The sequence below is a fragment of the Corvus cornix genome, chromosome 4, assembly GCF_000738735.6.
Source record: "Corvus cornix cornix isolate S_Up_H32 chromosome 4, ASM73873v5, whole genome shotgun sequence".
NCBI lineage: Eukaryota > Metazoa > Chordata > Aves > Passeriformes > Corvidae > Corvus > Corvus cornix.
Genome location: NC_046334.1, coordinates 37,738,115 through 37,810,203, shown reverse-complemented (window position 1 = coordinate 37,810,203; position 72,089 = coordinate 37,738,115). Strand labels below are relative to the sequence as shown.

The window sequence follows — 72,089 nt, the reverse complement described above, 5'->3', positions numbered from 1 at the left end:
ACAGAAAATGTATAAAACAACTCCTTTCTCTCAAGTAAAAGTTTTGAGAATTTGAGAAACACTTATATAGAGTGAAAACACAAAATCTGAAGCAAAATTCTGCCCTTGTTCCAACCTACATAGTGTCTTTTACATTCTGTGTTGATGCACTTGTGTGACCAGGAAAGGCTGAGATTATTATACTCATATAACCAGACTAAAGCCTCACAAAGTAAGTAAATTCAGACTCACACCTGCTGCTTAACCACTGGCTTGCCCTCTTGTCTCTAGACATTATATCTTATGATTTAATCAGTAGAGAAGACCAATTTCTGGCACAAAAATGAACTTTAAAATGTAGTGGTAGGTCATAACTTTGTATTTTTGTGTTTTGTATCTCAGCCATCTTATCTTAAAATATAGCTGGCAAAAAGTTACCAAGAGGATTTTTGTTCAAGATCCTAGTTTGTCAGTCCAAAGCCAAAAAAGACACATTTCCTACTTAATAACCCCTGTGATTGGTATCAGACTTCAGTGGAACTTGCAAAGGACAGTAATTGAAAAGCAGGTACATTGCTGAAACAGAGTCTCACAATAACTTTGACCTGATTTGTGCATTTCTTGAGTGGTTAGGAAACAGTGCGGTGCTATGGATATATCCAGTTCAGACATCATGGAGTAGGAACTGGCTCTTTACTTCTTCTTAGATGCATTCTTAAAACCTGTCTTCAAAGTTTTACAATAGTTGAACTGAAGTTTCAGTTTATGCTGAACATTATGGGGATGTGATAACTTAGAGCAAGCTTTATGTGGCTGAACTTAAGTAGGAGACATGGAAGCCAGTATAAAACAAGGGGGATGGTTTGTACAATGGAATACATGGCAAACACACAGAATGACATTATTAGTGTCCTTAGTGTTATTAGTCCTAAAAAAGACTACAGAGAAACACTTTGGAGAAAGCACTATGCACAGACAACACAGTTTTCTTTTCAAAGCTGGGTCTTACACGTAGTAAATTATCTCCTAAAGCAACTATTTATTGTTTTTCCATGTTCTAACCATGAAAATATCACAGTGTTGAATGTGCTGATACACACTGTAGTGTAGGATAACCCTAATTCAGTGAGAATCCTGTTTAAAATCTTAGTAAGCATATTCAAACCATTTGAAACAGATATAGACATCATAAGTTGCCATATACCTATATTAATATTTGCATAATAAAAGGTTGTCGTTAGCTTCCTTCCAACACTGTAAACTTTAACAATGTCAAGGTAACTCTCAGACTTGGGTGAAGCAAACAGTAACTGGCTGTATTTGTCCAAGAAGTTTACTATTGCCATGGATTACATTTATGAAGATATCAGAAAGTTACAAAGAGTTGTAATAAACAAAAGCAGTTCCAAAAACGTAATGTGGTCAATTACATGTTCCATATGACAACTTTATTACAGCAGTGGACCAGTATAGCAATTATGAAAAGGAAATATATTACCCATAACTTGTTTTGAGACAGAATGCAACAATAGAGCAAAGTAATACTGCAAGAACATATTACTCTGTGACATGATGTGACAATAATTATTTTGAGGTTACAAAGGAATAAAGGAAGCTACTATAACTTAGAATCTGATTTTTAAAAAAAAGTGATAAAAGGAAATTTGGCAATGGAAGCATTGCAATTATTTTTTAGTTATCATTGATGGCTGTTTGTTTTTTGTAATTAGCATCTGTATTTTTTTCTCGTTATTGATATTAGTGCTCATTAACATATTGCCAAGGATCAGAGAGTGCTAAAGTATCACACTGGTGCTATACGCTGTACAAACTTAAAAAGAAATGACAACCCATACCCAAAAGACCTCACAGTAGAAGTGAAAGACAACATGTAACACATGGAAAAAGATTGTTGGGGAAGACATGAAACAGTATGGGAAGCAGAGGTCTGGATAATCATGTGATTCAAATTTTATACACTTTGACAGATCATACACTGATGATGAGTTTTATGGGGGATTCAGGTGAGGATAACTAAGTAGCTTTGAAAATGTTTACACATAGCTCTTCTCAAGCATGAGACAAGGCATAAGGGTCTTTCCTAACAGATTTGAGAGGTAGTTGATAAAGATACTCACTATGAATAAATCTAAATCTGTTAATTCTTTCCAGTGCTGTTCAGTGAATAAGTGAACACATGTATTCCTAGAAGAAAAAAAAAAGGACTGAAAGAGAAAAAAAAAGAATTTTAAGACCCAAGAGTACAGTGCCTCTACAAATCTACTCAAAATAGAAAACCACAACACATAGTTATTTAAAACTACATTTTAATTAGCAAGTGCTAATCAAACTTGATTACTTTTATTAAGGGAATTATTCTAATGTTTTCTTCTCATGTGTTTATGTTAATATTAGAAAATGTAAGTAAAATTAAGATTAAAATGTAAACAAATTACATAACTATATAACTACAATGCTTAATTAGCTTTCAAAGCACACTTAGAGAAAATTTGAGACAGCAAAAAGGAGCTAGGCACGCATTTTTTAACAGATGGTGCTAGATTAGGTCACACAGATATAATTGAGGTTAGAATTTGGCCACTGCAGGAACAGACCCTCTCAGTGAAAGAGGTGAACTTCCTCCTGTGTTTTCATTAATTACTCAGTGCCATCCAGTCAGTGTTGTCTGCTGTAGATCCTCTCAGTAATCCCTTGTCCATACAAGTCTTTCTCTAGAATATTCTTTCAATAATATACATGTGAACAAAAATTCTCCTTGCAGAAACATTGATTTGCTTTTTAGCAGCAGAGGCAAAAGCTTACTAGTATCACCATTTACCTTAGCTACAGTCTCTAAGATAACAGTAAGTATTGGGGACAAACAGATGAAGGGGCATTTCCACTGCTGATGTAGGAAGGCCTGATATAAAACAATTTTTTGTTAGTAATTTTTAAAAAGGGAATTTTTAAGAAAATACACAGAAGTTTTAAATCCCAAGACCAATTTTAAAATACTTTATGTGAGAGACGGAACATAAATCAAGAGCCCATGAATGTAGCCAGAACAGACTTGCAGAGCTGCTTTGGACAGACTCTGCTCAAATTCTCCTCAGCTTTCAACATGTAGGAAGAGAGTTTTATTGATCTTGCTGTTGGTTTTACACAGTGTATCTGAAACTAGTATTTGCTTTGTGGGTTTGTTCACACACAGTATAAAAATATACTAAATAGCATTGTATGCAGTAAAGCATGGATTCAAAATTGCATTTATTTCTAGCAGGAAGTCATTCACATTTGAGCGCCAGTTAGAAAGCATGACACAGAAATCAAACCAACTGAATTTCTGCATGAGCCTCAAAGCATAATGTTATGCTGTTTCAAGTCATACAAAACATTCTCTCCAGAGCTGTGCAGGCTCAGCCTGCAGATGAAACCATCACAGTCAATACTTTTACTTGATTGACACCCATATTAAAGTGGTTTTCTTTCATAACAGTCCATTTTATCTCGCTAAAAGAAAACTGTATTGAAAAATATCATTAATGTGTCCACTTTATGAATGTGTTGGATTATATTTTTCTTTTTACTTATTACTAAATTTATTTCCTGAAAATATTTTGCTCTTTTTCCTTTCAGCTAACATTAATTCGGATCTGTATTTTGCCCCATCTCCCTTGCCTAACCGCTTTACACAGAAATATGTAACAGAAGTAAGAACAGTAATAGCAGAAATAAATCAGCTAACAGCATTTACCTGAGTAAAGGTTTCTCTAGACTACTTGTAGTTTTGCTTTTGAGAAATGGCTGAAACCAAGGCCATGCTATTACTGAAGTCAAACCCAATACTGTATTTTATTATTTTGTGACTTCTGTAATAAAGGATAATACATTTCTTTCATGGCAATCATTTAATTCCAAAGGCTGTGGAATGTTTTGTTGTAATAAAAATAATATAGCTTTGGGCTTCTTAAACCAGCTTGGGTGCACTCACAATTTATATGTGCCTACAAACCTGAGGTTGTCACACATGAGGTCCAAGTATCCCCTCTTAGTACAAATACAAGACCAACAAAATTGCTGGTAAACTGTAATTGAGTTTGGCCCATTATATATTGAAAAGCAGTAATGAGGACAAGCCAAAAGAGTATTTGGAAAAAAAAAAAAAAAAGAGTAGATTTTATATCCACATAGAAACAAAAGTCACCTTTTTATCATGTTGTTCAGATATAATAGCTGGTTGATGATCAGAGAGTCCTTGAACATAATCAGCCCTGAACACAAGCCAGTAAATTGCACTTACAGCAGGTGAGCCTTTGGACCTGGAAACTGTCAGACTGCTACGACAAGGGTCAAATGGCTTTAAACTATTGGTAATTGTTTATAATGAAAACCTTGGATGCCAGGGGCAGAATTAAGAAATGACTTGTTATACATTTTATGATTTCTGTAAAGCAAGGCTTTTCACAAATTTTCCCATAAACTATTTGGCTGTAGTAGGTCCCAAAACATGCCCTTCACAGAAATGTCCCTGTGCCATAAGGCACTTTTGAGAAAGACATCCATGTTAGCAAGGTAGCACGTGAAGATGCTGCAAGTGGATCTCATAAGTTTAGGTGGAGATTATCCCCATCCTACAGCCATGCTTGCTGCACAGCCCCCTCACACCACCACAGCTCAGCTCCTGCACTCAGCACTGCTAGCGATCTCATCAGCAGCTGGGGGCCCCGCACAAGCAGGCTGGATGTAACAGACACCCAGACTCAATAAAAAAGCTGCATCAACAGCATGGCCAGCAGGTCAAGGGAGGTGATTCTGCCCCTCTGCTGTGCTCTGGTGAGATCCTACCTCAAGCACTGCATCCACCTCTCCGGGACCCCAACAGAGGAAGGACATTGACCTGTCAGAGCAAGGCCACACTAACTTGATCAGAGGGATGGAGCACCTCTCCTACGAGGAAAAGTTGAGATAATTGGGGTTGTTCAGCCTGGAAAAGCAAAGGCTTCCGGGTGACCTAATTGCAGCTTTCCAGTAGCTGAAAGAAACTTACTGGAAAGATGAGGCAAGACTGTTTAGAATTGCACGTAGTGACAGGACAAGGGGAACGCGTTCAATTTGAAAGCGAGCAGGTTTAGATTACATATTAGGAAAGAATTCGTTACTGCGAGGGTGGAACAGGCCGCTCAGGGAAGCTGTTGATGCCTCATTCCTGGAAGTGTTCAAGACGAGGTTGGATGGGTCTCTAAACAATTTGGTCTACTGGAAGGTGTCCCTGCCTATGGCAGGGGGGTTGGAACTAGGTGATCTTTAAGGACCCTTCCAACCCAAATCATTCTATGATTCTGTGAAACTCAAATCCTATTTGTGGGAGTGGGCCTCAGCCTTTGCTGACGGCGTAGCTTTCCTTGCCACGACACGGGGCTGCAGAGCTCCACCCCCGACCGCGCTCAGCCGCGGGCCCGGCCACGTTCGCACCGCCCGCGGGCAGCGCAGTCACGGCCAGGCCGAGCGCGCCTGCGCCGCCAGAAGCCGCCTGGTTGGAGGCGGCCGAGCGGGGCCGGCCCGGGCGGCGATGGCGGCGGACGGGACGGGGGCCGGCACTGGGTGGTGGTCGCGCTCTTTTCATTCGCCGTGTTGACGCCGGCGGGCGCCGCCTCAGCGGCCGCCCTGCCTGTAGTCATCAACACCTGGGCGTTTAGGACGGCCGCAGAGACAGGTGTCCCGGCGGGCCCCGAGCTGGAGCGGGCGGGTGGGGCGGTGCTGTGCCGCGCGGCTCGGTGCCCTCCGGCAGTGCCCTGCTGCTGAGGGGCCGCCAGGTGGATCTGGTGTTGGTGCTGCTTTAGGAAAAATGAGTCTGTCAGGCGTGACCGGGCTGATGTGTGGGCAGAAGGAGCGGGCTGTGACCCGGGTGCCAAGCGGCTCTGGCTGTGGAGGGCCCGGGCTGCTGCTCCCCGTCACGGCTCAGAGCCAGCCCCGCTGCCGGCGGGGGAGACACCGGGAGGTGCCTCGGCCTGCTTGGAAAGGGTTACCCTTCCTATGGGAAGGGCCAAGCCCCGGAGCTCGCCCTTCCTTTCTCTCTGCCTCTGAGAGCCTGCAAGCAAATGGTTTAACTTCCCACGTTGGGAGATAACGTTAAAAAAAACAACCAAAACCCCCTAAAACTAAAGAGTGGAGTTATTAACTGTGGGAAAGCTAGATTGAAGACATAGTTTTGCTAGTAATGTGGTTTGCACTCCTGTGGTTTTTTGCAGTGTTTTTTAAAGGTGGTTTTTTTGAGATTCCTTCTTTCCCCCTAAAGATTTAAGTAGTTAAATTATTTTTTTGTAACTCATGTTTTGTGATGCATTGTTGACAGTCAAAGCAGATTTTCCTATGGCAACGTAAATTAGCTGTGAATAGTATAATTTTAAAAGACTTGCAGATTATTTTATTGAAGCTGAGTTGTAAATAATTCCTTACTACAGAATTCTTGCTTGTGAAATGAGTTATCAGTAAAGCCTTCTATTGGTCATAAGTGAAATACACTCATGAAAATTGCAAGGCTCTTGCTTTGCAGCTTCTGAAAGCCTGTGCTAAAACTACTCAAGGCAATAAAGGTAATAGGAATTAGAGTAGTACTCCTCACACTGAAGTTTGTAATAGAGGCAAGCATGTGTGGAGTTGGATGCATGGTATTAAGTCTTTATTGCAAGTAACTTCATGCAGTTGCACGCATCATCTGTGATGATGAGGCTTCTTGAGGTGGTTGAGACAGTGGTTTACTTCTTGAGCTGATTTACTTCAGCCAGAAAGAGCTGGGCTGTGTGCAACTGCTGCCTCCCATGTGCTGGGTCTGTCAGGTGACAGAGTGCCAGAGCCAGCACAAATAGGAATAAGGAGGACTGAGACTGCCAGCAAGCTCAGGCACCTCAGAAGATCTTGTCTGAGGTCCAACCTTGTGAAATGTCATATGTGCAATGCCTTCAGACTCAGTGTATTCAAGGCATGTCGTTTGACATTGTCTTACAAAACTGCACCATGATCTAGATCCTGAGGAATAGAAAACTAAGGGTTGAACAGGGGAATGTGGAGATCTAATTTCTTATATATAATTTTCACTTTGGTTTTGTGCTTACTTAGTTGTTGATGTAGGTTTAGACCTTTTTATTCTGCAGTTGGACACAATTTTCTCATAAAAGCTTTTGAGGGCATCTTTTTTTTGGCCTTTTGTTTTGCTTTTTTTTTGAGATGAAAGATTTGGTTTTCCCTCTTTGTTCTCCCAGAAGGCTTTAAAAAAGCAGTTACCAAGTAATGATTGGTTCTGGGCAGAGAAGGTTATTTGATACAGAGAACTTGTGATGATTGTTAGTAAATAATATCTCAGTCAGAAGAAAAGCTCTGTTTCTCAGTCAGAAACACTAATCAGGTATGCAAGAAAAAGAATATTTAGAAAAGTAATGCTTTACATTCTCTTGGTTATATTTATATTTTGGCTATAATTGGTAAGTTATAGTTTGCTGGTTTTTATCCACTTATGTAGTCCACCTGCATCACGTCCATCTTTAAAACAGTAGTGAAAACTCTTTTCCCTGGTGACATTTAATTATTTGTGTTGATTACAGCTTGGAGAGTATTAGAGTTGGGAGGTTCGGAGCTGGACGCAGTTGAGAGAGGCTGTGGTCAGTGTGAGATCGATCAGTGTGATGGGAGTGTGGGATACGGAGGAAGCCCAGATGAAAGTGGAGAAACAACTCTGGATGCAATGATTATGGATGGGTAAGGAAACTGCACAGAGATAAAAATGATCCCTGTAATTTTTAGCGCACCTAAGGGTTGTTACAAGATCTTGTTGCTTTGGGGCTGACTATGGGACAAGCTAACTTGTGGAACTAGGAAAAATAACATACCTGATTGGTGGAAGAATAGGAAATGGCTCTTCACTTGTAGTGCAGTAATCCAGTTCTAGGTATAGCAGTTGCAAAACAGATGGTTTTCAGCATTGTTAGCTTTCCCTTTACATTCAGTCCATAAATATTTCACTTTTGGAGCAATTGTTTTCAATAATTTATTTGCTGTTTAAAGCTGTCCTGATTAAAAAGTAATTGCAAGTGTGTGGTTCATGTTATGAGTTTATGTAATAACATAGTGACTCTACTGAAAATATTACTGTGAATGGAGGTATTGTTTCTTGAGCAACATCTCCATGCCTGTGAAAGGAAACAATATATGTAGGCAGTCTTTCCCTACTAGTGTTAGATGCCATCTGTCTGTGGCACAGACCAATTAAAGCATTATGTTGAAGGAGCAAGCTTTTTGATTTAGGTGAGAACAGTGTTGTCTAGTAAAAAATGTGCAGTTATTCTCATAGTTTTAATAAGTTTTAAATATTCCTTGTTTCCAGCAACACTATGGAAGTCGGGGCTGTTGCAGATCTCAGGCGTGTGAAAAATGCAATTGGTGTAGCACGAAAGGTCATTGAGTACACTAAGCATACATTACTAGTGGGAGAGTCAGGTAATTACTTCTTTAACTGTTTCCAAGTCAAACCCTCATTTTAAAACACTTCCTGTTAGAATTACCATGTTTTAATCTGGGTAATATGGGTGGAAGAATTCCTTGACAATCAAATCAATCTACTCAAATAGTTCAAAAGTGTTTATTCTGTCATTCTTTGTGTATGAAATAGGTTTATTTTTAGACCAGCTTAACTGCAAATATTGACTTGTAATCCTAAGGCTTTGCTAATATTACCGATATCCAAGTTATCAAAGATGATTTATTAAAAGACGCTATAGAAACTGTTAGATGTGAATGTAGCATTTAAATCTATGAAGTAATTTTTTCAAAGGAATTGCAGAATTAATAGACACTAGAGTTAAATTTTAATATTTTAGTATATATTGGGCATGATTAGTGTTTTTCATAGTCTAAAAGTATTAGTGAGAACTTAAATGTAAAAAAGCCCATTAAAGGCTGTACTCCCAGGCACAACAAAAGAGCAATAACAAATTGGAGGCTTAGTTGAGCTTTTTGAATACAGGCTGCTGTTAGTAAAATTAAACCAGTTTCAAAAAGAGATGTACATTCCCCAGAGGTATGTGAGTGGTGAACAGGCTTCTTGTCTTTTAAGAAGCCTGCTCTGAGCCTGTACCTGCTCAGAAGCAAATATGGAGATAAGCGTGGAAAATGACATCTGAGCATTAATGGTGATTCAAGTGCTTTGAAATTGATGAGAAAATGTAGAAGATTCTTGAAGGAATTAGCATGTACAGAAGTAAGTGCAAGAGCAATTTTTTGGTGGAGTAAAAGGGAACAATTTTGGGAGGTGAGGATACAGTTTGACAGAAGGTCTGAACAGAGAAACCTGCAGATTCTGTTTAATTTAAGGCAGTTGACCGTGATTACAAGTGGCTTTGCTTAGAGATACTTCACAGGTAGTGCAGAAAAGGAAATTGGTCAGGTGTTAAATAGTGGAGGGAGAGATACTCCTAATACTCATTTGCCTGTCATTGCTAGTTACCACAGTATTTTGAAATTTTAATCAGTAGAATGAGCAGAAAAGATAAGGAAAATGAAGAAACAGAAGGATTAAAGTGCTGATTTAAAATATATCTTCCAACCTAAGTAGACATCTCCTTGCCTAGTGGAGGCACGTGGACAAGGTTGTTATGCTGAGTCCTTACTGTCAGTGATAGCTTCCTCAGAAGAAAATGTCTGGCACTAATAGCAAAAGAAAGATGGGAAAGCTGAAGATTTATCTGAATAAAATTTGGAGATGGTGTTTAATGTTAATGAATTAATGAAAGCAGTGGAGAAATTGAGAAAAACTATCTCTTTTGAAGAAATGTATTTTTTTGGGAAATTGGAACTTGGGTGAAAGAAATGGTGAATAAAAAGAAATACATTTAAACCTTCAAACTGGCACGTGAGAGAACAAACAGTTTATTTTCTAAACAGAAATATTTACAAGAAAAGCTAGCTAGAATAGTAGAACCTTTTCATATAAATGCATGGAATCTCTGCAGGCATTTTTTATTCAAGATGCAAAATTGCTGAGGTTATTCCATATTTTTCTCCCAATAACTAAACTACACTTTTATTTGAATATACTTAGAGATATAATCCAGGGAAGTCTGCATGTCTTCTAAAGTTGCATTTTTATGAGTGGTTGACACTAGAAAAGAAGAGACAAGCTGTGGCATGCGTTAATTTCAACGAGTTGATAATTTTAAAATTTATGTCCTGTACATCGTTTCTATGTGTAAAACTTTAGCGAAAGTAATATAAAAATTTTGTTTCTGATGTTAAAAACAATTTTTCAACCTGTTAGAATGCAATGACACCTGAATAGCCTTAACAGTTCTGTTTATTCTGACTCAAAAAATTGAAATTTAGGTATTTTAAAACCTTTGGTACATAGACAACTTAAAGAAGAGGATGTATTACAGAATCACAGAATAGTTGATGTTGGTAAGGACTTGAGGTCTTCTGGTTCAGCCCCCCTGCTCCAGTAGGGCCACCTACATCTAGATGCCCAGGACTCTGTCCAGATGTTTTTGAATATCTCCAGAGATGGAGACTCTACAACCTGTGCCACTGATCACACTCAAGGTGTTTCTTGTTGTTCAGAGGGAACCTCATGTTTCAGTCTGTGCCCATTGCCTTTGGTTCTGTCACTGAGCAGCACTGAAACCAGACTGACTGTTCTCTTTGCACCTTCCTTTGAGTTATTTATATGCAGTGATGACATCCCCCCTGAGCCTTCTTTTCTCCAGGCTGAACAGTCCCAGCTCTCTCAGCCTTTCCTCGTTGGAGAGATGTTCCAGTCCCTTAGTCATCTTTGTGGTCTTTGCTAGGCTGTCTCCAGCATGTCCATGTAGCTCCTGTAGTGAGAAGCCCAGAACTGGACCCAGTACTCCATTGTGTGGCCTTGTCAGGGCTGAGTAAAGGAAAAGATGACTCCTTTGACCTGCTGGCAGCACTCTCATAATGCTGGAGCCCAGCTTGCACTGTTACCTGCCTTTGATGCAAGGGCATGTTGCTGGCTGTCACTCAACCTTGCTGCCCGTCAGAACCAAACCTTGTCCGGCCAGGTTGTTTTATGGACACTGTATTAACCCCAGTGAGACACTGCTAGTTACTGGCTCCAACTGCACTTCCTACCACTGATCACAACCCTCTGAGCTAAGCCCTTAAGCCGGTTTTCAGTCCTCACTGTCTGCTCATCCAGTCCATACTTCATCAACTTGCTCTTTGGGCATCTTATAGGAGCCAGTGTCAAGAGCCTTACAGAAGTCAAGGTACACAATGGCCACTGCTCTCCCCTCATCTACGGAACTGTTTCATCATAGAGGGTTATCAGGGTGATGAAGCAGGACTTCCCTTTTGCAAAGCCATGATGACTATTCCTAATCACGTACTTGTCCTTCATGTGCTCAGAAATTATTTCCAGGGTTATTTGTTCCATTTTCTCAGCGATCAAGGTGAGGCTGACCAGCTGACCCAGTTCCCTGGGTCTTCTTCTTGACAGTGGTGTAGCTTTTGTTGAACAGATACAGATAACCACACTCATCAGTTCTTGCATTGTTAAAAGAACTGCTTTCTCCATTTGTTGCCTTAATTTTTTTGGGGAAGTCTTAGAAAACTAGCAATAAAGGATACATATCTTAGTGTAGAGAGTCTGGTGAGAAATATTCAGTGCAGGATGATTACAAGTGAAGGAAAAAACCTGTTTTGGTTATTGCCAAGAAATTTTCTTGTTTGTCTCTAACAGATGGGAAAGCTTCATAATCATGGTGACCTTTTTCTCTTCTTGTTCTTGTAATAGACCAATAATCCAAGTAAACAGTTCAGAGTGTAAAAATGAGGAACTCTGCTTCTTGAAATAGAAACAATGTTTCAAAAATTATAGAAGTATTCCTGACAAACATGCACAAGCACAGTCTTATCTTGCAAAAAAAAATGCAAACAAAAAAAACCCCAAATCATGCCTGCTTGTTCTGTAAGGGGGAAAAAAAGTATCTATTTATTGAAGCTGTCAGTTTTCTTTTCCTCTGAGTGCTAAGGTACTTTAATTGTGTCAGTTTTTAAGAAAAACATAGAAAAGCAGTCCAGAAATATTTGAAGGCTTCTCTTAATTCTTGGACTCAATAAGTTTGTTCAGCTGTGTATTATAGTGACATTATTATCAAGAGTTGATAATAAAAATTCAAGCATCTGAACCTAGCAACACTATCTGTTACTGGGTAATATCAAAGGTATCTACAACTAAAAGATGAAAGAAGAGTTGATCTTTTTTCTTTTCCCTTTGCCTAATGATAAAAATCATTCTTAGAAATGTAGCATTCTTTCATTGCTTGTGTTGGTATTTCTTTCACATTTCTTTTTCTCTTGGCATGTACTACATTAATTTTCAAAACAAGGATGCAGTTGCTTTTAAAGCTGCAAGGAAGAAGTGAAATGTTATGTAAGCTGGTGGATTGTTTTCAATTATCAGAGTTTTAATGGCAAATTCTGTGCTTCTATGTTACTTATATTTAATAAGAAAACTAGCTTTTTAAGGAAAATATATTTATATGACTTACTTATTTCTGTGACCCACACAGCCTAGGCCATTCTTGCTCCACACTTTTATTTGCGTCCAGTTGATTTACAGAGTTGAATTTGTTTCTCTTTCAATGGGAAAACTTTTATGTTAATGCCTGTGAAGTGAGAGTTGGCTACTGCAGTTCTACATCACTCTAATGGCTGATACTGCTCCCTGAAGATGTATTTCTCATCTCCACAAAGGATGTAGAATTTCTTGATTTCTAAAAAAAACAACATGAATGCATTATCATAAAATACATAAAATTGTGAATAAATCAATGTTTCTTTTTTATTCTTGCTTTTCAAGCTTCCCTGTTTGCTGTAAGAATGGGGTTTCCATATGAAGATTTAACTACCCAGAAATCCCTTTCACTGTATTCAGAGTGGCTCAATCAAAGCTGTCAGCCAAACTACTGGAAGGTACAGTGAATTGATGGCTGTGAAAGGGGGGGGGGTTTAGAAAGTCAGTAATGCAGCACTGCCTCTTCCTTTCAGCTTATATTGAAGTTACACTTTACATGTGAAGAAAAAGAAGTTTTGCTTATTAAACAGAAAAACTTGGTATTACTAAGCACTTGCTAGACTTGGGAGTGTGTGTGTCTGGTTCTTATTTCTTAGATCCTGCTGGTTTTGACCTTGCTGCAGTAGTATTTTGGTGTGGGAGGTATTTTTTAGTTCTTAATTGGGACAGGACTTACCAAAATAAACAAAGCAGGGCATGTATTTTTTGATGCATGTATAAATTTCTGAAAGAAAACCTTACAGTAGCAATTAAGGTCTTTAAATAGTTAGCTGAGAGGCTTTTTGCAGACCTGTGAATACATCAGGTTAGTGCAGATGTCCATTAAACTTACCTGTTTGGCTTGTTTGGATGGGGTTTTTTTTTTGCTTCGGGTGTTACAGATTTTTACATGTTTGTACACTGGTTTTGGGGTTTTTTTGACCGGTCAGTTGAGAAAAGGAGAGTCTTTAATTTGAACAACATAACTTTTCCAGTAGGAAAATCTTTTTGCTGTATAATACCAAGTATCAGTCTTTATTCATTAAGCAAAACAATTTGTGGGATCTCAGTACATCTCTGTGGTTTAAGTACTGGGCATCTTATGCCTGTATGGTAGATCATAGGTATTGATTGGAGTATTTTTAAATTTATCTGTATTGAACATGCTATATTATTCATTCAAATCACAAACTAATTACAGAATGTGGTGCCGGACTCTTCAAAATCCTGTGGACCATATAAACGGCCTGAAGAAGTAACTTACAAAGAAGAACAGACCAGCTCAAAAAGAAGCATTCGTAACCATGATACTATTGGTAACAACTTTTGGTAACTCTGATGCTGATCTTTGTTTTCTCTCATTCCTCTAATGACGAAGTCATTCTGATTTAAAGGAAAGTATTTCATATAGGAATTATTTCCTGTTTGTAGTGGTTTCAAGATTCTGTTACTTATGGGTTAGGATGGAGTGCCTAAAAGCAGGATTTGTTTTTGGTTTTTTTCCAGTTCACTGACCGTACAGCCACTTGCTTCATTTTTTGCCCTTAGCTGTTGTTCATTGTCCTACTGCTTTTCCCACAGATACCTTGGCGTAATTGCTTGGGCAGCTGTGGATGCTTTAAAAACTGATTAAGTTAAAAATAATTATGTTTATCTTGATTATGTTGTTGCTGTCAGACCAACTTAAAAGGCCTTGCAGTGGTAGGAGAAATGAGTAAACCATTAGTCCTGTTGCCAACTAAAAGCAGTATTTGTCACACTTCTTAAGCTTATAAAACAAAGTTTGCTTTCATTTTTCATTTATTCTGGCTTTTTTCTAGATCAGTAAATTTCTACAGAAACTAATATGCTTAAAACAGGTTAGCAGTAGTAGTCCCAAAAACTTCTGAGAGTTTACTAATTGAGGACAGTTAATTGCTAAGCCTATAAGTTGATTAATGAGCAGATCAGACAAAGGACTAGAGCAGTTACAGATTCATGTCTTTCAAAGCTTTATATTTTGTAGTCTTGAAACTTGCACTTTTTGGTTTAGTTTGGTTTTTTTCTCAGTTTAGCAATCCAGAACTTTCTGTCTGATGGTCTTTACCAAGAATTAACAACTTGTTTCAAGTGTGACTCTTTCTCCTTTTTTTCTAGTTCATCCTACTAATAATCAATTAATGGTCTACAAAAGTCAGGTGACCTACCAAATTCTTAAGTTGATAGCTAGCTTACTTACTGGGGTAAACAGTCTTCAGTAAGTGCTGGAAAACTCAGAAATGTGGAGTGTCAGGAGAGAGGAATCTGCTAAATACAATTCAAGAACTCATCTACCATTAAGTAGTCCTAAGCTGTTTTGTAGTAAATGATGGTATTTTGTATTAGTATTTCAAGTTCTCCCACCCCACTGTTTTACATATGAAATATCTCTGTGAGTAGCACATTTTAAGAGTCTTCATTCAGCATGCATTTAGGACATTGGTAGGAACTAATGCCTTTCCAGTCTTTTTGCTGGTCAGGAAGCTTTTCTGTGAGAAGAGGTCTTTTCTGTGCTTAGTGAGGTCAGAGAAACAGAATTCAGCTCATCAAATTCTGCTTCTTGGCTCTCAGTTTGTACTGGACTTTTATGCTAGCAGCAATTCATGCCCTCTCCTGCTCTATGGAGGTAAAGTGTTGCTCAATGGAGAAGCAGCTGATCCCAAATCTGATTCCAAGTGACAATCTAAACTTCTTTAGTATGAGGCAGTGGCTTTCTTACACACAAAATTAGCAAGGGGTAGACACATCCATACATTTGGTTGCCCGTCATATAATTCTAGTTACTGTGGTAGGCAGTATGTCATCTTCTGCCAAATATAAGCTCATGCATCTGACTTTTTTTTAAATTTCCTTCAAGCATTGTTTATAATTTCCAAACTTTGTTGTTCTGATGATATTGGTGCTTGGTGTGGTGACACCAGGTACTTGTTCTCTACTGGTTAGCAAAGGTGTGTATCAGGAGGCAGTGGCTGCTTGGGCAGCAGCAACATATAGCTCTGAACAGTGTGGCACTTACTGTTTCACATTCCTTTTTGAGCTCTTGTAATATATCCTAAAAGTTTCCAAATCTCTTTTAAAAAGAACTTGTTTTCCTAAAGAGTACCACTCTTGTACTTCAGGATATCAGTAGTTTGAATAGTCTGGGCATTGTGGTTCTGTTTGATAAGCATAGTGCCAATTAAATAAATTCGTTAGTAGTATTTCTGAATGTGATTTTTCCCTGTTGAAAATCGTAGGTATGGTTGTAATCGGTGTGAGTGGAACTGTTGCTTCTGGGACGTCTACTAATGGTGCAATCCACAAAATTCCAGGGTTAGTATCTCTTGGTTTTACAAAAAAGCTCTTTTCTCCACCTTGTTTCCTACGTTAAACTTGTCATTGGGGTGTAAAACATTAACCTTTAGATCACAAAATGGCTTTGCTTGTTTTTGTGCACTTGCCATAGATCCTAATACTGAGAAGCTGATTTAGTTGCAAGACTATGTGTGCTTATTTGAGGAAATGCTTGTTTTTCAGCTTGCTTAATTCACCATACAGAGACACAAACAACTGGCACAGTTATGAGACAACTTGAAAGGCAAGGCACCAGAGACAAATAAGCATTTTGGAGAGGTGCACAGTCTCCTAAGAAATGTACATAAAATCAGAGCCCCAGGTTTGTGTTTCACCTTTGAGATACTGTTTCTACACAGTTAGGATTACTGTCTGTCAACCAAGTCAGACAACTTCTGGATTTAGCAACAAGTTACTGAACATATTAATGTCCCCAGCTGCTTAGTGTTGCCCACAGGGTAAACCTCACTGGCTTAACTATAGTCAGTATAATAATAGGCAGTTGTGCATTGGAGGTGGATTAAGCCTCAGGTCAGTCAGGTTATCACAGATCACTTTTACTGGTAGTTTAAAGACAATGCTTTTGACTGCAGTGGGTTGACCTTTTTACCTGTTCTGCTCTCCTGTGGGTTTAATACTAAGCCAGCTGGAGGCAGTAAGGATGACAAAGTTTGGTTTTTATTTTTCATTGTTCACCACAGACGTGTTGGAGATTCTCCGATAGCTGGAGCGGGATCCTATGCAGATAGTACAGCTGGAGGAGCTGCAGCCACGGGGGATGGTGACATCATGATGCGCTTCTTACCCAGGTTTGTCCTTAGGGCAGACTTTGCTAGATTTCTGCAGCAAATGAAGAAATTGATTAAAAATATGGTCTGACTTAGTGGCTGCTGAAGTGGCAGTGGAAGGATTGGAAGGGGAAAGAACAGTAGCAGAATCAAGTTATTCTTATGATCTGTCTTAAAAGAAGGGACTTAAATATCTTGATGACAGCTCCCTTAATACTGACAAGCTGTGAGCAAACAGGCAGCATGTAATGAGTATATTTCCAACCTGTATGCTTTTTAGCAGAACTAGTTAGCTTTCTTCTCCAAAGAATTTTGTTGTGGGAAAGTATCATAAATTGTAGAAAGGATGAGGCGTGGGTCTCAGCTCACTCAGGAGGTGTCACTGCAGCAATCCTTTGTAATTGCATGTAATTTGAAACGGAAAGAGGTGCTTTAGTGTTGTCACCGTGGTTGCATAAACTCTGTAAGACATGGTTCTCTTCATGAGCATCTTTGTGTGTCGATCTCAGCAGGAATGAATTATGGAAATCCATGCTGAACATAATGGGCACTGATGCTTGAAGGATAATAAAGAAGTGGCCTTCATATTGCTCAGGCGACTTTTCTGAAACTCTGGCAGCCAAGAAAGCCTGGTAGCTGTTGCATATTTATTACAGATGTCGTCAGTGAATTTCAAGCTGTTCCAAGCCAGTCTTTCAAATACAAGGCAGTTGACAACTTCATGAATTATCTGTCTCATCATATAACATACCAAGACTAGTAGTGAATTTATCTCCACTATAAGGTTAGTCAGTAAAAGCTTAGATTGCTCTTAAGCAGCCTGAAGTGTTTGTCTGTAATGCTTACAACATTTCACGTCGGCACCAGTGGGTTAACCACCAGACTAGGTGGTTAATTACTGATTCCTCATAGATAAAGATTTTTACTAGTTCCATGATATTTAGATACTCTCACATGAAAAAAACAAAGACTAGAAATAACCTCCCAGAAGTGAAGGAAGTGTCAAAGAAAGGGGAAAAATTGCTAATATTTTCTGTATGCTGCCTTTGAAGAGGTAACTTCTTGTTGAGTTTTTGATAGTGAAGAGACCCCTGTGAAATACAGCTTTAAATGCAGATAGTTATCTTTAGATAATCTGAACCTATTTGATTGTTAGAATAAATCAAAGATAATAGGGAGTCTGAAAATAGAAGATATGTTCTTTTCTGTGGTACTTTGGTAACATTTGTAATTGATGCAATCTGTAGATGTCTTAGTGTAAGAAAGAGTTGGTCTCGGTATACGCATCTTTCATCAAAGTGATCGAATGTTGTTTGCTTATAAGTTATGTCATGAGTTATTATTTAATCTTCAGGTTCTGAAAGAAAATGGCAACATAAGTAATTTTTTACCTCTCAGGACATTTTGGAAATGCAAACAGTTCATCTCAAGCAATTCCTTTAGATATAAAGGAAATTCATTTTGATTACTCTTAGAATAAGACTTTTTTTCATCCCTGTAAAAAGTTTGAAAGCGGCTCGAATTCCTGATCAAAACATGGTGCCTTTGTATTCATAAAATAAAGAAAATATGTCAATTTTTATGTTTTCAGAAACTTAATTTTTTTCTGAAAGGTTTTTTTAATGCTTACTGAAATCAGTAATTTATCAATAATGTAATACTCAGTTTTCTCAAAAAATTATCTTGGCTTTAGCCTTTTTGAAAACTAGCAATTACTTCTAATGTCAAACTTAATAATATAATGAAAAATAGAAGCTACTGAGTCCTCTAAGCCGCTGCTCCTTACAGTTCTTTAACTGATCTTTTGCTTAGCTGCTTCTACTGCAAATGATCACCATTCCGTCTTGACTTGACCTGCCATAGAATGATAGATGGTATAGATGACATCTTGTAGTCCTTTTTAGTCTTGTTTTTAATTGCTTTTTATGTAGAACTTGAGTAATAATTGCCCATATGAAGTTGGCCTAAAAATTATTTATCATGTGTTTCCACTGGTCAAAGAAACAGGGTCTCTTCAGTGGTATTTTAAATTATATAACCTGAGTATGCCTATTTTCTGGGTATGGGGTTGTCTTTTCTTTAGTTATCAAGCTGTGGAATATATGAGGATGGGAACAGACCCAACAGTAGCCTGTCAGAAAGTTATTTCCAGAATCCAGAAGTATGCTCCAAAGTTCTTTGGTGCTATCATTTGTGCAAATACAACTGGAAGTTATGGTATGTATTTTTTTTTTTCAGACAAAGGTGATTGACTCTTACGAGATCACAGATGTACAAAACTGTATGTAGATTTTAAAGAAGAAGACTGCAGAAGTACTGACCATTCATAGTATGGAATGCTGGTTAGCAGGGCAGCTGTGTCCTAGTGCAAACTGGAGATAATTTAATTTTGCATTTTTATGTCTTAGACTTTCACAAAATTTATGGAAGTCTTGGCAAAACCTAAAAATATTTACAACCTTCATTTGTTTTCCTGGACTGTATATGATTAATTTGAAGGTTTTAAAAAAAGACTGCTTTGCCTTCCCTAGATATGGCATAATGGAGGGAGTATTTGAATGTTAAGCATAGCTTCAAAGCAATCTAAGGGTAGTCATTGCACCTGGCATCTCATTAGTAAACTCTTAGATCAGTAGGAAGTACAATTTGCTAATCAATGTGGATTATTTAGGTAGACTGCTTTCCTTATTCTTTGATCTCTTACTTCCTATAGTTCTGTGTTTAAGAGATTAGTGTTGAAGGAACTCATTAAATTAATGAGGATTGAAAGAGAGATTTTCCTGACTTGTGTTACTGTTTTGAATTGTAGTATAAGGACATTAATTGCACTACAGCAGTCAGTAGTACTGTATTTTAACCTAAAAATTAAATACTTTCAAGATGTCTTGGGTTAAACAGATTGTAAAAGAATAATTATACCACTGTAGTAGAATCAGTAACTGGATCTTTAGATGATAAAATACAATGACAGATACACTAATCCCAAATGTAACAGATTAGAATTTTTTTTTTTCTTTCTTTCTTTCCTAGGTGCTGCATGTAATAAAATTCCAGGATTCACTCAGTTTCACTTCATGGTTTCAAGCCCCTTGCTAAGTCGACCAACTGAACAAGTAGTAGATTGCATTTAATTTCTTTTGTCCTATTAACATCTCAACCTAGAAGAGGACACTTGTCCTTAGGGCACACTTACTTCTTAAAATGGTTGTTTCAAGCATCTAATGGCTCTTATGGTCTGCTTGTTTTCCTAAGAACTGAGTAGCCAGAAGTGATGAATAGTAACCATTGAACAGGCCCTTTGCATTGCCATTTAAAAATATATTTGTCTGACATCTGGAATAACAGGCTGTAAGTGGAACTATGACTCTACACAAGACTTATATTGAGAATATTTAATTGTCTTTCTAAGATTTAGTCCAAGTTTTCTTTTCTCTTGAAAAGAAAATTGCATGAAAATGCTGGCAAGCAAGGAAGGGGGGTTAAAGAGTAGTAGAGAGCCTTTAATGAAGAGGTAAGAAGTCCTTATGGACCATTCTAACTTGTTCCACAACATCTGAGAATTGAGAGTACATGCAAGCATCCCTGGTAGTACAGACCTTCAAGGAATTTTGATTAACTCTGACTGGATGTGAAGACAATTGGAGATCTTCCTGTCATCTGTTTTTTGTAGGGGAAGATAAGTTATGAATCATAATCACAGTGATTTCCTTGTCACCAATATGCTGTGCACTCACCCTGTCCTATAGCACATTTACCTCTGCAAAGGAGCAGTTGAATGCCTAGAGTGTGACAGTATCTACAGCTTTGGGTTTTGTCACTTTGTGTCTAGAAACACCGGAATTCATTTGTAACAGAACTTTAGCATCATGAGGATTATTCCACAGGTATTTGAAGATCTGTTTGATCATTCTCTTAAATTGACAGCTTGCTGATCATTTGATGGAATCTTTGCTAAACTTGAGCTAGGAAATGGCAAAAGGGGGGAGGAAGTAAAAAGAGTATGTCTTGTCACTTTAATTCTCTGTCCACTTAAATAAAATCATTGGGTAATAAAAGCACACCTTAATGCATTAGTAAAGTTGTTTAGATGCTTGTGTACTGTGCCTTACATTGATTGTTGCTTTCTGTTTCAAATTGATATCTTTAAAAGATGGAAATAAACCATTCAAACTAGAATAGCTATCTGTAATGGCCTGCTATTGAACTGCATCAGGAAAATGATTTATTCACTTCTGTCACTGGATCCTCAGAGCATGTTGTAGCACAGTGTTCACTGCAGGCCACAGCAAGCTTTTGTCAGAGAAACTCCTACTGAATATATCTCTAATGGCTTAAGGTAAGTTTTCTACCTGTCCTACCTGCAAGCCTTCTGCCATGGCTGCTCTATCTTCAGATAACTCAGGCAGTCAATCACACGAAGATTGGTAAAATCCAGGTGATTGTTACTTTGAAGGTTGCATTGTGGATTATGAATGTAGAAGGTTCAGTCCTGGGAGCTGAGTGGTAATGTCTCAAATTGCTGCAGCTGAATCCTCCAGGATTCATTTCTGAAAGAGGTTTGGGAACGTCCATAGCTTGCTTTCTAGAGTGCTTATGTCACTGTACCAGCTACCGTATGCCAGTAAAAGTTGTGATTGCCCTATAACAGTACACCGTGCAGTCACTGTTACACTGCTAACTTCCTGCATAGTCAGCTTGTCTGTGCTGGTTGACAGCCAGCTGGACATGATCCAGCAGTGCCCAGGTGGCCAAGAAGGCCAATGGCATCCTGGCTTGTACCAGGAACAGTGTTGGCAGTAGGACCAGGGCAGTGATTGTTCCCCTGTACTTGGCAGTGGTGAGGCCACACCTCGAGTGCTGTGTCCAGTTCTGGGCTCCTCAGTACAAGAAAGACATTGAGGGGCTGGAGCGTGTCCAGAGAAGAGCAACAAGTGAGTGAAGGGTCTAAAGAGTAAATCCTAGGAGCGGCTGAGGGAGCTGGGGTTGTGCAGCCTGGAGAAAAGGAGGCTTGGGGGCCTCTACAACTGCCTGAAAAGAGGTTGTAGCAAGGTAGGGGGTGGCCTCTTTACCCAGGCAACCAGTGATGGGACAAGGGGAAACAGCCTCAAGCTGTGCCAAGGGAAGTTCAGGTTGGACATCAGGAGGAGTTTCTTCACTGGAAGTGTGGTCAAGCATTGGAATAGGCTGCCCAGGAAGATAGACGGTGGAGTCACTATCTCTGGAAGTGTTCCATAAAAGACTGGATGCAGCACTTAGTGATACGGTTTTGTTTGCATGGTCATGTTTGGTGAAAGGTTGGACTTGGTGATCTTGGAGGTCTTTTCCAACTTTATTGATTCTATTATTCTATGAAAATTACTTGTCTCCATGAGACATAGGTACTAATAACATGTGTTTTGATACTGTGGGTTGCTTTGTGATGATGAACTAGTTATAAATAAAAGAGTTTATGTAAATTATTTTGATACGTTATTAACTCGACAATATTTTAAATCATAATATTAAGAATGTACCATTCTGATGTTATGAACAGAATTCAGAATTAGAAAAACAACGTGCTTGATATCTTGTCTTAAAATATTTCTATAAAGGTTGTTAATGGTGTGCAGACACATGAATTTTTTTAAGAAAGATAAGTATCAAGTACAAACTCCTGTCAAAAGTAAGCAAAAACTATGACAATTTCTGCTGGGGTTGCAAAAAGCTATCTCACTGTTTTCTATTTCAGTTTTTACTATTCAACTTCTACTACACAGAATATGCGTATTTGTGATTTAGTGGTAAAATTGAATGCATCCTGTCTGGTAAAGCTGTGGAACTTTTTTAAGTTCATTAGCTTCTGTTTAGCTGGGTTTTTTTCTGTTTCTAAAACTTCTTACCAGATTAATTTTTCATGTAATGTAGACATAAAAAGAATCTTAGCTCAATGGTCTGACTAAAAGTGAACTATGCTCTGCTTTTTGCATGGTATCAAATTGTTTTTTAATAAAGCAATCTGTGTTTACCCTGGCAATGTTTCATATGCACTTACTGAAGATGGCTTCCCTGTCATTTCACCATTTGTAGGTTACCACTGAAACACATTCTTTCATTTGTAGCTGCCTCAGTCAGGAATAATTCAGAGTGTTAGAGAATTCAAGACTGATTTTTAGATGGAATCTACAAGTAATACTGTATAAACTGAAATGAATCTGTCAGCATTTGTTGTTTGAGTTTATCACGACTGTTGTAACTCATTAACAGTGCTGTTCATTCTTGTTTTAAAACAGACTGTGTGCAGAATTTCTGTGCTATTATCTAGTCTGTGTGCATGAAGAAACATCAGTTACACAATTAAATTTACTCCAGCTCTAATATACAGGAGGTATGGTATATATTAAGCACTGAAGTACAAATGTTTTCACTGGGGAGTCTGTTCATTCCTCCACATAAATTCCATTAAATTTACAGCAAAACCTGAAATGTTCATGGAACAGAAGTGACTGAATCTCAGGATTTTGTGTCTAATACTGTTATTATTGTTTAAGCTGCTAAGTCAGGAGCAAACATTTATGTTTGTGCATTTAACAACCTTAGCTGTGTTTTTATTTTCTTTTTTCCCCTGATGGTTGGAATCAATGTAAGTAAATACAGCTGTTGGTGCAGTGCTGTCTTGGTGTGATTAGTTCATACCTTTACAGTGACAGGTAGTGGTCTGTGAAATAAAAGCAATAGCAACTTCAAAGGGTGCCAGTTCAGGGAATCCCTGTTACTGGTGACTTTTTTTCCTTTTTCCTAATAAGATTGGGAAAAATATTTACAAGAAATTTTGATTATAGTTTTTCCAGGTAGAGGTTTACAAAAGCAATTGTATTGTAAATGTCAGGGGGTTTTATTGGTTAGAAATGGTGATTCTGGTGCTCTGGATAGAAAAAAAGCCTGTCATGTTAGATGAACAGGACGTTTCATGTTTTCACTGTTTGCATACTTGCCAGATGGACTCTGAAATACATTTTGACTCTAATTCTGTTTGTTGCTATGTTATTATTTTGATATAATTTCTAAACATTTATCATTTAAAGATCCAGAAAAATAAGAAATTCAATTTAGCAAGAAATCCAGTGGCCTTGTTTTTTTGAATATTCTTATGTACAGATGTGAAGAACTCAAACTTCTTATTTTTCTGATACAATTATAGAGAGATTGTTATAGACCTCCCAAAGGCTTTTTCCTCTATAATCAGAAGAATCCCAGTGGTGTTTTTCCTGTTCTGCCACCCTTAATGCTACTTTGTTTTCTTCAAATGTGTAATTTGTCAGTTTATAAATGTTTTCTTTATGTTAATTTTACTTTTTTTGCTGTCAGCAGACCTGTCATAACAAGCTTTCTTGACACTATACCCATCCAATTTCAACTGTTGCTTTATTTTCTTTTTGAAGTGTACTTCCTGCCTGATATAGACTGTGTTGTATTATTACTTTGTCAAGTAGTCTTTGGCAGGGAGGATTCAGTTCTACATGCTATGACCTTTTAAAGGTAGCATGATTACTGAAGCAGTAGATTACAGTATCGCAGTAGTACAGATTTAGAATTATACTTAGCGAGATCATGAATGCTTATTGTTCATAAGTAGATGCTTGGTGGTATATGTGGTTATTTATTAAATACAGTGTGACAGGCTATTTGAAAATAAAAACGATTATGCTGCTAGCTCAATGCAACATCTGGATAGACATTGTTACAAGAAAAATTCCAAGACAAATTATCATGGATCATCTGTGAGATTTGTGGTTGGGTTGGCAGGCTGATACATAGAGAAGTATAAAGTAACTGAAACATCCCATAAATTAGTATTTTTATCTGCAACATTTTTCCTGAGCATTGAGTAGCACTGTAGAACTGACAGTTTCCTACTTGTGTAATCATTTCTTTAGCTATGTGGGTTTTTTTCTGAAGGATTTACAGTAATAGATGCAGCAAAATATTACTTCTTCCATCCACCCTTTTAAACTATATTATAAACAAGTTTAATTCATATGCAGTCAAGTGTGTTTTGCTAATCTGGTTGTTACTGAAGACTAATTTGTGTTATAGAGTAAAAATAAATTACGTTGGAGTAGCTGCAGTGTTAATGAACTGTAGCTATTGACATTCCAAACGTACCCATTCTTACAAATCTGCCAACATGAAAAGTCCTGTGATCTCACTTTTCAGCTGTTGTAGCACAGTTATGACAGTTTTTGTTCGTGCTTAGTGAAAGTGCTAGCCCCAAAAATGGGTCTTTAGCGGTAACATCCCTTTGCCGCATGAGCTTAAGGGTGTTACCAGCCTTTAGCTCATTTCTGCAGTGCTACATCTCCCTGCCTGCTGTGTCTCTTTGCTGCAGGTTACTGTTCCTGGACCAGGACTGGCAGACTGGTGCATGCTTTGCCAGATCCAACAGTTTAGCCTCTCTGACCTCCATCTGCACTTTGCACTGAGAATAGCAGTTGTCTGCACCCCATTCCATTGGCTCTGCTGTGGGGTTCATGAGTGATCTAAGAGCAGCAACAAAAGGCTCCAGGGCTTGCTGCAGGAGCATGCATCAGGTATGCATATCATACCATCATCATTCTTGTAAGCATTTGAGCTCCAAGAATCATAGTTAACAGCAGGGCTAATAAAATCCACCAAAAGCAGCTGTATTGGACGAGGAACAATAGTGTGTTAATAACAATTAGTAGTGAAGGGCTGAAGACAAGGTTATATTTTAAGATTTGTCCATCTCTCAAGGATGGTTTCAGCTGGAGAAAGATTTTGCTACTCAAAAGGGGTGGTGGTACTATCCACATCCTGCAGTATGTGTTCTCTCTTTGGTTTTGCAGTTGGTTCTGGTAACTGTGCAGCTCCACAAAATGGATCAGCTTGCTGTCTGGCTAAAAACAGGTAGTTTTTTTCTTTCTCAGAATGTAAGCGAGCTGTTTGGTTTTACTTTAGGGCCACACAACTGCTAATACCAACAAAAGGTAGAATGCAGGAATACATAGTAAGGCACTGAGGAGCACAGGAAATAATTCAGCTGGTGACAGCACATTCTTAGTTTGGCAAAAGAAGACTCTTCAAAATTTTCCTTCAGACTGAAGTAAGGTGCCTCTCTCTCTGCAGGTTTCATGATTCACCCCTCAGGCTAGAGGCCCATCTACTGTTTTTCCCCCAGTAAAATTCAGTAATAAGGTATGAAAAATCGGGATTGGAATCCAGGATTCTAACTATTTGAGAGAGCTTTTTTATCAACAGGTTATTGTCATGTTTCCCTTATTCTCTTTTCTGTCATGTAAATACTTCATTATCTACCATAGGTTTCCCATTTTCAGGATGGGAAAGTACAGAGTCCCCACATAACTTTCAGATCACCTTCTCTTTGTTAAAATGCGAATTTGAATTTCTGCTGACTGAGGAGGCTTTACAACTTAATATTATACTTCAGAACAGCTGCTGCTACTACAATGCCTTATGAAAATGTGAGCACTATGAATTCAGTCTCCTTGACTGGCTATTTAATTGAAAGTCACTGTGAGATGTGCTTTGTGTTAACACTGCTGTGTTTGGACAGACTATGAGATTGGATTCTTGGGGAGTTCTGTCACAGGGATGTCTGGTTACTGAATCACAAAGAGTTTTAGGGAAGAGACAATCACCAGTATGCTCAGTGGAGCTAAGATAACATCTGCAGGCACACTCAAGAATAGAGCCATAACCCTGTAACTTAATTTGAAAAATCAAGACTCTTTCAGACTTGGGAATAGAAGTTTGATCTTGCATAAAGTTGTACTTTTATAACAATAATGTAGTGCCTCACTATGAGAAATGTAAGGGCTAATGCCAGATAAATATTCCAACTGTCATTTATAATTATCATTTTTGCACTTTGGTCAGGCAGCTATTCATATTATGCCAATCAGTGTTGAACTTAACCATTATGTTCTGCATTGTAGCTGTGATTTTTTCAGGTTTGGCTTTTGGGAAAAATTTCAAATGCATACTGGAAGTTGAGGCAATGTGGTTATCCAACAGACCATCTCACATAAGTAAAAGTATTTCTCACAGCAAATAACAAAATCCATGGACAATACAGTACTACTGAAGCCTTTAGTCTCAGTTTAGAGGGCTCCAGAAAGGCAAAAGTTGCCTTTTCTTGGGAAATTCCAAAAGCAACCTAGATACCGGAGTCCAACATTTAAAGCTTTATGACGACCTCAGTACTTGTAAGAGGTGCTATTTTCTATCTTTGTAGCTATCCCACATCTGTATGTGATTTTGTTAGTGGGATTGCATGAAACCATTAGCTCCCAGTGCTTGTACAATAACAGGCCCTCAAGCTCTTGTCAGTCTCTTTTAAGCCCAGGGCCTTGATGGACAGACCTGCTGGCATACTGAGTGCTGCTCAGCAGGCAGGAAGTTTGTGTATCTGTGGCTTGTTGCATTTCTTCTAATGACTGTGCTGTTGCGTGTGGCACATGAAAATCCATGTTCAAATAGTAACCTGCATAATTATCCTAGAACACTGAGGCCAAAGAATCTTTTCTTCCCGGTTTTCCTTTAATAAGTAGCACTTCATTTATACTAGGTGGAACAGTTTCAGTAAGAAACATGAGATGATGAGGAAAATAGCATGTGAAGATCTGCTTCTTTAGGAAGATGGAAGACTGCACAAGGATACACGTCCTGACCCATGTCTGTTCCTGTCAGTGCTGGTTAGGTAATGTGTGAATCAACACATACGGGTAACCAAGGCAACAACCAAGCCACAGGTAAAATGCAAAGAGATTTATTTAATTACCTTGTTCACAATGCAGAGCAGCAGAGACACACAGGGACACAGGCTCTGTTGGGCTTAGCTCATCCTAGTGGGCAGCAGGAGGGTCTCTGCCTGCCTCACTGCTGCAAAAGGCTTTGTGCCCATCTGTGAGAGTGTGTTGTGTCTCCACAGCAATTCCACTTAAATAGGCAGAGGATAAACCACACGAGACATAATATTAATGGACATATTTTTTCCCACACTTATGTTTTTAGCAATCCCAGCTTCAAGGTCACAAACTATTCCCCCCTCCTCACCAAATCTGCTGGTTTTAACCCTTTCCTCCCAACAGGTAGTGTGTGGTAAGCATCTGGTAAGCATTCCTTGAATACCAGCAGAGCTCAGAAAACGGTCCAAGTTCCTGAGTGGTTCACTAATAAGGCATTAATAATTTTATATTGCAACTTTCTGGTGAGTAAAGAATAAATGTAGATTTCTGACAAAAAGAATTTTCTGTCAGTGTGGTTCTTAAACTTCCCATTTGACATTTTCATTTTAACAACTGTCTGTTCCTGATAGTCTTATGACTTAATAGTGAATGACTAACAGCATACATATCTCATGCCACAGAATTACAAGCTAGGCATTCTTTTGTTATGGAATGAGTAAATTTTATTCTCAAACCAAATATGTGAGATTACCAGCCTAGGCACGACCCTTTTCTTTATGCAGTTGCAGTTTCAGGTCTGCCATACTGTGTGTGGAATTTACACTGTTAACAAATTTCAATATTTGTAATGATGTTCTGGCAATGTTAGCAGCCTGTCCACAGGAGAACAATTTAACAGATATAATTGTAATCTCAGTAATTAATTAATGATCACTAAATCTTTCTTACATTCAAGAATGTTTACTTTAGCCTTACTTAACAGGGTTACAGAAGCATGTGTTCGGAAATGATGTTTCAGGGTGAGCTATCTGGTAAAGCAGTGTTACAGCCTGAAGAGAAAAGTGGATGATGTACTGCACGCTGATTTAGGTGAGAGACTGTTAACTGCCATCTGTGTTAATCATATGGCCAAGTACAGGAAATTTATGTTTCAGGATATTGTATAACTGAAACAGCTACATTCATTCATTCTTATTGCAGGGAATAAGTGGGAATCGTTTTGTTTTCTTCTGCAATCTGAGTACGTATTTTCCTGAATCTTGACATCCTTAAACTCACACCTTTATGAAGAGTCTTGCAAAACTTCTGGAAAAATTAAAGTTCTAGCTGACCCCACCAAATTGCTGGGCTTGCTTTTGTACCAGAGAAGAGAGTCAGGGTCATCTGGTAGGGCCTGCAAAGAAATTATAGTTAATTACCATTACTATAACGTATTTATCATGGTGGCACAATTATATGTGAATGGACATAAAGGAGAATTGAAGGTCATTTCTTTTGGCCTTACGGTCTGTTTGCAATGCAAAATCCTTTTATTATTTACAACATCTAGGAAACAGTATTTTCAGTGGATATGCACATTATTCTCTAACAGCAGCTTTCAGCAAAGCAAGGTAATTGCAGATACCCTTGATTTTAAATACTTGGTTTAAGTTGGGTATAATTTCAGTTGGGTATACTTTCATTTTCAAAGTTGATATAGTTGTGCTTTTTTAGCACAACTTAACACTGAGTATGGCTGGTTCTTGACTCACTCATCGTGAGCAGATGCAGCCTGCTGCCAGTTGGTGGCTGAGCCCGCAGTTCTGCCACTGAAGGAGTGGAATCCAAGAGCTGCAGATTTTGTGTGTGTCACAGTCATTCTTGTTCCTAGGAAACAATCCCAACCTCAGTTACAAGTGTTTTTTTCTGTTATTTTTTCAATCAAGGAGCCCAAACAAGCTCTAAATATAGCTTGAATATAATCACCTAAACTGTCATTAAAAGACTCGTCTCAATCAGCAGAGCCTGCTAGCTGATTGTCACCTGAAACCTTGCAATTAACACCACTAGCATTTTTGACAAAATAGAAGAGTGTAACTTGATTAGTAGTGCTATCTTAGGAATGGTCTTTTCCAATATTTATTATCATTAAAGCTGTCAGTCCTGCATACCATATTAATTTTTAAGACTTCACAACAGATACAGGATGTATGAAAAATAGGCTTTATCTACCTTCTAGAGATTTGAGGAACAAAGTTCAAGTGTTTGAACTTTTTCGTGTCCTTCATGGTATAACAATAAATTAAATGAAGTCATGTGCAATGAAGAAGACTTTAAACTGAATTTGAAAGTAATGTGTTCTAGGTAGCACCCAAACGTAGATTGTGTAGAGCAATGAAAAGGAAAAAAAATGTTTGAATTGCAGTTGATAATTGTTATCAGGGACTGAGTTCAGTAGTACTTAATGTATTACATTAAAAAAATCACCTGAGATTTGCTAAATAAAGTTTTAGGTTAATAATCATGCCACCTTTTTTTTTTTGGGGGGGGGGGGCAGGGGGGCCTCCTTATATGCACTATAGTTTCAGGGTTTTATTCTCCACCCAAATTCCACCTTCTGTTTTGTCCCATAACTGCTTTTCTCCTTCTATTTCAATCTGTAACTAAATAATTCCTATTCTGATTTATCAAAACGAGTTATAATTAGCAAAATATAAACAGTTGAAACTTCTGTAGGTACTGTAATTTCTGCATATCTGAATAGTTTTATGGCAAAATTTTCTTCTATGCTTATGTCTTCTACTGCATAGCTGTGTCCAAACATGCCAAGTCAGGCTATAGAGTGATGCTTTGTATGGTTACACCTTGCTTTGATCACCTGATCTTTGTCAGTGTTGGGCTCTGTGGGAATCCAAGAACCTTTAGTAGCCAATGTCAAGACTACATGTTTAGTACATTTCCCCTGCAAAAGGAAAACATATTTTCTGGTGTGTTTATGTAGGTTTTTTTAATTCCTTTTCAGTGTTTCCATGTCTCACAAAGATATAAAAGTTCCAATGGTAACTTTCTGAAACCTTCTGTCTGTTGTGAACTTCTTGTGTAACATTGCTGCTACTTTTAGCATCTGACACTGGTTTAAATTACCTATAGTAATTCTGAGTAATTTATAGGAAAAGAATGAGATATGATAATATTAGATATATTTGTTCTGGTCTACTTGAAGTCAGTTCATGTTTTCAAGAAATGCATTTGCTGAAAGACTACTTTATAGAAGGGTTTTTATTTTGTACTGTAAAGCCTTGTCCTATTAGATTACTTTAGACTGATTAAAAATATGTATATTCTGTTTTTCTAGTGAAGTATAACATGAGACATTGCATGGATTTCTAGGTGAAACTATGGCATTGAAATACTAAGTGATGATTGAACTTTGGAAAGAAGCTGAGAAGTGGGAAATACAGTGCAATTAACATGAGCTGCCAGAGAAGCAAATGATAAATTATATATTCTATGTGTACAGTAAGTGCACTGTTTTTCTAATGTCTTGTTCATACAAATGGATTTTAAGCTTGTTTGTGCATTCTAGTGTTAGTTGCTTTTTTTACTTTTATCCTCTTCAAGGCCAAGTATTGACTTAAATGTTATTTCTCAGTTATAATCAAGACCACTTCATGGGAAAGTACCATCCTTAAGAAATTTCCCAGCAGCCCACCATCTTTGCCTTGAGTAGAACTTTGGTTAAATGTATTTTTCACTTTCATAGGCTCAGCAGTATTACTACAGTAATGAGTTTAACTTTTATATTGCAAAGTTGCTCTTCAAATGTAGTCTTGATTTAAAATTGAAATTTAAATTTTAGCTTCTGTTTATATCTTGTAACTTGAGTGTTTTTCTGAAGACATTTCAAAATTTTCATATTTATGTTTAAGATTATCCTAAAGTTCTAGAACATATTTAATAAATTAATAGATGCTTAGATTTTAATGTGTTTCTTTTTTATTAAAACCTTTGGGGTTTTGCTGGTATAGATTTATTTATAGTTTGAGAAATGTAATCGGAATTATTTTTATGAGAGGTTAGGCATTGTTGTTTTCTCTAGTTGTTCTTAATGGATATTGCCTTAGGTCTGAAATAATGTTTCCCTAAGCCAATACTGTGCTCTTCAAAAGTCAACTAGGTGGAGCAAAAGCATCTTGCAAATGCTACTTAACCGGGGTGATGACCTCTGTGTTGTGCTGAATTGTTTTTTGAATAAAGCTTAAAATGCGTTTCCCAGTTTTCCCCATTTCGGGTGGTCTTTTCCTTTTCTATACTGCAGTGTCCTAGTCTGTAACAAATTATGAAGGACTTTTTGCACATCAAATCATTACTGTCACTGTTGTCATGATTCCTGTGATAGAGTAAAAGAAATTATGTATAAAGAAAATAGCCAGAAAAAAAATCTGAATCCATGTTTTCTACAGACAGGTAGGGTAGATGATCATTTAATCCTTTCTAGATTCAAGGGTATGTGGATAAATACCTCTGAGGAATATGTGATGCTCAAGCTTCTATGGGAAGGCAATTTGAGTACTGTATCTTTGGAGCTGTCTGGAATCCACAGGAAGCACAAACCAGGCAGCAGCACTTATACACAGGTCATTTTATAGTCTAGTGAAATTTGCAGTTGGATTTACTCATAACCTGAGATTAAAGCCTGTTTAATCTGAGCACAGAGAAGTTGGATTGCAGTTAAATTGTTAGATGATCTAAAATGCAGATGGAGGTAATACAGGTTGGAGTGAAAGACCACACAGGCATTTGGTGTCTGACTTAGATTTCAGCTCCATATGTAGCTGAACCAGTCAAATGGGCCTTCTCCTGCCAAAAGAGAGGAACTCTTGCTTCACTTTTCCCTTAAGTGTTCCTAACTACACAGTTTCATCCCACCTTTAAGTCAGGCTCTGCTGCTTGGTGCCTTCTGAGAGGTCCCTCTTTACTCTGTCATCTCTGTTAAGAAGGTTCACCCAAAACTTTAGTATTAAAAGATGAGTAGTGTTAGCACATTTTCACAGTATGATTGTATCACATGACTAATCACTGAAAGAGAGTTGATTTTTTAATAAAAAATCATAAAGCATACAAACTCTGCAGGGACCTGCACTTTCTACAGCAGTGGCAATTCAGGAAGTTAAATAACTAAAGCACTATGTTTAGACAATACTGTGTACACTCTGAATTCTGCTCATCCCTAAGTGTGCTTGATGCATTTTTAATAAGCTTTCATATGGAAAATAATTTGTTGGGTTCTCTCCTTAGACTGGGTTTTGTTGTTCCTAAGATATGTTCCTAAGATAAATTATAGCACATTCCCACACTTTTCTAAATTAATTTTGAATGTATGTTTTGAATATTCAAGTAAAAATTGGACATCAACAACCTTTCAGGCATCAGAGAAATAAAAAACAGACATGCAGAGTATTAAGTTACACTAGATGCTGAACCCTGCATGTCATCAGCAAGCTGAATTGCAGAAAGTGCAGAAAGGTACAAGAAAAGACATTAAAAATAATTTTAAAGCATCTAGAGATGTTCGCAGCTGCTATGAAGTCTGTTAGAGACCTTACAATACCTTTTGATTTCATGTGCAAGATACTTAGCCACTAATGATCAACATTCATAGAGATGTTAAGGACGACATCTTCTGCTTCTCTGAAAGTCCCTTTCCACCATCAGGCTAAAAGACTCTTCCTTATGTTTTCCATTCCAGAAAAACAAGTGAGAACTAACACCTTTTTATAGAGGAAGGTGGATACAGAATAGCTGTATAATTGTAAAGGTCTGTAGTCACAGCTGTGACTTGAGTGCATATTTTTAGTGTAAATTTAGCTATCCCTCAGTGAATTAGTAAGTAGTATTCTATTCATCTATTTGCTAAGTTCGCATTGACATCAAATGGCATGCAAAGGCTAAGAAAAATGCCTGTCTTTAACAAATAGCTGGTTAAAAAATTATTTTAAATAAGGGTATAAAGGCATGAAACCAGGCATAAAAACTGTTGATGCTAAGCTGAATGGCAAAAATTGGAAAAGAAACATTCATTTCAGCCTGAAAGGTATACTCTGCCTAAACTTACTTAAACTGTAATAGTAACAAAAGTGCTACCAATAAAGCAGAAACTGGTCATGGCATATGGCATTAGTATTTTCTGAGTTTAGAAGTTTTACTCCACAATTCGTGTGACCTTGATTTGATCCTCTAAAAACTGTTTTGTATAGTATCTCAGCTGAGTTCAGGGGCTTTTTGAGGTTAGTTTTGTGGTATGTAAAATGTGTTTTCAGCTTAAGGTAAAAGACAGTTTCTATTATGAATCATGCTATCAGGTTATAGTATTAATGTCTAAAAAAGCTCTCTAGAAGTTGTACACAAGAGTACTTAGAAGTCAGCTTTACTGGAAGTCTCCTTTTTAGTACAGAAGTGTCATCACCACCTTCAGAAATCATCCAGTCAAAGGAGCTTATGTGAGCATGTCATTCCTAACAGCCTCCTGTAGGCACTGGTAATAATCCCATTTCTCTTGGTTGTGTTTGCGTAAAGGCCAAAGTAACAACACTGTGTAAGAACCCTAAGACCTTTAAAAAGGGCTGTATTCTTCTAAAAGCTTTACATTTCTTTTCTAAAAGATTTATATTTGCTTTCATTAGGAATATAAATTACAGAAAATCTTTATGAAAAACAGTTCCCCTTTTAACTTCGGTCTTGTTACTCTTTTTAGCCTTCACAGTGGATTGTGTGCAACACAAGCCATTAAAATGTGTAAGCCAGATACTAATCTGAAAGAAGTGTGTTCCATCACTTGCACTGTGATAGATGAATCAATGTGAAAAAATAAAAACACATTTGTAAACTATTAGAACAAAAGCTGAAAATCAGGACTTTTATCTGGTTTTGCACCCTTGGTTGCAGTTTCTTTTTGAAAGGTTGAGTGGGGGGGATCTATTCCAAGCTAAGTTTTGTTGCCAGCTTTTTTTGGTCAAAACTTTTTATGACCAACTATCAGCCAGACATTGTTAAACAAGTACAAAAAAGTGCTATCCTCTCCAAGAAAAAAAAAAAATTTAGAAAGCAGTGTTGGCAAAAGCAGTAAGGTCAAGATGCCTCTGCAGAGGCATCTAGTGAATTAGAATTCGCTGTCTCGTTTAGTTTCCTACTTTGAGTGTAAACATGTGAGATTCCTTCACATGCTCGTTCACTGTGATAAAGCCCTTTGTGATTTCCCTGTCTGCCTTCTCTCACCTTCTGACATTACACAACTAATGTATATAGCAAAATTAGGCTGATACAAATATATCACCTTCAAAACAGATTTTGGTTTAAAAAACATACAACATATTCAAGAAATACAAGAACAGAAGAAGTAAAGTGATTGCAGTAGCTAATAGAAGCAGTTAATACTTTAAAACTCATATGCATTTTATTTAAACAGATACTCACAGTTTGTCTGGCTATTAAGCTGAAAAAGGATGTAAGAGCCCACCCATTCTTTTTCATGTGTTAAAGTCTGAAAAAGTAATTTAACTTCCAGCTTCAGAGAAATCTTAACATTCATAGAAGGCAAGTAATCAAAAATGGTTGTATTTCTTTATGATTTTTCAAATTTAACTGAACTACTCAAGATTTATCCCTGTGCCAGACATCCAAAAACATGTACAATTTAAAAATAACCACACATTTTATCACCATAATGAATTGTACAAATACAAGTGAGGAACCAGTTAGATAGCAATTTTAAAGATTTAGATGTATAAGCACAAGCTAGCAGCAACGTATCATTGTAACAAGAAGCATCATAGAAAAGATGGCAATGGAAAAAATCAGTCTTCACCATGTGAAGTTGCTTGTTTTGTTCTCAGGTGGAGTTCTGTACCTCATGAAAGAGATATATTATTTGGAAAGAGGCCATTGAGCAACATAAAGATTATAGTTTCTACAGTCTGATTAGAAAAGATTTTGTACATGTAAGGAAAGTTTTAAAAGGTTTCAAATGTATCAAAGGCTACTGAAAAGAGGAAGAAAAGAAGTGTCTGAATTTGTGCTGCTTAGGAAAAGAATTAAACAGTTGGAATGGAAGATATTTAAACTGGACTGAAGTTAAACAATTTTCCTCAAGAAAATCAAGTAGTCCTTCCCCATTAAAAAAAAAACAAAACCAAACAATCCCCATTAAAAAAAACCAAAAACAAACAAGCATTTGCCTAGACCAAAGAACCATTTGCAAGGTGCTTTTAAACCTGCTTCATCCTACATATTTTGGAGGGAAGCAACACTATTTCCCATTATTTTCAATTAAAAACTGATTTGTGATTAAATGATGTATGAAGCTATGGCTATTTCTTCATTAGCCTCATTTTCCTTAGTAGTATCTAAAGATTTGAAGCATTCGGTTTCTGATTTGATATCTTAGCATATTCTATTTACTTTACCCCGTGCTTCAGCAAATAGTGGTAAGACCAACATAAACTGAGTTTTAACCACCTCAGAGTACAATTTTATTATGCATTACATATGGATTGGGGGAAAAATGTTCAGTAGCAGCTAGAAGAAAACATTAAGATGTGGACTTAGAATATATAATTTAGAAAACTGAAGAGTCATGTTATTTGTTTTAGGGCAGGTTTTTGTCTTCATTTTCCAAATCTAAGCAAGGTCAATCAACTATTGTAACATTTGAATTGTACAGTCTGTTACTGTTTCTTTTTAAGCTCTGAGAAAGCACAAAGTGGTATTTAATAAAGTATACTTTTTTATTCACTTCTGGTAAATACATGTTTTACACTTAAGAAAGTTTACCAATTTAAAACAATATATGAAAAAAGGAAACAGTGCAATTTTTTATTAGGAATACAACAGTATGTCACAAGATGTTGCAAGCTAAATGTTTATTTCAAAATTGTAGGCAGCATACAAGCAGAGTTCAATTTTTATAGGACTATGTAAAATGACCCTTTCTGGATCTGTCATTTACGTTGGAGCTCTTTTACTAGTTAACAAGTGAACAGGGAAGAAGATAGAACAAAACAGAAATTACTATGAAAGTTGTGTGTATTAAGACATCCTGAAGAACAGGTAACTGTACCATGAGCGTCATGGAAGAATCTGCATACCTGGCCCATTTTTTGCCCACTGGAAGAAGCCACACTGTTTTTCCTTCCCAAGAGGGCACACAAAAAAGTTCTTTCCATTATTGGGACCAATCTTCAACACAGTCTTCATAACACATCGCTTGCCATGGTTACAAAATGGAAAATCCAAGTCAGCCCACTGCCAAAGAGAAAAGGTTTCAAGCACGTCATGGCTGTGACTTCCTTATTGTAAAATTGACAACAGAAGCACATCTACAGGGAATGCCATAGAAGAAATTCTTCCTAGTAGTTACGATTTTATCTCTTTTGTGAACACTTTTTAGATTTTTTTTTTCTTTAACATCAACTGCAACTGCATGCACTTTGACTGGTGTAACTTGAAATGATGTTAACACATAGCTTTTTTCAAATTTAGGCGTTGTGGTCATTACTGTCTTCAATTCATCTGTTAACTACCTGATAGTATGACTGTCAGATCACTTTTCAGGTCAAACTCTTCTCAGACACATACATTCATAGCAAGGAGCAGAGGCCACCAATTGCAGCTGGGAAGGTCATGTTAGGTTATTAGTGCAGCAGTGGGAGGGTTTGCCCAGGCAGATTACAGAATCGTCGTTTTAAGAGGCTGCCAGGATTTTAGCTAGCCAGAAACATGGGTGACAATTAGATCTAGTTTGCTATAGTCTTTCTTTCAGGAAGAAGCTGATCTGAACAACTTGTACACGTCCCTTCAAACCAGTATTTCTCTTACACATCTGTTTGACATCACACAGAAGTAGATTAAGAGCATTTGCACAAAGCAGGTGCCTTCTCAACAGTAAGGGAAGCAACTAAAACTGCAAGTTCATAACTATTATTATGTTTAGTCTCAATTCAGTGTGCAAGAGTATTTAAAATTATGTCAAACTTTAAATGTATTGTATCTGTCCACAACTGACAGATCACTGGGCCAAGGAGGCTACAAGAACAAGTGCTGATTATAAAACAGGTCCCGAAGTCTTATACATACTTGAAAGTAGTCACACCGAGTTTCCCTGGGTAGAGGGCAGCAATAAAATTGCCTTCCCTTGTTTTCTCCATCCTTTCTCACAACTCTGAGGCTGCAGAGACGACTGTGTTTACTGCAGCAAGGATGCTCCATGCTTAACATACGAGTATCATCTGTCACATTAGTTTGAGATGCGCTGTAATGACAGGTTACAAAATGACTTTGGCATAATTTTAAAGGGACTACCAGCCAAAGAACTCTCTTCTACCATTACAATAGCTCACCCAGTGTACTTTTGCACCCAGTGACAGAGACTTGTTTCTCTAATGCACCCTATTGCGCCTTTAAAGCTGAATGATTGCAAGTAGTGAATAGACAGGACTGTGTGCTTTTCTTGAGGTACTATACCAGTTTTCCCCACCATGTTTTAAATTATTTTGAAGTACTCAAATTCATCTACAAAATAAAATATTACCACTGATGCTATACTGCCCACCTCAAATTCTGACATGTTCTAAAAGAGTATTCTTCACTCAGTGAGAAAAAGACCAATACCAGTAATTACACCAGGCTGAAGGCATTTGTATGCTTCACAGAAAAGACTCTCACCCTCTTTACTAAAAAGTTACAGTAATGTTCCAAATCATATTTGGACAAGAAGCAATCAGGCTGATAGGATGGAATATAATTCTCTGAATGGGATAAAGTTCTTCTTCCTTGTGATTGAGATAATTTCTGACTATCTGCAATACACAAGGTTTCATTTAAAAATAGTGACATGAAAAAGATTAATGCTCTGAAATGTATACTTATAGAGCAGAAAAGCAGTAGTGGAACCTTAGTGTAAACAGAAAATATTAATTCATTCTGGTCAAGTTATCAGCTTAGAAATTTTATGTTGTCTTGTATGTCTGGAAGATTGCAGTCCTGCAGACACCAGCAGTTTTATTCCAACACCTCATTAAAACGCAAGGAGATAAAAATAACCAACAGATTTCTTGTTGGTTTTGTTTAAAAAAATACTATAAAAAAGAATTTCAGTTGATGACTTGCTACAACCACCTGTTATGGTGATTGATACTGTCTCATTTCTTGTTTGCAGTCCTCTGTATTCTCAATTATCCTGCCTACAGCTTCTGTTCTTCAGTCCCTATTGAGAGTGCAAGGAGAAATTGTATTCATGCAGTCTAGCCTGGCTAGTCAGTGAGATTGTTTCAAAACTGGTGCTTCAACAATGCAAAAAGTAATTTCTGTATTTCAGAACAGACACATGACCAAGAATTTTGTAGCACATCATCAATATTTCACATTCAGCCTGCATAATTTACCATTTTAAGTGACATCTACCTCGCACTGCCATTACTGTTGTGAATATCTGCCCAGCTTTTCCTTGACAACCCTCATAGATTCTCACATTTCCTCTTAACTAGGCAATGAATGTGTCTGAACAGGGCCCTGTAAGTAAAAGTTCAGGACAGGTAGAGCACTGAAGTGGTTATATACAGAATGGGGAGGGAAGTTAAGAGTAAAAGCAGTGATGGGAAGTTCATCAAGGTAACTGTACTGAGCTTCCTGTCATGGAAGAATGTGGAAAACTGGTAGTTAACAAATAACTTTAATTAGAATATATTCATCCAGACAGCTTTTGTAATCTTTCACACTGACTTCAAAATCTCTCTGAGCAGATAGCAACTACAGTGCTAAGATTAGCTTTAATATGTCAAGCACAGTTCTACCTGAGGAGTTGTCTAGACTGTCCTATTCAATAGGAATAGCTGAACTATGAAGAGCTGTTTATCTTACAGCAGTACTGGCCAGATACCAGAATCAGGACTTTCTAGTGACAGCCTAGGTCATTCAGTGCTTTTGAAATCTGAATTATAGTTAGCCTAAAATAAGTTACCCCTGGCAGAAATCCAAAGACAGCACTGTCTGAGCCCAACAGCACAGTATTCAATTAATCTTTAAGGATTAAAGTTGGTTTATGGGATTATAAAGACTTGTTCTCATTTTAGAATGCATAGACTACATACCTGATTGCTGTATTATGTGGGTGAACCAAAGGTGTATGATCAGTTTTCTGTTTTTTCTGTATATGTTTGAAAGACCCAGGCTGCTGACAGGAGGACAATGCCAGAGCAGTTACGTGTGTTGAGCAGTCCTTGTCTTTGCTTCCCCCTGACTGGCAGGCATTGCTTTCCATCTGTTTACAAGTGCTTTTTGGAACAACATACTGAGAGTGTCCATCAGATATCTGGGTATCATTTCTCGAAACAGTTTTGTTACCAAGATCTGTTAAGACAAGAGTTGTAGTTCCAAATGCAGTTTTCCTATTGATCTTTATTTCTGTGCTTGGTTTTCTGAATTCATTACAAGGGTACTTCATTAAGTTGGCGTTAAAGGCTGTAGAATCTTCAAAACTCTCCATCTTTGGAACTAAGGAAAAAATTTATTAGTTATAATCCATCTGCATAGAATGCTACATTGTATTTCTGATCTGTATTCATAAGTCATCATAAGGAGAATGAAAGAGTAAAATTTACAGCACCATCTCAAAACCTGGCACAGATTACATCGAGTACAAAATTTCTTACCATCATGCACTTTTGGAGTAATGTAAAATGTGTTTCAAGATAACATTACTATGGTTTGAATAGGATCAGTTAATAGTACTATATAAAAGAAAGCTACTGGACAATTAACCATAAAAAATTGAATTTGGCCCAATCACAAGGATTAAAGTATTTAAATTTTTCAAAATAACTTTTTATAACCCCACCAATGGGAGATCACAGAGTATGGTACCTCCAAGCAGCAATACATTATCCATTTTTAAAGTATTACTTTACTATTGACACAAAAAAAGAGTATTTGGATTTTGGGGTTTCTAGTGTTTTCACGGCTCCCATCCTTTCCAAACTTTGTGTTCATCCAAACTTACTTACTGTAAGAAGCTTTTCGGAAGAAAGCAGTTCAGACATTTGCTTTGTGGCATAAATAACAGTTTCTTCACAGAATCAGAGGCCCTCCTAGTGGGCAATAATAACTTCAAAAGAATGGGCATAATTTATTAATGCCCATTTAATGCATAAGGAGTCTGTAAGTAGTCCCTTTCCTGAGAAAAGGGTGAAAAGAACTTTATAGCATCCCTGTGTGTAATCTTGTTAAAGCAGCTGTGAAGCTTTTTAGGTAGCTGTGAAGCCATAGTGTTCAGAGTCCTTCCTTTTCTACTATATCCAGTGAGTGTCTCCCTCTATATTCCCTCCATACAAAGAAAAGGAAATTAAGCAGAAGAACAATGGGTAGATGAGACATACACAAAGGCACACTCTCAGAAACAACGGAAGAATCTCTACAGTTGTCTCGGAACATTACTTGTTTCCAAGCTCCTTCCATTTTGCCACTACAGTATGTTACAGTAGTGAAACATACTGGTTCCAGTGCATTCAGACTTTTTAAGAATAGTAGTAACTCAGCTTTGTACTTCACAAAGGAGCATGGAAATCGCAATGTAATGGTAAATATTTATCTGACTACAGACTGAATCATTTCAGCTGTAGGGCCAGCAGCTAATTTTGCATACCAAGTATTCTGTCCTGAAAAATTCAAACATTTCTGCTGACAGTAGTTAATTTTAGAAACAACGTAACAAAAAAACACTGAACCAAGTGAGAAGGGAAAGAATCTTAAGGATTGCAAAAAGAGAGGTAAGCAAAACCATATTTGGAAAAAAAAAAAAAAAAAAAACAACTCAAATACTACTCCTATGATGCAAAAATAAGTCCTACTTAAAAAAAAAAATTTCCTAACAGTATTCCATCAAGTCTAACACATCCTCAAATTCCAGGCCTCATTTTAGTAATTGCATATGACTAAACAAGTGAAACTCAGAAGTACAGGAGAAGGAACAAAATTTTGTTTCAAAGCTTAAAATAAAGCATTTGTCCACATGGCATAATATATTATAAAGTCCAGCTGACAGCATTAATTCCAGGATAAATGTTAGTTGGTAAATCTTATTCTGTGAACAGATTAAAATTTTCAGGCCTCAGGGTGCTGATTTGGCAGAAGAATTAGGCAAGATTTGCCTGTGTTGGCAACAGCTGTCGTGTAAGACATGAAGACATACTTTCATTGATTCCTGACCTGAGAAAATGGACTATGGCTAGGGCAAGATAAGGGTTTTCCACACATCACTCCATTCATAAAATGAATGCAATGAAGCAATGAAGCAATATTTCATGCAGATAACAGAATTAAAGGTTCCAGCAAGAGACAAACAACAAATTTAGGTAAGAAGTTCAGAATCATTTTTACTCTGAACTTGGAGGGAAAGAAAGTAGCCCCTGAGAAACATGACATCCTTTTAGGAAATGGTACTAAAATATACCACTTTTGTTCACATGAAAGAATGACAGTTCATTTTCTGACCCTTGATGATTTTTAATTTAGACTTACGCTGCAAACTTTGAATGATCTTAAGGAGAGTTGAACAAATGGTGATTTTTCTCACGCCTTGCCCCAGTAAAAACAAAGCATCACTGAAGGCACTTATCAATAGAATCCCACCTGCACACCAAGTTGGAAGATGACACTTTTAGGGTTTAAGACAAGACAGTTGCCACAGAGTCTGTGTAAGATTTCCTCAAAGTCTGACTTCAAGTTAGCTAGTTATATATATATATATATGATTCACAATGAGACACTCCTACATAAAAACTACATCAAAATCACAGACCTCCCCTCTTTCCCAATACAGGTGCCAGACAACCCTTTACTACCTTCAGGTCTTGAAGTCAAACAGGCATCACAAATTTCAGCAGAAGGCTTGTTTATTAGGGTGCAGTGCATACATGTCCACTCCTCTTCAGATTTCTGAGCTATGTGTTCATTAGAACATGACCCCCTGCCATATGCCCAGCCAATTAGGCTATTTCTAGCTGGCAGTTTGCTGTGAAACAAAAGAACGATGTTAGTGTTTTGTGACGTTCCCTCTACAAATTGCCTTACACCAAACTCCCTTACACTGTGCAGGGAGGCATGGGGCTAGAGAACAAGCAGCACACAGTGTTATGCCTCCTATCAGAGCTTGGACAGCATGTCACTGTTCAAGTTTGATTTTTCCTTTCTTTACCTCAAGGGCAAATCTTTCCAGGTGCTGCAGAAGTAATACAAATAAAAATATTTAAACAAGAAATTGACAGAAAGTTAATAATCAACCGATGTGCTCTCCAGTACAATGCCTCAGCCTCTCAGATTCCCTACCATTTTCAAGTACTGCAGCAAAAAGCATGGTGAGAAAGGGAGACTGTTTCAGGGCTTTCCCCCCATCCCTTGTACACAACACTTGCTAACAAATGCCTTACTGGATGAAGAACTGTTTAGAAGATGAACGGCAGAAAATCATACAGTCTAGCAAATAAATTTTCTTTGTTCTCATTTAAATGCTACCCATAAGTCCACTTTGTTATCATAACAGCCAAAAGCACTGAAAGCCTTAAAAGTTAGAAAGTCTCTTGTGTGTCACCATTTGCTGGGAAGCCTTTTAAAATGTAGGAACCTGTTCAGAATTAAGGAACCTAGCTGTGACTTGTGAGCCAAAGCTATACACCAGACACCACTATAGATTTAGTTTTATTTATTTTCCTGTAAATTATAATACCTCCTATGTTGACAGACTGATTTAGAATCAGTTACTCCTTTACAGTCATTTCCTGTTACCAGGGACTACTCTTGTCATAGTATCCAAACACTGACAGCATGTTAAATGTAACTTGAACTTACCTGTTCAGTAAGTTATTTATGTATATTTTTAAGTACTACATCAACCAACTTATGGTTGATAAGCTGTCAAGCATTTCCTTCATACTTCTTGAGGAATTGTGCACTTTTTGGAGACTTTTATCAATCCTAAGAATTTAAGCACTTCAATTAATAATGCAAATGCTGTAGTTGGGCACTGTTGTGACACACCTTTGACCTACCACTTTTTCCATAATTGATCACTTTCTGTAACAGGCTAGACTTGTAGGATAATGGCAGAGATATCCACTACCTACCACATCGTCCAGAACAGGAAAACTAAGGAGGATAATGAGAACTGCTGATGTACCAAAGAGCCTGTGCTGTTAAGAGGTAGAACAGACATTGCAGTAACATTCACCAAAACAGCTGAACTGTAAGTGTTAAAATGGGTATTTTCACATTATTAGATCAGTTGTTCTAGTCAGCTATCAAAAATGCATTACTAGACTGAATATATATTCAGTGCATCATGTCTGGGAGTTTAATTCCATGTTGTTACCCTGGTTCATCTGTCCTGTCATTACCCCCCACACCCTTTCCCATTTTATGAGATATGTGGAGAAAGGTCTATTTTTAAAGTTCATGGTACATTTGAATTTGATGGGGTAAGTTTCTAATGGGTATTGCAGTTATTGCATAATTGAAAAGAGAGCAGTAGAACACTAAGAGCTGACCATTAGGATAAGACAAGAAACCACCTTTTTATTTTATAGCTATCACTACCATGTTTTTCACTTAAATACAGTACTCTTTAATTATTTATTTAGAAGTACAACAAAAGCCCAAATCACTATTTGTTCTACAACACAGAAAGAGATTTTTTCCTTACATTGTTTTCTAGTTATCTGACTCCACAGAACACTGCTGTCTTCCTTACTTCTACAAAATATTTCTCATTATTACCTTCTGAAAATACAACAGATTGGGGTTATCAGCTTGTGAAATATTTATCTTCCATGCTGGAATTTTCTATATTTGATCTGTACTCAAAGGCAATTTTTAAGCTTTAACCAAAATCCCTTCAGCCATCTGAGTCTTGAAAGAAGCTTGGAGGTAGGAGAGGGATTTGTGCATTTTATAAATCTTATCTAAAAAAAAAATACATATATATACACACACCCACACACACTAACGAGGCAAAGTCGCAAAGTGAAACAGCATTTTATATTAGATTGACAGAGAGTATAAAGGCAAAATTCTGAAGCCTCAGATGAAAATTTTCAAGAATAACAGATGCCCAAGTCTGAGTAAGATGCTTTTGGAACTTTTACCTTTTGACCCTTTGTAATATCAAATGCATTTTCTGCTTTCCTGAAATAAAAGGAGAGAAGCTGCTGCTAGCACAATTTATGTGGAAGTGAAAGTGTCTCTATGGCACACCTATAGCAAAAGCTTTTAAAATCCAATAAGGAGGAAAAAAAAAAGTACAAAACCCCTAAAATATTTGCTGCACTCTGAATTTACTGAAGTTTTAGTTATCCTCAGTGTAACTCAGTGTAACTCTGTAAGAAAAGTGCATAGATGCTCAGCTGTCTAGATATGCCAGGACTGATGGGGCTATCCTGCAAAAAGATATTATATTCATGATATTCAACTCAGTTGTGTGGAAACATCCAAGCCCTTTATATTGATGACACCAAGAACAAAGGGCAACTTCTCCAGTGGCTTAGTTTCAGTGAACAAATCTGAGTACTCTGAATTGTTTTATAATTCCTACATTTGATTAGAGTAATAGCTACTTCATAATAGATAATGCCTTTGAAAGGAATAGTATCAAAGAATCAAAGCTTCTAACCGTTTTCAAATACCAACAGCCAAAACTTTTTTTTTTTTTGCAAGATATTCTGGGTTTTGTCTGGCATAGTTAATTTATAAAATGTTATAAAATGCACACAGATCCATTCTGTTTCAAAGGGTGTGTCCTCTTACTGTAACAGCACTTTGAGGTGCTTAAAAATTATGATGTTACCATCATACCTAAGATTGACAAGCTGGGGGTCTGCCTTTTGACAGCGAGAGCAGAAGTAAGTCATCCTGTGGTTGTCTCCCAGACGGCACACAGTGATGCTGCCACTGCACTCCCTGCAGGCTGGGCGCTTGTACACTTTGTAGTGCTTGTAGAGTGGAGACCCAGTTTTGCGGCACTAAAACACAACGGGTTTGAAATCCAAGTTAGAGACTCCGTATAAATTTTATGTGAGTCTGAAAATAAAAAACCCTACATAAACCATCAAATCAATGACTAGATGAAGATATTTAAGAGAGACACTAATAAAGGCTATAGCTGTATTTCACATTATTTTATGCAGAGAATTGACACATCAAGTACAACAATGTCTGTAATTCTCCACATAATGAAACGAAAGACAGAAGGAAAAAAAAAAGACCTACTAGCAAGCAACAAGCAAATACATGCTAGGAACTCTCTGAGTTCAGCTGGACCAGCTAGGTCTGATTCAGCATCAGTTGTCTTTGACCTGGCACCTGCAGGTGTCCTCTTGAAGAGCTAATGAGCACCAATCAATGTAGCATAGAAAACAAAACAAACATAAACCACAAAAACACCACCTTGTCTCACCCCCAGAAGAGCCAAAAACAGCACAGCACCATCTCGGACCTGATGCTACAATCTGGCTTAATAAGCCTTCCCAAAACCTAAAGAACTGTGCAATGCAGAAATATTCCCGAGATTCTGTAAATGTTGGGTAGTGCCCAGTACAGTTGCTCAACTTCATCTTGGCCCTGGCCATGCCAGACAACCTGGCTCAGGAAAAGCCACTTGGCACTACGATGAGCTCCCCAGATCCTGGCAGAAAGTCATATTAAATTAAGCAGAGTACAATCCCAAGGGCACGGTGACTTAAAGAGCCTCCAGACAGCTGACAGAGAGGCACATTTCATGAGACAATTCACAAAATACCCATGAAGTCAGCATAGACACACTACAGCGAAAAGTGGTAAAAAAAAAAAAGCCAAACAAGTGCCCAGTAGAGATGCAGCCAACTCTGCAGAGCCACATGAGTTTCTGCACTACAATCACAAATGCTTGGGCCCAGTTCAAATGATACCACAGCTGGCCCAGCAATACCAGCACAGCTCTGGCAGAGTTCAATAGCTCTAGCTCCATAATGTATGAGGACCCTTGGAGTTCCCAAAACACAGGTGTCTTTGAGCATAGTATATTTGCTTCTGTGCTCTTATTCATCAGTCTTGCTGAAAGAGAATTCTTGTACCAGTGCAAACTAGTAATTCAATCAGAAGGAACTACTAATCTATATTTGCATGAACATTCACAGCTGCCTCCTCAACGTTTTCAGTCAGTTCCTTATGAGACTTTTTTTTCCCATTCAGTTATGTAAAAACCAAATAAAAGCAACAGCTTTTTACACAAAGATTCTTCATCTTTGCATCTGTAATGATACAGTATGATTACTGCAAACAATCTGTAACAGTCTATAAAAAAAATTTCAAGCACTATCCCTTGTAATAACATATTTTGGTTATGTCTTTTAAGATGGGAAGAGAGGCTAGCCTTCTTAAAAGTACTTGCCTGGTGAATCCTTGCTAAGTGTGGAGTACACAAGTTTTCCAAACGGCTAAACAGAAAGTTTAACTTGTTTATTATGAGTCTAAAAGCCTTTAAATTTCTGAGTATTATAGTTGTTGCAGAACTAGATGGTGTCTCTTTACTGGTAGACTTCACTATGAGGTTGGGAGAAAAAAAAACATTTCCCTAGCCAACAAACTAAAGTACTCTTTAGTGGCTTGAGGGAGACATTTAAGCAGACTATTAAACAAATTACAGTTTCAGCCTTTATGATTTTAGGAATGTTAGGTGCCCTCCCCCTCACCTACCAAAAAAATTCTTTTTAGCACTGCTAGCTCCTTGCCTTTCATGGACATGAAGAGAAACAGACAAAAATGTCACAACTACTGTTCATTTCTTTGCATGCAGCTTAAAGAAACAAAACATATAAGAATTAGGTCAAATTCTCTCTTCTTCTATTATGGAAAGTTAAAGAGCACCAGGAATTACGGAATTTACAGGAGAAGAAATTAAGTCCTACTGAAGTTGTAGCAGTAGGGAGAAATTGTTATTTATTTCACTTTAGCAACCAAAACCATTATTTCGGTTAGGAAAAAAAAAGTTGCTAGAAGTTGCAAACTCTTTAGTCAAACAAATATAATTGCTATTTCAAGTTTTATAAAGGAAGCCACATTAACTATGTTCATACTTCCCTGGGACAATCTCTAGTTTCCAGTTTGAAGAGTAATCTTTATGTTATCTTATATGTAACTTTGTGCTTCACCTACATCAATTCTGACATGTTCAGAGTGGCATAACAGCACACGTACAGAAAAACTGAACTGACCCTCAGGCAGCATCTGTGAAAGACTTTTGGGCCAAGCTGTGCATATTTTGACAATCTTGATTCCTCCTACCTTTCCATCATCTGAAAATTCACAAGTAATAAAGAGCACACAAACCAACATTCCTATTAATGGAAGCACTTGATTTGTTGCATCTTTATACTGTTTTCACCAGATGATCACAAACAGCTAACACGCCAGAGAAACATTTTGGAAATTCTCCAGAAATATGTGCCAATACCTTATAAAAAAGCAGGGTAAAATCACGTGTCATTTTCACCAAGTAACGTATATGCTCATCTGTCAGCTGGCAAACCTGTAAGAAAGACAAGAATGATTTTTAGAACATTATGGTGCTAAGGGACAATGGCAAAAAAAGACTTCTGAGGTAGGTGCGATTTGAACACTGATGTGGAGTTGCTTTTCTTCATGTTGTGATAATTCCCTGACTTCATATTATATGTATCATCTCAGTAAAACATCACATGTTCACATTCTATGCTACAAAAACTCACTGCTTGCACACCAAACAACATGCTTTGCCTCAACCAAGCAAAACATGTGGCAGAAAATTAAGTTGTCTTCCCCTGTATTGACCAAAGAGTTCATGATCACATGAATCACAGTTAGCAAGTCTCACATACCTCCTAATTTCCTCATGGATCATAATACGACCTATCATCCTGAGACTCTTTCCTCTGAGAGATATTCAAGAAGAGTATGTGACCCAAAGGCATCACTATTAGAGAGATGTATCAACCAAGTATTTTTTAAGAACTCAAAACTTTAAATCACATTTTTCTTTTTTTCTGCCACATTGAAGATAAAATTAAAATCCAGATTAATCCCATGAACAATTTTCAAAATACTGTGTTTAAAAAACTTTTAAATTACTAATCTTCACCTGCTTCCATTTACATTCTACGTAATCTCAATCTGTTTTGCAAATATCTTCTCAACCAGAGTTTGGAGACACACACTTAAGGATCTTAAAACAGAAAAAGTATGATAAACAGTGGTCGAAAAAACAATTGATGCCAGCTAGCAGGACAAGAAGTGGAAGAAGAAGCAGCAAAAATAATCAACTCTACCACATAAACTATTTTGGGTAGTAACTGAACAAAGAAAACCTGAGCACTTTTCACTTTCCCTTATTTATGGATTGTCAGTTTAATGGTAGCATAACAGGATGCTAGACATAGTCAGAATATGAAAGTTAATCAGCTCCAAAGAGTGCCATGACAAAAACCTCCTGTTATAATGATAGAACATTAATTTAGTGTCTAAGAATAATTTAAGAAATGACAGATGACAAAACAAAAGTAAGAAGATAGCAAAATATTATATTAATATGTATTTACATTCTTAATACTTTGGTGTCCTTTAAAACCATCTTGAGACATTCACCCACCTTAAGAGCTGGATGAAGACCACTATCAAACAGTGCTTCATTTTTTATGATATTTCCCACGCCAGGTAATACTGCTTGATCCAGTAACACATCACACAACATGCGGGTGTTCTGCTGCTTAATCTCATGTTCTGCTCTTGAGAAGCTAAACTTTGGAGAACAGACATCCAAGCTTTCCATCATCCTCACTTTCTGCTCACACTCAGCTGCATTTCTGGACGAGAAAAATACACCGATTCATTTTTATTTTAAATATATTCTTATGTAGCAGTGTGGTTTTAAAAACAACACAACAAATTACAATACAACATTATATGCAGATAACAGAAACCATGAAAATACCAGTGACAGGAAGAGGCACAGAAATTCCATTAAGCACCTCTTCCAAAAACAATGATACACACATCTAGTCCAACATACAAGAAGTCATCTCATTTTGTTCCTATTAGCTTGAAAAATACTTGCCAGCTCCTTGCTTTAAAACTGTTTCCAAGATGGAAAGCCCATGTGTTCAGACCCTTGAACATAACTAACCGTATGGTTATATGGTCCATTAGTTACAACATGACATTTATGTGTATATATATATAGATATATATAAAATATATTTATATATTACATTTCAAATAATTACAGAATATTCTAAGTTGGAAGGATCCCACAAGGATCATGAAGTCCAACTCTTAAGTGAGTGGCCCATATGGGGATCAAACCCACAATCTTGGCATTATTAACACCATGCTCTAACCAACTGAGCTAATTATACTTATGTAAAAGATATAAGTAGTAGTAGATTATTAATAGTAGTTACAAAAAAAAATTCAGATTTTAAGATATACATTTTATTAGGTTAAGCATAATCATTGAAAATAAAACAGTACAAGAAGTCTTGGGCTTACATCAGATTTTGTGTTTTGTAATTTTAAGTATGCTTATATATGTTACATGAATTTACATGCCCCTTTCCACTCAAGAGCCTCAATCACTTTAAAATCAAGCTCACTGGTATTTTTATTAGCAGTGTGAAGTACAATGCTAATGGGCATAAACATCTGCTTGATGTAAATTAGAACAATTATAAAAGTTTGCTTCCAAAAGGAAAAAAATAAAAACCCAGCCTTGGGAGAATAAAAATTTGAAACCAGTAATCATGACAGGTTGGTTGTTACCCTTGTTAAGAAGTGAGACTTTCATGGAAATTAACAGAGCAATGGGTTTCAGCATACAGATTTAGGGGTAGAATTAAATCAAACTTTCATTCCCAGTCTTGACAGTACCTAATGACACTATGGCATGGAACTACTTTAACTGTATGTAAGCTCTGATACAAAACTAACAAACTTAAATAAATCTGATATGTTTAGGAAGTTTTGTCTTGATAGCATCCACGCACTTAACTTTGTACATGATTTTTCATTTTCCTTAAAAGAATGTTATAAAAAGAAAGACACTGTTTTGTTAGTTTCTGCTTTACCTGTACTCTACTGTCACATCGCAAAAACAAATGGTATCCTCTGTAAGCTGTATCTCCAAAACTGGCTGTGCTCCATTTCTGTCTTTGCTTCCATCAGGATTAATGCGCATGGAACCGTTCATACCAAAGTGAATCCTCAGAAAGAAAGAGAGTTTTTATAGGTATTTTAACTTCACTATGGTTTCCAAGCATTACACCAGTCTATTTTCAGAAGCTGTGAACCTTACCTAACCAAGTCAGTATGTATGTACATTAATTCTAGTCATTACCAGTAACACAGCAACAAACTATTTGCTTACACAGCGCTTAATTCCCAGAGAAGAAAGAATGCTCCCCAAGGAAAAACCCCTCCAAAATACAGCTGGTTTTAAGTAGTCTTCATAATTCATTATACAGAAGTCAAACCTGATCATTAAGTAGCACCATTTTCTGGTGCACTTGGAATTTTTTTCACTTGACATGCTGATCTTCCAACATAGATTCTTAAACCTTCAGGCAGGCTGAAAGAAATGAGGCTACTTGACCAGAAAATTTTCTGTTAAATCAGGCAGAAAGCACCTGATATGGAAAGAAAGACTTTAGTCCCCATATTGCCACCACTGTTATCACATCGCAGCTACATCCAGGAATGCCATAAACAAAGTAATTAGTATTTGCCATATGTTGTTTTCGGCTTTTCTTTGCCTACAACCAAGGCAAAACCTGCAGGTCAATTAAAAATTAATAAAAGAAATAAACTGAAAAATGCACAGATGGCAAAGTAGAAGAACAGACTCTTTCAAACATTCATTTTACAGATTAGTAATGCTTTAAGTCTTACATTTTATAAAATATTCTGCCAGGAGCTTTGCTTGAGCAAAGGGCAAGTCTGGCTATTATCTCATACATTTTATTTATTACAAATTCACCTGGTACAATCAAGTCCTAAAAACCATAAGATAGAAGGAACGTCCTATTACTATACACTGTATATCAGAAAAAGTGGATTATTTTGTAGTTACAAGAAGATTTAACAGATTAAACTACATAAATGACCAAAGAAATGCAGTATCAGGTCTGTATTTCCTTTAAGCCCAGCTTTCTTACATTTCAGGAAAGACAGGCATTTTAAGTATTTACAGATGGGCTAAGACAACATGTCATTAAGCATATTCTTAAAGTTAACTCTTTAAAATTTGAAAAAAAATTAATGCTACGAGTTACTTACAAGCCTGTGTCTTTCCAAAACTCTTCTTACAAGTCGGTTCAGGTGATATAGTTGCTTCAGTCACTTTTATCTTCAATAACCACTTTCAATTCTGAAGTGCCGTGAGTAGTACTGCACAGGCTTAACTAGCCAAACTTATTTTTAAACCTAGACAAATTTCTTTTTAAACCAAACTCTTGCATCTTGCTAACAAATGATAATGCACTAAATGCTTCCAGAAAGCTATTTTTAATTCAATTTAATAGATGATGCTTTCATTTACCAAGCTCCAGTATACTGTTTTAAAGGAACTTTAAGAATCACAACTATTTAGCTATCTTACTGCCTTCTCAGTTCATGACTAGAAAAAAATGCATCATCACTACACATTTACATTCAAAAGCCCTAAGAAATCTATAAAATTTCATTCTAAAGTGTTTCATTACCTCAGATGTCCTGAAATAGGGCAAAATAGAAATCTTCTCATTTTAATTACAAATAGAAAAAGCATGCTAATTAAACCTAGTATCTGTTATTCAATGAGAATTAGTAGTAAGAAGTTGCTGATTTCTTGTTTTAAAGTAAAAAGGTGAGACTTTAGAATTATTTAGTGCTACACAATATTGCAGGGATCTGCATGCACTGGATCTGTTTTGTCTCTAGAAAATGCAATTTCCTATTTGAAACAAAGCATGTCAAAAAGTAACTGTCCTTTTCAGATACCTTTATATGGAATCTTGGAGTAAAGCAGTAAATTATCTGAACATGTGACTATATCTAGTACTCCTGTACTGCAGAGAGGCTGATGAGAAATTTCTCTGTAACACTTTCAAACCTCTGAAGTGCAATTAGCAAGAACAAGATGACCCCCAAAATACACTCAGTTTGAATGCATAGGAAGCCTTTTTCTCATTTCTTACCTCAAAGCTTTCTCATCAAAATACATAAAAAGTTCCTTTCCCAATGTCTCCACACCTCTGTAAACATGTCCAACAAGAAAATCATGACCAGTGATTCTCTCTTTACTTGCAGCAGTCTGAAAAACAAGTACACACACACAAGGATTAAAGAGAATTTGTACTGCTTTGATTCTAGCATCAGTACACATTCAGCAAGCAGCTGTATGAACTAATTTTCCAACTTGGACAACATTAACTATTTCCTCCTTAAGCATTCTACCAAAAACAATGGGACTATTAACCCAGGAAGCAGTCACTATTGCTAATGCTATCATAACTTAGCTCAATTTTTTTCCTAATTGAAACAATACATCTTTTTTTATCAGGGAATTTTATGCCTTTTCCTTTGAGTCATGAATTTATAAGAGTTTCAGACTGGTGTAAAATAAACAGGTACCGTTTGAATATTAAAAACATGTCAGAGTGTCAATTCTGCCATTTGCAGATCTATATTCTTCTCCAAATGTTAGTAATAAGCTTTCAGCGTTTTGCATGGTGCATTGTGTATTACAGAAAAGCCTCTGCTGAGCCCACAGAGATATCTCTCTCCTCCTACTAGTTTAAAGTCTAATCTCAGAAGCAGGTGAGCAGCAGGTATGACACTACTAGAGGACAAGATAATTGTGAGATTGAAGCAGTGGCATTTTTTTGCTTAGCACATGAAAATACACTGAAATTGTAAGGGATGTCTACAGATTATCTCATCCAAACACCTTGTCAAAGCAGAATACACTTAGCACAGGGAGCCCAAGGCCTTGTCCAGTCAAATTCAGAGCAGCTCCAGGGAGGGATACTCCAGTCTCTTTGGGCCCTTTTTCTATGGCTTGACTATTGTTGAGGTGGAAAATTTTTCCTAATACATAATGAGAATTTCTCCTATTGCCACCTGCATCTGCTGCTTCTCACCCACTGTGCACCTCCAACAGGAGTCTAGCTCTGTCTCCTCCATATCCTCCTTACAGGTAGCTGAGGAGAGCAATAAAATCCCAGTTCTGTCAGCTTCTCCTTGTGCACCATGTGCTTCAGCCTGCTAATCATACCAGAGTACTCACTAGTATGTTGTTATTATCTCGTTATTACTGGGGAGTTGGAAACCCAGGTGCAGCCTTGCAAGTGCTCATCAGAAGTAAGAATCACTCTCCTCAACCTGCAGAGCCCAGCATGGAGCTGTCCCTCTTCCTTGGAAGGGCATGCTAGTTGACTCAGCATTTGCAGGACCCTAGGTCCTTTTTTGATGCAGAGCCATTTTCCATCTGAGCAGCAGCCAGGACTGTGCTGTTCCATGACACTCTTCTGTTCCAAACACAGGATTCTGCAAGTCCTGCAAATGCTGAACTTGAGTTTCCACCAGCCCATTTTTCCCAACCTGTGAAGGTCCCCCTGACTAGCACCCCAATGTCCATTCAGACCCTGCTGAAAACTGCCAGCAGCAGATTCACTTTCAGCATAGCCCTAACTGCAAGGCAGATACACATATCACTGCTTCAATCACAGCACTCAATTTCAATGCAAATATGTATGAAACATACATTTCTGGCAAATCAGCAAGGCTTCTGCTAGTTAGTGATATTTCAGAGCTACTCTCTATGCAATCTCCCACTGTATTATTACCTTGAAATGATACACATTTAGAGAGTTTTATGGCTATTATTCTGTCAAGTAGGAAAATAAAAATATTTCTTGCATAACATCACTTTCTTTGTCTGTTATCAAAATACAAAGAAAGAAAAATTTTGCTCCCATATAAACAGTTCATGCTTTCCAGTTGGAGTCTGTTGCTGTGCAACAAAGTTTATTTTAACTCCAAGCCATTCAGGTTTGTCAAAAATAAACCAGAACAAGAAATGACTGAGATGGAAAACTTGCCTTTTCAAATATTTGAAGTTAAATTCATACCACTTTGGTATCAAGCAAACCCCTACAGCCATCATAGTACAAACTCTCCTTAACAGTGTAATCTTCAGCAGTGGCCAAGGCTTTGGCCATGGTTAGCAGCCCCTGTGAAATCTAAAAAGTCCAAGACCCTTAGGATGGTGATTTTCCAATTACTAGAGTCTGCCCTGAGGTGACTTCTACTGCATACAGTGATGAACACCAATCAATTTGACAGTGTGAGATTTCTTTTTGAAACCTTAGGAGCATAACTCCTTCAAAAATCTGTCCTGAAAGATATTAACCTATAAAGACTAAACTTAAGACATTATCTTCGACAGAGATATCTTCAACCACATTCTTTCCTAAATTGTTTCACTGAAGTACTCTCTTACTGTGCCTTAATTACAAACTCCTACACTGCTTTATACATGCTACAAGTGGGTAAAAATTCCCCAACTTTCTGCCTGGAGGCATGCAATGTACTTACTTGGGACACAAGCAACACACAGTGTCTTACAGATGTGCAAAACCAGGCATGGAAAAAAGATCCCTTAGCTAGCTCTGTATTCAAAACCAGAGGAGTGTACCTCCATGTTCATCAGCCAAGGCCTGCTTACTGTCACCCTGATTTCTCTGCCTGCTACGAGGTCTCACGAGTCCCAGCAGCTTTGTACTAGTGTACTATTTTATGCTGTCAAATGAAAGGATAAAAACTAGCAGGAAAATGACATACTGTGTGCACTGAAAGCAGATGTCACACTCTTTAATATTTAAATACTTGGTCTAATTAAAATTGCTTTAAAAAGTAATTATAGAAATAAAAGCCCCCTTTCTGCAGGTCAACATGTACCTTTCTCATGTACCACATAGATTAGAATCATAGCGTGGCTTGGTTTGGAAGGGACCTTAAAGATCATCTAGCACATGCAAACACTGAGGAGATCATGAACAAATAAAATTAGTAAAAATTTTCCTTATATTTAACATTTCATCAAGCAACGTGGTATTTTGAAATTTATCCTAAGCGAACACGAGTGATTCTAAAAGCTTTTCCTCATCATTCCTCAAAGCTCCTGTTTCTACAGCTTCAGAATCGCCTTTACACATGCGACCTGCTGAGAACTATTATACTGATAACAGGAATATTTCATAACTTGAAGAATGAAAACAGTACTGACGGATGACACCCACCACCACCACCCACGGACGACGGCAGCTGCGGCACAGGAGGCACCACCCACCCTGCTCTGAGCTCCGTGTCCTCGCAACCCAGGGGCTCCTGCCCGCTCGCTCGCTCTCACTCAAACCTGCCGGCGTTCACCACTGCGGGCACCCAGGCGCAAAAGGGCTGGGCCCCCGCTGCGCGAGGCGGCTGCCCCGCCCTGGCCCGGCCGCCGGGCCGTGCCGCTCCCCCGCCCCGGCCCTGTCCCCGGCCCTGTCCCCGGCCCTGTCCCAAGCTCCGCGCCCCCGTGCCCGCGCCCTCACCGCGCCGCCGCCCCGCGCGGCCCGCACACGCTGTCCCCGGCGCAGGCGCGCCCGCAGGCGCTCGGCGCAGAGCGCGCAGCCCGGGCCCTCCACCATGGCCGCGAGCGCCCCGCGCCGCCTCCGCCCGCCCTTCGAATGTCCCGCGCGCCTGAGGGCGGTGCTGCCGCGCGGGCCCCGCCCCACACGGCCGGCACGCTGCTGCTGTTTGTGCTCTGCTCTGTGGTAGCTGCTGGCCGTCGTTTTGGACAATAACAGGGGCCTACCATGAGAGTCTCTGGGCTCCTGGTAGCTCCCTGTTATTGTCTAAAACACTCGCAAATGCGTCTTCTTTCAAAACTTAATCCGCAATTAGAAATTAGTTTCAGCTTTTAAAAAGTCGGTATTTGTCCGTTTCCGCGCTTTCACGTGTCGGAGGAAAATAACTTTAAGGGATGGGACTATGCAATTACACGAATTTATTGTTTAAAATAACAAACGCATCAGCCGAGGCGTGAGATTTTACAACACCTCCGAGTAATGGCGACTAGTCACAAGATTTAGGGTTACGTCGTAATTTATAACTTTCTAATCCAATAGACACTTAAAACGACACTTTGTTTTGGATTTATGACCTATCACCTGTGGCACTTCTCACTGCAATGCAGCTGCGTCTTGACCAATAACTTCTCATGTCACATACACACAGATGTCTCTATTATACCATCTACATTCTTAAACTGTATAAAATCACACTATTCTATTTTAAAACCCTCCACCAAAACACCCAGTGTACAATTTAACTTATAACTATAGGAATACAAGCTTGTAATCCTTTTGTAAATTAAGCCAGACCTAGTCTCTTCCAGGGTTGTAAATCAAAGCCTCCTTTAATTGCAGGAGTTTCTACTCCTCTGTCTCCCACAGGTATTTAACAGGTTTTTGCAGTAAGTCTAGGTTTACAGAAGTAAAATGCTCCTTTCCCTGCCACATTTGAAGTACGAACAGGCATAATAAGTCCACGAGCTCTAAGAAAATTGAGGGAAATTGCGTTGCAAGGTAGAGAGCACTGGACATTATTTCCTAAGGGCCAGCTTGTGAGGCAATACACTAGTTGAAAACTCTCAATGTTATTTCTTATATACACAGCCCACATCCACTCTTCTATCTGGGTTCAATCAATATGTGTTTTTCGTAAGAGAATAATATTTTTTTTACATGAAGGGAAGTGGATAAAGCAGGCTAAATGATGTTTGCTGAAGTAAAATATAATTCACGTTTTTTGCTGAAGATAGGGTGTACTACCCTTGCTGCAAATGCCTTTTTTCTTTTTCTTAGTGGTGTTTTTTGCTGTGATCTTTTAGTATCAAGACAATAAAGCAATTTTTAGCCAGAGAATTAAGCTCACCAGTCAGAAATCAGAAGTGTTCAAAAATGGCATGTGAAAGTGATTTTTCTGCTGCTCTAGAATTCTGCCTTACTGTTCTTTCAAGCAATTAGAAATTGACACATAACTCAGGTTTCTATATTCGTATCTAAGTACCTTCAAAGTATAAACAATTGTTACTGTCACTTGGCAGTTGTCAGGCAATCATATTTATAAGACTTTCCTGTTTCATCTTCCCCAACAGCAGTCAAATAAAATGTTTTTCATAATAAGGGATTTCATAGCTGGATATTTTTCAGTAGATGGTTTGTGCAGTGTGTAACAGCAGATCGGGGTTTCAATTCCAAGTCTAATTCTGCAGAATCAGAAGTCCAATAGTAACCATTAATTAGGTTCTCTAACCATTTTTCCACTTATGTACATGAATGTTAACCAGAGACTCTGCATTAACTCACCTTTTTCATGCACTTTGTACAATCCGTTGTTGGTGAGATTCATATTAAAGTGTTTGGTGGTCGACAAACATTTGGGAGTTTCTTTGCTTTAATAAAAACATTTAATAATATATTTGCAACAAAGGGAAGAGAGGTAATAGCACTGTAATATACTGTTGGGGAAGATGAAACAGAAAATCCTTATAAATATGATTGCCTGACAAAAGATTTTGGGAATATGAAAACTGTAGGCGACATCGAAATGAGTCCTAGTTACTGAACAACTGGAAAACAATGGTATGGCCGACTGAAGGTAATCCCCTCTTGATGGAACAATACCCTCTGCTTGCAGGCAGGTCCAAGGGTCAGAGCAGACCCTACTAGCTCAGCAGAAGGGGTCCAAAGAGTAGTTTTTAGAAGTTAAGATGTAACACTCTATGGTAATAGAAGGACTCTTATAGGCTGTATGTAAATGCTATAGGATTTGTATCTTGTATTAGATTGGTTAGTGACAATTAGAATATTCAGTACAGAAGATGATTTATTGTATTGTAACCAGGACTTCATCACTTCTTCTTCTTCTTCACTCTCATTCCTCTCTCTCTCTCTCTCTCTCTTTACTTACCCGCTTACTCTCTTGCTCTCTTGGGCCTGCTCCGAGCTGAGTCTGGCAGCTCTAAGCAGTGCCCCTGTACCCACCCCTTTGCAATAAACCGCATGTTCTAAGATCTGACTTCAGAGATCTCTCGTCACCGACCGTCTACGCCCGGTCCCGACCGACCCACGCCCAGGCTCCTACAATATACCAGTCTGACTGTTCTATATTCTGAAGCAAATGACCAGTGCTGAACTCTAAGTCAGGATGGGGTTTAGGTAGAAGTACCTAAATGATAGCAGCCGAATTAAGTACAGTTGTTGGGCAATATTATTGCTGATACAGTTTTTTAGTGATCTAATAGCGTAGCCAACTGAGAAATATATTACTGCGTTTTACAGCATTCCAAATAGAATAGTCTTAGCTGCTTTTGTGGAAGTATTTCCTTGAGTCAGGAAATCTCAGTTGCTGCCATTCAGTTTCAACACTGAAGTTCCCAGGCTACAAGGCAAGTTTTAAACATAAAAAATTAAAAACTTCGTTAAATTTCTTTCAGAGTTCTGTATTAGAATTTAACATTTCTTGGCAGTTAATTCCATCAATAGTTGTTCACACCTTATTTTGATTTTGAAAAATCCAATATCCACAAGAATCTCTCCCACAGGTAATTAAAAGTGCAAATTTCAGAAAACAAACAAGCAAATAAATCTCACTCAAGTATAACATTTTTTTACTTCCTGTCTGCCTTTGCATTGACAAAATCAGGTTATTCTACTGTACAATAATTGATACAGCAAGTAAGACACGTTATCTGCAGTGAAAGGTAAAATCTATTTTTAAAACAAAAATTGAATAAATCTACATATGTTCATAAATTTGTCCCCCGTTCTTGGAGCTCTGTGCACAGCTCCTGCTGCTGTTTTTCCCAGTGGTGTTTGCAGGCATCATTTCTTGATTTGTTTGTGCATTTGCATATTTATCTTCAGATAGCAGCATAAAACAGAACAGTGTGCTTAGAATTGGACACTCATGTTTTTTGTATATTACTGCAGTTGTGATCTCATTAGAGAAAAAAATTTAAACCAGAAAAATACATTTCTTTCTAAAACTTCAGGCTTCTCAGAATTATGAAAAGGATGCAATTCTTTTTTTATTCAGATTTTCAGAATTTGTATAGAAGCCCTGATTCTCTGCCTTGTTGTCCCAGTTCATGTAACAGGACATTTGGCATAAAATTGATGTAGCTAATTTGTGCAAGTAGAGCTACCGACATCCAACTGCTAAAACTTTTTAGTTTATGCATATTTTCTCCCTTGAATTAATATCTTAATCTTAGGACACTGGTGCTCAATTTAAATACCTATGTTGAATTTGCAATTATTAGAGTTTTGAAAATGGAGTTGGCAAGGAATATTATCATACAGCAAATACAGATCAATTTAAATATAGACCAACAAATATAATTTTAGATCAAATTGTAAAATTACATTTTTCTGAAGGCAACACAAGAGAAGAGAAATATGCAGAGTACAAGCACACCCTGTTCAAATCCAGCGGTCCGAAGAACATCAGCACTGAGATCCTTGCTGAGGCATAGGGGTTTTTTTCCTACTGGCTGGTTGAAGTGTACACTGAACTGCAAAGGTGTGCCCTTTATGGTGACAAAATCTTGGATAAGAATTAATAATCAGTAGATGACTGATCTGTTTCATGGTTGCCTAGAGAGTTAATGTGAACAGTTAAGCACACTCAGAATTGCTCATCATGTAATCCCAATGAAATCCTTCCTAAACCTTGTAAAAACATTCCCAAATCCTTCAAAATTAAGTCTCTTAATGCAATTAATCCAAATAGTCACTGTCCAGGGAATGCGTTCTGGTTATAAATTCCTGATCTGTCAGTGATTTTTGAGGGTCATGCAATAGTTGATACGGACACATAGTTAAATTATTTTTTGTCAGTTATCTGAAAATAAATAATGCCCTGAGTGTTTGGATTCTTTTATTGGTAGAGAGGTCTTGCTTTCTTTTACAAAAAAGCCCATACTATTGTGGCTTTGTTTTTACAGCTGCAGTTATTGTAAAGACAGAAATCAAGGAGGTTCTTTGGAAACTGCAGTGAAGTATCAATATAAAAATATTTAACCAAGTTGTGAATAACAGCTTTAGTATGAGAGTTTCTTGCATTTATTTCGTTGTTGCAGCCATACTAAAATGCTACAACTTACATACCATTCTCACTGAACATGGAGTATGTGTTCAAAATGGAGTAATTAATGGATTAATGGTTTGGAGGTAAAAGGGATAGTTGAGATTTAATAGTTCTCTCCTAATTTCTACCTATTGAAAGCTAGTCACAGATAAGCATATTCTTAGGGTTCCAACTCATATACTAAAGAAGAAAGAAAAATACTTATACAAGTACATATTGTACTCGAAGTTTCCAATGAGGACATGCTTTAGAACTAGACAGACAGAGAATGCAAAAAACCCTAAACTGCTTAATTATGTGTGCAACTCTATTTTTAAAAATTACTGTTTTTTCAATATTGTCGCAATATTACCAGAATTTCCCTGCGTAGTGATTAAGAGTATGATAGTTCACCTCTCAGTGACTGGTCGGCTGTAAACAAGATACCACTCTTTTAGAAAAGATAGCTTTTTATCTCTATAGCAATCCTTGATTTCCCTAGAGATGAAAAATGCAACACCTTTGAAAACCTTGGCTAGTTTGACATGTTCGTTTTCAGCAGAGTAGTTTGGTTATTTTCAATCAGGAATTAGATACAGATTGCTTTCAAACACCGAAGACCCTACTTCTTTCCAAAGAGACCTTCATACTGTGTTAATTTCTTGGACTTTGCTCAGGTAGGGGGGGAGTGGGGTGGGGAAGTGGAAATAATCTCTCTTAAATTTGAAGTTTTCTGCTGCTCAGACCAAAGGATTAAATCCACAAGAAGGAGTCAGGATTAAAAAGAGACAGGCAAGCTGTTCACATTCCCTACAACTCAGTAATAATTGAGGTCCACCAAGTATACTATATACCTAAGGTGTTGGAAACTCTGAACTCTCTATGTAATCAGTGGCAATAGGTAGGCACCTCACCAGGCAGTGATTTAGAGCAGGGGCCTCATTAGGTCTCTCTCTCCATTAGCCACACAGGGAACAATGGTAGTTCTTTCTATTGGATACCCTGCTGCGAACGTTCAAGCAGTCACCCTGTTTCCCTTATGCAGTGTAAGGGGAGAGTTATGTCAGAGAACATGATGCAGTTGTGTGCTGAGCCAGGTACTGTCTGGAAGTGCCAATGGAGTTTCCTAGATGCCTCTCTGCAGTCTGGACTCATAGCAGTGAAACAGCTGCTTTGGTTAGAAATCCAAGCAAAGCAGTTTTTTCAAAAAAGAGAATGTGGCAGCTTCTTTAAGCTGCTGTAGCAATCCAATCAGTGGTGCATCCTTCCCCTGGGAAGTGGAGAAAATTGATCCTAGAGCTTTCCTGAGAAAGTATGCAGTAGACTAGAAAAGACACCTTTCTGAGCCATTCCCCTTATCAGAATGCTTTTTCTTTGCATAACATACTTTGTGTTTCACTAGAGCTATGGCTATCACCAAGGTCATTTAGATTAGCTTGGAATTATCAAATATAATTTTCAACATATGACTGCTGAACATAGCCACCTCAAACTTTATGTTTTGTAGTAGAATTACCTCTGGAAGAATATACTGATCTACAGCTGTGATTTTGCAATTAATAGTGACAGGGGCTTTAGAGATTATGAATTTAATTTTGGCTTGTTGGAAGTGAATCTGTGTCATAATGGTGTCATTAATAAGTTATGTTCTCAAGTATTCAGTATCCATCTACCTTTTTATTTTTTAATTGTAATTTTTTACTGAAAGATTCCTCTTCTTTTCTCCATCAGAGTATCTAGTAACCCAGTGAAAATGGCAGTTCCTTTGGTGACACAAGATCGAGTCCATATGCTGCTTCAAATCATATGGAGTGCTTTGAACCTAGATATGTTCCTGCTTGTGTGACTATTTTAAGCCAGCAGGAGAAGGAATTGCGGAGACCACTCCCAAGTGAGACAACACTCCTCACCATGTTTTTGTTTGAGTTGACCATGTAAACATTACAAGAAACTACATGTCTTGGAGCATACTCCAAACACAAGATATGTAGAGATAGTTAAACAATTCTATCTACATATGAGGTATAAAGAAACTGGTATCAAGTCTTGATTTATGAGCACATTCTAGGTGGAGATAATTGGCTACAGCAGAAACTTAGCTTCTTAGGAAAAGACTTGGCAGAAAGATTAGAATGTCTCCTCAGCAAGTTCACTGTTGATGTGAAGCTGGGAGTTTAGTTAAGTGAGGGTTTTTTGTGTTAGAAAGCAAAACTGGAAAAAAAGAAAGATCAAAAATTATATTAATTTGTTCAGAAATGTTCACTGTAGTACAAAATGATGCATTTCAAATTTCTTTCCTGAATCTTTTTCTCAAAATATTATACCCAAAGGAGAAAAGATCCTTTGCAATTCTTAAATTATAGATTAGTATTGGAGTAGAACTGACTTAGACCGTACTTAAATTCAGAAATAAAATGTTTGGAAGATACTTGAAAAAAATAAAAAGGTACTTTATAAGTTTGTACTGAAAACTATAACTCCTTAAAAGTTCTTATTCCCTTTCCAGGTACACACTCTGCTTTTAGATATTCGAATCAGTCAGCAGAGATGCCTGTACCCATTCAGAACGGCATAATCTAATTTACAGTCATAGTTTAACTTTATTTGAAGAAACAATATGACAGCAAAGTGCAACTGCCTCAGGATGGGGACAGCAGATCTTACTGAAGCTGGATATTCATGGGGTAAGTACAGACAACCTTCTTGGCCATTTATGAACACTGCTCATAACTTGACTGTATCTTGAGACACAGTTCAGGGCCAGTAGTTTTCCTTGTTTTGTTGATGGATTTTGGCTCCTCCCAAATTAAGTAAAAGTTACTAAACTTGTCTGGAGGAGAAATGAAAACATTAAAATTATGCAGTAGTTTATACAAATGGTAAAGTCTTGAAGATCTTTAAGATAAAGTGTCTAGCAGCGCCTCTAGGCTATCTACATACTAAAACAGATGAAAGGAGAAATATGGTGCCTGGAGAGAGGCAGAAAAATTCTTTGTAGCCTTCTTGTCTATATTGCATTTATATGTGCACTGCTTTGAGGTATATTCACTTATCCTGGATGTTTTACGTTAAAGATTAACACCTCAAGGAAAAACAAGAGGAATTAGGAGAATGTGATCTTGATGAAGAATTTACCATATTTTCTTCAACTTTAAATGTTATACTTTAATGCTGTACTGGAAAATATTAAGATAATATTCGTTCAAAAGCACAGATAGTATTAGAAGATTTATGAAGTTCTAAGAACAAAATAAATGGTATTTGCTGGGCAAAATACAATGAAAGTGTCCTGATTCTGGCCAGGACAGGGTTAATTTTTGCAGTAGCTGGGAGGGGGCATGGCTGGGACCCACAGGTTGTTCTGTACCACCTCAGGTCATCGACAGGGGTGAGGGAAAAGGACTCTTCCAGGGAGAAGGGCTCCTACTGCTCACATAAGCATGGTGCCAGTGCCAAGTCAGAGAGAGTGGTTGGGGTGACATGGCTTCGGTCAGGTTGAGCCCCACGGTGAGCATTTTTGCATGTGAATCCCTTTCTCTCTTGTACACTTTTGCTTTTAATATTGTTGCTGTTACTGTTAGTTTTCTTATCTCATTACTGTTTCCAGTAAATTGTTATCTCAGTCACTGCATGATCTTTGCCTTTTGTGCCTCCAGTTCTCCTCTCCAGCTCTCTGCAGAGTGGGAGGGGAGGGAAAGGAGAAGCAAGTGAGTAGTACATGGTTTGGAATGTCTCAGTGAGAAGACTTGATTGGAGGATACCATTCTTAAACCACAAAAGAGGACCATAGCAAAAATGTTGCTCTGTCCTAGCAGTTGCAATGAGTTTTTACTTTTTTTGTGACACAAATAGAATGACTCCTAGTACCTTGCTATAAGCCTTTATCAGCTGTGTGTATATGTGCAGCACTCCATTTTAATTAGCCTGAAGATTCAAGGCTTAGAAGGGATAGCAGGGGTCTCTAATTACGTTCACAAACTAGTGATCTGCCCAGAAAATGAGGAATGAATAAGCATTAAGCAGTCAGAGGCCAGTACTTAATCACAGAGAGAAGCAGGAAGAGTGGAAGATAAAGAAATGCAATTTTTACTGACTTGGAAGGGCCCTGAAAATTGCTAAAAATAATCCTTCTTTAGTAAAACACGCCAATTCTAGATATAGAGATTTATGATTTATTCTTATCAGTAATGTTTGACTAGATATTTTAGAATTTTTTTTTCTTCTCATATCTATTCCATACTTCTGATACTTTTATTTTACGTCTGTCTGTTTAGGCATCAGTAGCATTTCTTGAAGGACTCTTATGAGAATAATGTTTTCCAAGCATTGTTTGTAATTTTTCAGTCCAAGTTCCAAGGAAATAAAGACTATTCTTTCCTTCCTTAGAAAAAAAAAAGATGACATTGGGATTTAAATCATTGCTATTCACAAACTGGCCCTGACAAAAAAGGCCGAGGATTATCTCTTTAGCAACTTTGGAATCAAAGCTGCATTATTGATATGAAGCTAAAAAGGCTTTGCAATTCTTTATATAATTAAAAGCAACTGTTATTATGGAAATTTTTCAGAACAGCTGCTGTATTGGAAGAAAGGTTACACTCTTCTCTGTCAGTAATCCCTTTAAATCTCTGACATGATTCATTGCTCCTCAGACAATGCCAGTGAATTAAACAAAACTGGATGCCTTCCATACATATATTTATTACTTGCAACCCTATCAGCAAGAAAGAATGCAAAACAGAACTCAAATTGGCTAATGAAAGTAATGTGAATGTCCCATTTTATGAACTTTATTTCTATTTTTGTCTTCCAAGGTACTCATTTTACCCAAAAGTGATGTCTATCTTCCTGACTGTCCCAAAGAGCTTACAATCACTACTTTATTCTTGAGCCTTAGTCAAGGGTAACAATTTGGAAGGAAAGGATAGATCTTGCTGAGTTTGGTAAAGGCTAGAGAGAGTTTTGATGTAGGATAAAAAGCTTTAGCTCTTTATGAATTTCTGCCTGTCCTTGTGGAGATTTGAGAAAGATTTTTCCTCCTGGCTGGAAGGAAGCAGCATATCATTACTGCAGCTGAGGTTTTCATTTCATTCCTGGCTTTCAAGACAGGAAAGCAGAGGAGGACCAGCCAAGATTTCTTTTTTTTTTTTTTTTCCTCTCAAGGGGTTAGAAGGAAGCAAAAAAAAAAAAAAAGAAAACAAATGTAGGCCTCAAAGAGCAGAATTGGTAAATGATTTGCTGGGTTTCAGAGTGAATAGATGCAGTGTATTTTGTAGACGTGAGGAAAGTCAGAAACAAAGAACTCTGGGCTTGTACAGAGGCGAGAGAATGCCTCTTTTTCAAAGTGCAGCTACTGGGGTGGAATAACCCCTGCAACAAGTGCTCGGCGGGGCTTTGGGTGGCGGCGAAGCAGCGCGGCAGGATGGGTCTGCAGGCGGCCCGCGGGCGCGGGGAACGCGAGCCGGCAGCGCGCCCGTGTGGCCATGCGGGAGAACGGCACCGGGAGCCGTGGGTTCTGCTTAATCGTGTCGCGGGGAGCCGTGCGTTCTGCTAAGTTATACCACTGGAAGCCCTGGGTCCTGCTTAGTTCCATCACGGGAGGTGCTGGGTTCTGCTTTGTTATATCATAGGAAACCACACCTAGACTCCAGTGTGTAGCTTTGGATTTCTCAGCACAGGAAGACGTTGACAAACTAAAGTGAGTCCAGCCGAGCTCCACCAACATGTTTAGGAGGCTGGAGAACAAGCTGGATGGCAAGAAGCTGAGAAAGTAGTGTTTGCTTAGCAGAAGAGAAGGGCAAGGCTTTCTACACTTCTCTGATTTCTGTCTTCACCTGCTTAAGAAAAAGGGAATTTGTTAAGGATGCAGAGGCTCTTCTCAGAGGCTCACAGCAAAAGGACAAGAGGCAACGCAATGCATTCAGGAATGGACATCTTTTTCTATATATATTAAAAAAAAAAAAAAAAGATAAATTCATGAAAAAAGGTTAAGAACCAGGAGTAGGTTGTCCAGAGTGCATATGAAATCTCCACTCTACCAGAGTCCTCTTGGGGTAAAAACCCTATGGAACCTGATCGCACTTTGAATATTGCCTTGCTTTGAGTGGGACTAGCTGAGCAGAGGTTTCTTCCAATCTGCTTGTTTCCCGTGAGTCTAAGATCTACACTCTTCATCCGCCATATTGCTCTTGCTGTGGTTTTGAATACTGTGTGAAATTCTTTGTTACTCAAACAAATTCCAAATTGTATTCTGCACATGCTGCCAACTCATGCTTTATTTATTTTTTCCCCTCCTGATAATGAAATACTGTATCTAAGAGCTGTTGTCAGGGGACTGTCAAAAACAGTTGCTGATTAAACTGCTACAGCAGTAAGAGGTGGGCTTCTGTGCAAAAAAGTTTCCTGTGATTTGTGAAGTGGAGAGAAGGTTGCTTTGGCAGAGTATAACCTGATAGAACATGAGGAGACAAAGGTTTGACAGGAGTACCAGAAAGTTCAAAAAGGACAAAACCTTGCTTTAGGATGCACTTTTTCAGTGTAAGTGTTGGCAACACTGCAATACTATGAATGATTTATTCCTTTTGCTTTCAGGTATTTTGAACTCTCTCTACTATATTTCAGCCTTCGGCTTTAGTTTCATCATGCAGATTTATGGTGATAATGGTGAGATTTTTTTTTTATTTAGAGTGTGGCCCATCACAGACAAAAGAGGGTTGTTGATAAGTAGTTGTAGACTGTTCTACTGCCCATCTTAAGTCAGATCTGATTAAAAAAAAAAAAAAAAAAGAGGCTGTATAAATCAGTGAATAAAAGTGTCATCACTGTAAAAGGTTTTAGACACTGGAGTAACTAGGGAAAGATTAATGTTGGTTAATACTATATAGAATCTGATGAAGAAAACTGAAAGAACTTCATAAAATAAAGCCATTTATATCCACAAACAACATGAATAATATCTGAATCATGAAATTACCCATTAAGAATACCAGCTGCAGTAATCTTGGGTTTAAGCTGACTGCTGTTTTAAAATGTAGGGCCCCTGGTATCTTTTTGTAATAGTGGGAAGCTTCCACTATAGAGATTATATAAACTATTTATACAAATAGAATAAAAACTGTTGAAACTCACAATGACCACATAATGTCTTATTTTTATTTATTTATTCAAAGGGGGAAAGACCTTGCTTTGACCATCTGTATGCTGATTTGCCAGTAAGGAGTAAGGAGATTACGCCAGGAGTTTCAACCACTAAAAAAGCACCACTAAGTTGGTGATACCATGTAACAACATTACATAGATCATTATCTGGGGTGCAATATTATCCAGAGAATTCTCCATCTGTAGAAGTACAAAGTACAAAGTAATTTAAATACAGCTTAACTTCAGGTAAATAGATTTTGCTATCAAAGATTCAGAGGAAGCTGATTTTCAGCTTGATATACTCTGGTTTGGGAGCACTTTCATCAAATATGTTGCTTTCTTTTAGGAATTGATGGGTTTGAGCCTTCTTTTTTTTTTTTTTTTTTCTTTAACCTGAGATTTTGCATCTCTATCTCTGTTAATTTATCAGGTCTTCTTTTCAAAAAGTAGAAATGTGCTTCTAGGAAGAGCATTCCCAGTGATCTGGTTGCTGAACTGTCTCTCAGGTATCAAAAAGTTTAGAGCTCTTCTCTAGAACCTTTTCAACACTCTTCATTTTCTGGATTGCAGCAAGAAGCAAATAAAGTCAGTGAAGTTTTCTTGTAATTGGTGTAATATGTTCCCTGTGGATAACATAGCCAAGCAGGTGGGCGGCATTCTTTTACATCAGCTGTATCATCCAAGCAATCTCCAAACAAAGGGTATGATGAATTATGTTGTGAGGAGAAATGTCTGCCAAGGCACCCTGGGATTAGTGTTAGAACTGGTTTTATTTAACATCTTCATTAATGATCTGGAAGAGGGAGTAGACAGACCATTAATTGAATTGGCAGATATTACACAGAAATAACTCTAGGATCCTAGCTAGGCTAGAAATAAAAGCAGACTAAAAATAAAGACAAATATTAAGAAGATAAGAGTAATTTGTGAGAACGGTTTCTCTTTGTCTGAAGCCATGTTTGGGTTATTTTATGGGTTGTGGTTGCTCATGCTTTGTATGAGCCACACATAGAAACACTGTTTGTGTTGCAATTAAACACTCAGCAGCTTGAGAGAAGTAACAGCTACATGAGATACAGGGTTTCCCTTATAGCAGGGGTAAAGGGTAAGATAGTAAAAAACTGTGGTTTGGTTCTTACTTGAGCAAAAGAGTGAACTACAGTACTCTTCAGACACAAAGTCTGCACATTTTCCCTTCAATATCAGTATACCTTTTATCAGTACAGTAATTGTAATTATAGCAAGTACTGAAGTTAAAAAAGCTGACTAGCATTTGACAGACCCCTCTACAGGCACCCCAACTTGATACTGGTGACTACTTTTTTAGATTTTTTAGGTGGATTAATTTACTTCACATTTTTATGAGTAGCTTTTAAACAAAATGGTGTGTGATCTAACAATGTCACAAAACTTGTTTGATTATAAGATTTTCTAGAAAAGTGGGGTAGTTTTTGATTAATTCTCCTTAAATTCCCTACTGAAATAATGTTGTATCAGCAGTTGCATGATTTTGATAGGGCTCCATATCAATCTATCCATGCTGCAATCACCACTATAGTTTCCTGTTTAAAAGTTATTTTTAAAAGAAAAATGAAACTCATTATTTGTTACATGCCAATTTTATACATGGTCTTGTAAAGTACCCAAAAGAATAGCTATAATCACCAGCTCTAAAAATCAGGCACATGCAAACAACACAGAATAAAAACCTGCTTGATTTTCCGGAAGCGATGAATGCACTTCAATGTTCTGTGTGGACTGTGTATAGGTAAGGCGTGTTCCCTGACCCTGTCAATGAGACAGAGATGTCTAGACCACAGTAATGTGGGCTGCATGATTTTCCTTTGGAAAAGTCATTTGTTTCTGTTGGATCATGGATAAATCTGCACAGCATGTGTTAAGTTGGAAATAAGCAGCCTAACTGTAGGACACAAGATTGCAGTTCTTGTGGTGCTTGGAACTCTGCTTCAGTTCTATGTGCAAGCACAGGAAGCAGGCTCCTGATCCAGCAGCGCTCTCAGGAGGAAGCTGGCAATATAGCAGAATCTGAATAAGTCAAAAACTGGAAAAGTATTACTGCAAGTGCATCTGTCAAACCAGGGGATGCAAGAGAAAATGAGGTGATGACAGGTTCGGCAGAAAGAGAAATAGCGTAATATGAAGTCAGTTAATGATGCCAGCAATTTTTAGCAATTGAGAAAGTAAGGGCTGCACAGGCAAGGTGGTACTCTATGATTTATGTGCAAGAGGTAGGCAAGGTGATGTTTTTTGAAGTGTATGTTTTAAGCTGCTGGGCTAAGTTCAGACGTTCAATTTCACTGTTGCCCAGGATGTAATTATAAAAAACAGTTTAGCTGGATTTATCTGATTATTCAGTGCTTTGCTCTCTCTTGTGTTCCAGACTAAAAGAGATTACTTACTATAAAAAAAATATTTATTGATAATCAAGAGGTTTGGTTTTTTTATGCCACATCTATGCTGAAAAATTCAATTTTCAATTGAATTATTACTCCTGACTCACCTATGAAAAGTAACAAAAGACTTTAATTGAATTAAAAATAATTATTGTAATGATCTTATTTCTATTTAAGAAGTAATTTGTCTTGGCCCAAGATGCCAGTTACTTTCATCCCATTCACAAGAAACTATAGCATGGGCCATATAGCAAAAATAAATCATGCCATTCCAGGTACCTGAGTTATTATTCATACTGCCAGGATAAATATTAAAGGAAATGAAAAGCAGTAGAACACTTACATTGAGCTGTGTTATTTTCCTTATGAAAATCAGTGAAAACTGAAAAAGTATAAAATGTGACAAAAAGCTACAACATAATTCTAAAACTTTCTAATAATGTGGAAAATCAAGGGACCTCTCACATTGCCTTGGCAAGAATTTCTTTTCAGTGTCTGTTTGCTACAGCTCATTTCAAGGTATTCTGTGTGTAAGAATGAGTGTAGTTCACTGTACACTGGTGTTATGTGTACGATGTATGTTCTGTGAACTGAGCAAGTTATTTTACGAATGAAGTGTATGTTATAGATACAAAAATATTATTAGTGTGACCTAGGTTTGAAGATTTCTATAAATTAAAGAAGATGAAACAAATAGAACTGGCTGTTGTGTTCAAACAGTGTTCATTTGACCCTCCATATTTCCAGGCTTGTTTTCTTGCTGTTTGCAGTCAGGGTATAAGCTGCTAAAGCTTTTTCTTTAGGTGATGACTTCCTCCTCTAGAAAGAGTTTGATATCTGTACTTGATAGGTGTCTAAACATTGTTTAATGATGAAACTTCCAGCTAAAGAAAGAGGCTATCCAGATGGAATGTTATTCAGTGTGTTGTATGTTAGGGACATTTAAAAATAATAAATAATAGCTGTCAAGGGAAGCTTGTTGAACTAAATTTGCAGTAAATAATAATAAATAATCTGGAGGACAGCAGTTGAAATTTTAAAGAAGTGTGCATGATAATGTCAGCTTGTAGTACAGTAGTCACTAGTCACTGTTAGGATAGTAGGTTTTTAAATGGCAAAGGAGATGTGTATTCATCAGTGTATGACCGATGTGCTGACAGGATCCTGAGTATGTCATGAGCACAAGAATGCTGTAGTACAACTTCACCGTAAGGGACTTACAGCCATAATATATTTTATCAGCTGCTGTGTGGAAGGAAAAACCTATTGCAAGATATTTTTTTTATTTTTATGGGACTGATGAAGAGGTGTTGATCATTGAATCAAGCCATGAATTCTCAAGATCATGGTAATCAGAGAGGGATAAGTATCTGTTTGATGTGGGAAACATCTGTTAAAGAATTTCTCCTGAGTCTCATCAGTAGTTGGCAACTCTTACTGCTTTAGCAATGTTTTCATTATAGCTCTGTCTATAAAATGGCATAATATGTTTTGTACTAGTGGTATTTTCTGTGTTCTCAGTGTAAACTAGTAGCAGACATTTTAATTCCAACTTCTTGTTAAAAGTTGTAACAATATATTGCATAAAGTAATGTAGTGCTTTGCATCTGCGTAGTCCTATATTGAAAATTTCAATTTCTGTGCTAATAGAAATCATTGAGTATGAAAATAACCTATATGTAATCTATAAGCGACACATCTATCTCTGTTTAGACCTAGTTACTTATAAAATGAAGAAGGTAGGTTTCCTAATGAGCATCTACCAAGATGAAGACAGGTTTCCTAATGGGCTTCTACTGAGAAATTCATGATCCCACCTACACTACTCTTAGAAAGGCAAGCTACAGAAGTAAAATAGGCTAGTCTGTCACAAGAATTGGTATGCCAAACCAAATAAGTAGTCTATTTA

General features: G+C 37.6%; 2 protein-coding genes across 4 annotated transcripts; one reads left to right on the top strand and one right to left on the bottom strand.

Moving 5' to 3' along the window:
* The first annotated feature begins 4,564 nt into the window (after positions 1-4,564).
* Positions 4,565-22,692, top strand: AGA (aspartylglucosaminidase). Its single transcript, XM_039551579.1, has 10 exons — positions 4,565-4,722; positions 5,376-5,692; positions 7,578-7,731; positions 8,357-8,469; positions 12,851-12,963; positions 13,746-13,860; positions 15,799-15,874; positions 16,597-16,704; positions 18,767-18,900; positions 19,714-22,692. The coding sequence occupies exons 1-10, from the start codon at positions 4,565-4,567 to the stop codon at positions 19,812-19,814; spliced, it is 1,389 nt and encodes a 462-aa protein (XP_039407513.1). The 3' UTR covers positions 19,815-22,692.
* A 4,761-nt stretch (positions 22,693-27,453) lies between these two features.
* Positions 27,454-56,140, bottom strand: NEIL3 (nei like DNA glycosylase 3). 3 transcript variants are annotated; one of them, XM_039550875.1, is made up of 11 exons: positions 56,045-56,140; positions 52,646-52,761; positions 50,540-50,674; positions 49,066-49,279; positions 47,896-47,970; positions 45,261-45,427; positions 42,260-42,429; positions 39,512-39,914; positions 37,500-37,674; positions 36,512-36,668; positions 27,454-28,782 (listed from the first exon to the last, which is right to left on the bottom strand). In XM_039550875.1, exons 1-11 carry the CDS (start codon positions 56,138-56,140, stop codon positions 28,769-28,771), a joined length of 1,722 nt encoding a protein of 573 aa, XP_039406809.1. In that variant the 3' UTR covers positions 27,454-28,768. The 3 variants fall into 3 exon arrangements, with proteins under 3 accessions (XP_039406809.1, XP_039406808.1, XP_019142821.2); XM_039550874.1 differs by lacking the exon at positions 27,454-28,782 and having other exon boundaries at positions 34,977-36,668; XM_019287276.3 differs by lacking the exons at positions 27,454-28,782; positions 56,045-56,140 and adding an exon at positions 55,801-55,898 and having other exon boundaries at positions 34,977-36,668.
* Between the last annotated feature and the right edge of the window lie 15,949 nt (positions 56,141-72,089).

Excerpts from the sequence above, each read along its gene's own strand:
- AGA (XM_039551579.1), top strand. The coding sequence starts at position 4,565 with ATGCTGCAAGTGGATCTCATAAGTTTAGGTGGAGATTATCCCCATCCT. Across the intron at positions 4,723-5,375 it reads CCCGCACAAGCAGGCTGGAT|CTTTCCTTGCCACGACACGG; the intron begins GTAACAGACACC and ends CTGACGGCGTAG. Across the intron at positions 8,470-12,850 it reads ATTACTAGTGGGAGAGTCAG|CTTCCCTGTTTGCTGTAAGA; the intron begins GTAATTACTTCT and ends TTGCTTTTCAAG.
- NEIL3 (XM_039550874.1), bottom strand. The coding sequence starts at position 56,140 with ATGGTGGAGGGCCCGGGCTGCGCGCTCTGCGCCGAGCGCCTGCGGGCG. Across the intron at positions 49,280-50,539 it reads GATGTGACAGTAGAGTACAG|AAATGCAGCTGAGTGTGAGC; the intron begins GTAAAGCAGAAA and ends TTTCTCGTCCAG. Across the intron at positions 47,971-49,065 it reads GTCTTCATCCAGCTCTTAAG|GTTTGCCAGCTGACAGATGA; the intron begins GTGGGTGAATGT and ends TCTTTCTTACAG.